Source organism: Hemiscyllium ocellatum, chromosome 33 (assembly GCF_020745735.1).
Source record: "Hemiscyllium ocellatum isolate sHemOce1 chromosome 33, sHemOce1.pat.X.cur, whole genome shotgun sequence".
NCBI lineage: Eukaryota > Metazoa > Chordata > Chondrichthyes > Orectolobiformes > Hemiscylliidae > Hemiscyllium > Hemiscyllium ocellatum.
The window spans coordinates 42,345,696-42,417,784 of record NC_083433.1 but is presented as its reverse complement, the minus strand read 5'-3'; positions in this window follow the sequence as shown (position 1 = coordinate 42,417,784).

Genomic DNA, 72,089 nt, shown 5'->3' with positions numbered 1-72,089 from the left:
TAAATACTTCACAAAAGATATAATTAAAAACAAGTAGGAGAGTATTAAACAATTGCTGATGTTAAGAGAAATCCATCCATTGATGTCCTTAGTGAAGTAATCTAAGATGGGACTGGGATATGACAGGTATTACAGAACAACAGCTGAGGGAGGGACAGGACAGGCAGCTCAATGCCCCAGGGGACAGGTGCTGCAGGAAGGACAGAAGGGGAGCTGAGAGAGGAGGAGAGCGGCTGGTTCTGATTGGGTGAAACTTCACAGCAGGACTGAGAGAGGATATTCCTGCGGGATCGCCCAGTGACGCTGTGTTCATGGAATTCATCAATAACAATGGGTCTTCCCTTTCCTCTGATTGTTCTACAGACCCCGAGAGCCCCGCCCTCCTGCACCTTGAACTTCTCAAAATGGCCGCGCTTAGGCCCGCGCTCCCTCTTCCCTCAAACAAATGGCGGCCGTGACCCTGGGCCCCTTCCCTGATCACAGTCCGCCACCTCCTTCCCTGGGCCTGGAGGGGTTTTTTCGAGTTCTGTTTTAACCATTATTGGGGACTTGTGAATTCTCTCCGCTCCTTTCTCCCAGCGAGGCTCCCACACACCGGCTCTGAGTGCCGCTCTCTGAAGCCGATTGCAGCCGCTGCCGGAGAAAGCAGCTCCATGTCTCTCTCTGTCCTGATCAATGTGACACTGCGCATGCGCTACGTAGAAACCAAACTGCACGTGCGTCTGAGGTTATCGGTGAGTTTCTAGAGAATATTCATAAATGCACAGAATCATGGGTGAAATATTTGTCTTTAACAATTTTTCTGTCGAGATAGAGACATAGAAATGTCTAGCATGCAAGCAGATTGTTCGGTCTAACTTAACCATACTGGCCAAGTTTGTAAATTATCAATTGTTCTGGGAGTTTGAAAATAAGTTTTTTACTCTAGTTGTGTAAATCGATTGGAAATATGTACGTTATCAGATTTACATTTCAACTACTTCGTAAAATCTCACATTGATTTATGAGAGAGGTTTAATGCCCCACCATAGAGTGAGAATGATCACAATCGTGCAAAATAGTTTGCTTTCTGACCAATCATTCCCCGAGAATGCATTGGCGTCGCTGCTCACTCACTCTGGTTGGCGGAGCGGCCTCTGTTCGGTCCTCCAGTTCCGCCCCTTCCTCCCAATTGCAGAGTTGATTCAGGCGTAACTCAGCAAGCTGAAGGACAAGGGAAGTGAGAACTGATGCCTTGTGATGTGAAAATATCCCGAATCTTGGACTGAGAGATCTGAGTTCAATTCACAGTTTGTGATGTGTGTGTAATAACAACTTTGAACAGGTTCATTTGGAAAAACAAGGGAATTCAGGAACAGATTAAAAACAATAGAAAATGCATCCAATGTCGTGGGGCTCTCAATGCTGAGATGGTTTTAGTCTTTACCAAGTGTTTCAGGGCCCCAGTGGGTCCCAGTACAGATTATTCCACTCCTCGTGCACAGCCAGACACGTGGGATATGGAGCTGCATTTCTGGAAGGCCCTCAGTTTTGGAGGTGAAAATACATGAGAAGGAGTAGGGTTTTGTATGTAGTTACCTCTTCCCCTCCTTTTGCAGCATCTTATTATTGACCTGAATCTTCCTTGTACATGTTTGGTAGAGATCAGTGACATTTCGTAAGCCCACAATACAAGAACCGTCACTCTGTTTAAAACAGCAGAAATCTCTTGTAGCACAATAGTATCGAACAATACAGCGCAGAACAGTCCCTTCGATCCTTGATGTTGTGCCAACCTGTGATCTGTCCTCAGCTCGTCCCTGTACACTATCCCAAAATCACCCATGTGCTTATCTAAGGATTGTTTAAATCTTCCTGATGTGGCTGAGTTTTCTACATTAGCAGGTAGTATATTCCACGCCCTTACCACTCGCTGAGTAAAGAACCTGCCTCTGACATCTGTCTTAACTGCAAATGAGGAGTGAACGATTTATGCCCGCTTGTGCACACTGACATCATCATCCTAGAAAAACCCTTCCACATTCTCCCCTATCTAAGCCTCTGATCATCTTGTATGTCTCTATCAAATCCCCTCTTGGCCTTCTTCTTGTCAAGGAGAACAGAGTTCAAGTCTCTCAGCCTTTCCTCATAAGACCTTCCCTCCAGACTAGGCAACATCCAGGTTAATGTCTGCACTTTTTCCAATTCCTCCACGACCTTCCCAAAATATGGGCACAGAACTGCACACAATATTCCAAGTATGGCCGCACCAGGGTTTTTTTCATATTTTCAGCATGATATTGCGGCTCTGGAACTCAATTAATATTTGAATGAAACCTAACACACTGTATGCCACCTTAACAGTACTCTCCACCTGGGTGGCAACTTTCAGGCATCTATGTACATGGACTCCAACATCCCCCTGCACATCCACACTACCAAGAATCTTTCCATTGACCCAGTACTCTGCCTTCCTGTTATTCTTCTCAAAATGCATCACCTCACATTTAGCTGCATTGAACTCCATTTGCCACCTCTCAGCCCAATTCTGCAATTTATCCAAGTCCCCCTGTAACACTCTTCCACACTATCCACTACTCCACCGAATTTAGTGTCATCAACAAATTTACTCATCCATCCACCTATGCCTGCGTCTAAGTCATTTCTAAAAATGACAAACGGCAGTGGTCCCAAAACAGTTAATTGTGGCACACCACTAGTAACTGGACTCCAGTTAAATATTTTCCATCAACCACCACTCGCTGCCTTCCTTTACAAAGCCAGTTTCTAATCCAAACTGCGAAATCGCCCTCAATTCCATGCCTCTGCATTTTCTCCAACAGCCTACCATGTATAACATTATCAAAGGCTTTACTGAAGTACATGTATACCACGTCAACTGCCCTGTCCTCATCTACTTGCGTGGTCACCTTCTCAAAAAACTCAATGAGGTTTGCGAGACACGACCTGCCCTTAATGAAACCATGCTGATTATCTGAAATCAAATTGTTCTTTGCAAGAAGATTATAAATCTTATCTCTAATAATCCTTTCCAAAACGTTTCCTACAACAAAAGTCTGGCTCACTGGTGTATAATTACCTGGGTCATCTCTATTGCCCTTCTTGAACAAATACACAACATTTGCAATTCTCCAGTCCTCTGGTACCAAACCTGTAGACAATGACGACTCAAATATCAAAGCCATATGCTCTGCTATCTCCTCCCTAGTTTCCCAGAGTATCCTTGGATAAATCCCATCCGGCCCAGGGGACTTGCCAACTTTTACTCCTTCTAGAATTGATAACACCGGTGTCTAACTAATCTCGATCCTTTCTAGTCTAACATCTCGTACCACATTCTTCTCTTCTACAATACTCTCCTTTTCCTGAGTGAAAACCAATGAGAAATGCTCATTCGCAACTCTCCGATCGTACAGGGTAGACACTCAAATTCCCACTTCTGTCTTTGATTTTACCTATTCGTACCCTAATCATCCTTTTATTCCTCCCATACCTATAGAAATCTTTAGGGTTCTCCTTTATTCTATTTGCTAAAGACTGCTCGTGTCCTCTCTTTGCTCTTCTTAACTCTATCTTTAAATCCTTCCTAGCTGATCTGTAACTCTCCATCTCCTCATTTGAATCATCTTGCCTCATCAACACATAAGCCTCCTTCTTCGTAACAAGTGATGCAGTTTCTGTAGTAAACCACGGGTTCCTTACCTTATCACTTCCTCCCTGCCTGACGGGGACATATCTTTCATGAACATGCAATATCTGTTTCTTAAACCAGCTCCACATTTCCATTGTCTGAATCCCCAGCATTTTGCTACCCCATTCTATGCATCCTAATTCCTGACTAATCACATTATAATTGTCCTTGCCCCATTGATAATTCTTGACCTGTGGCATGTACCTGTCCCTTTTCATCACTAAACTAAGAGTAAAAAATGAGGTCTGCAGATGCTGGAGATCAGAGCTGAAAATGTGTTGCTGGTTAAAACGCAGCAGGTCAGACAGCATCCAAGGAACAGGAAATTCAACGTTTCGGGCAGAAGCCCTTCATCAGGAAGGGATTTTGCCCGAAACGTTGAATATCCTGTTCCTTGGATGCTGCTTGACCTGCTGCGCTATAATCAGCAACACATTTCCATCACTAAACTAAACATATCTGAATTATGGTCACTCTCTCCAAAGTGCTCACCTAAAACTATATCAAACACCTGGTCTGGTTCATTACCAAGCACCAGATCCAATGTTGCCTCCCCTCTTGTCAGCCCTTCGACATACTGTGTCAGGAAACCCTCCTATGCACACTGGACAAAAACTGATCCATCCAACGTACTAGAGTTATAGCATTCCCAGTCAATGTTGGGGAAGCTAAAGTCCCCCATAATGACCACCCTGTTACTTTTGCTCTTACCCAGAATAATTTTGCTGATCCTCTCTTCCACTTCCCTGGAACACTGAGGAGACCTATAAAAAAACTCCAAGCAGTGTGACCTCTCCTCTCCTGCTTCTAACTTCAGCCCACACTACCTCAGTCGACGAGTCCTCATCAAAAGTTCTCTCAGCCACCATTAAACTACACTTGACTAGCATGACATGCATGGACCCATTGCAGTGCCTCAAACTCCATGAGGCAGCCATACTCTCTATGACAGACAGACTCAGTTTGGAACCTCCTGTGTCCTTAAGACCTGAGACACTGCCTGCGCTCCTCTATTTCCCATTTGCAGTTTCCCTTTCCAACACACCCCACCTGCATCACACCACAATTGGAGCTATCTAGGGTAGAGGTCTGTGGAATAGCCTCCCTAACCGTCTCTATCCTCCTTTATGATGTATTTTAAAATCATTCTCCTAAATCAACGTTTTGATCATCCATGAAGTACCTTAGGAGATTTGCCATTGTGAAAGGTTCCCAACAATGCAAGTAGCTGTTATTTTTGCCATACATAAGGAGAAACAGGAATGATGCTTTCAAAATTCTAACAAGAAAGTCACTGATAGGCGTAGTGTGTCGGACACCAAATAATAACATCACATTGTGATGGGCAATGAACGAAGAAATAACTAATGCCTGTAAAAATGGTATGGCTATTACCATGGGTGATTTTAATCTACATGTAGCTTGCTCAAACCAGCTCAGTCAGGGTATTTATGAGGAGTTCATTACTTGTATACATGATACATTTATTGACCAGTATGAAATGGAACTGACAAGGGAGCAAGCTATCCAAGATCTGGCCCCTGTGCAATGAGACAGGAATAATTAATGACCTCAGAGTTAGGGATCCTCTTGGAAGAAGTGATCACTGTATGGTTGAATTTAGAATACATATGGGGCGTGTGAAGATAAAATCTAATACCGGGATCCTGTGCTTGAACATAGGGAACTACAATAAATTGAGGGAGAACCTGGATAAAGTAGACTGGAAACAAAGATTTTATGGTGGGACAGTTGATGAGCATTGGAGGATTTTCAAAGACATTTTACAAAGTGTTCAACAAAGGCATATTCCAGTGAAAAGGAAGGAGTGTAAGAAAAGGCATACTCTGCGATGGGTATCTAAGGAAAGTAATGAAATTGAAAGAGAAGGCATACAAAGTGGACAAAAACAGCATGAAACTAGAACTGCGAAAACTTTAAAGTTCAACAGAAAGCCACAGAAGAGCTACAAAGAAAAGTTAGATAGAACATGAGAAAAATAAGCTAGCACAGACTATGAAAACAGATAGTTATATTGAATGAGAAAAGATTGGCTGAAGTAAACGTTGGTCCTTTGGAAAATGAGGAGGAGCATTTAGTTATGGGACATCACAGTGGAGGATACTAATATCTTGCCAGTAATTAACAAATGGACAAAGGTAGGTGAGGATTTGGAAACTACCATTATTAGAGAACAGCTCGTGTTGGGCTGTTGGAGGTAATTGAGCTGATGATAGCAAAGTCTCATGAAATGCACCCCAGAGTACAAACATAGATGCCAGGAGAAATAACAAATGCCCTGGCAGTAATTTACCCAAATTCACTGGATTCTTTGGCAGTCCCAGCAGATTGGAAAGCAGCAAAAGTGACGCCACTGTTTTGAAAAGGAGGTGGACAAAAGATGGGTAATTATACACCAGTTAGCTTCTTCTCTGTCGTGGGAAAGATGTTTGAGACTATAATCAAGGAAGAAATAGAAGGAACTCGATAAAATTTTTCCCATTGTACAGACACAGCATGGGCTCATGAAGGGAAGATCATGCTTCACAAATCTTTTGGAATTCTATGAAGACATTTCGAGCAAGGTGGACAATGGGGACCCAGTGGATGCGATGTACCTGGATTTCCAAAAGGCCTTCAACAAGGTGCTATGCAAGAGGCTGTTGCATAATATAAGAGTGCATGGCGTTAGGGGTAGAGTATTAGCATGGGTAGAAGATTGGTTGACTAACAGGAAGCAAAGTGTGGGGATAGATGCGTAATATTCTGGCTCGCAATTAGTGACTAATAGTGTGCCTCAGGGATCAGTGTTGGGACTGCGATTATTTAGAATTGATACAGATGATTTGGAGTTGGGGACCACATGTAGGGTGTCAAAGTTTGCATGTGACACTAAGATGAGTAGCAGGATAAAGTGTGCGGAGCACTGTGAAACTTTGCAGAGGAACATAGATACATTGAGTGAGTGGGCAATGGTCGGTCATATGGAATATGATGTTCATAAATGTAATGTCATACTGTTTGGATGGAGTAACATTAAAAAACAGCTTATTACTTGAATTTTTAGAAGTTCCATTATTTGCTAAGCAGAGGCACCTGAGTATCCTACTGCATGAAAGTTGGTCACTAGGTATAGCAATCAATTCAGAAGGCAAAAGCAATTTTGTCCTTCTATGCTGAAAGGATTGTGCTCAAAAGCAGATGTTATGTTCCAGCTGTATTGTGTGCTGGTGAGGCCACACCTGGAGTACTCCATGTAGTTTTTATCTCCTTAGTTGAGAAAGGATGTACTGGCACTCGAGGGGGTGCAGCGGAGGTTAACAAGGTTGATTCCAGAGTTGAGGGGGTTGGCTAAACAGAGACTGAGTAGATTGGGATTATATTCATTAGAATACCAAAGAATGGAAACAGATAAAATAATGAATAAAATGGATAAAATAGAAGTAGAGAGGATGTTTCCACTGGCAGGTGAAGCTGGGACAAGAGGGCATCACCTCAAGATTAGTGGAAGCAAATTTAGGTCTGAATTCAGAAGGAACTTCTTGACCTCAATGGAATTCATTGCCCAGGGAAGTAGTTGATGCTAGTTCAGTAAACGTTTTTTAAAGCTAAGGTAGCTTTTTATAAAAAAAGAAATAATTAATAAAGGAATACAGTGAGAACATGGGTAAATGGTTCTGCGTCCACGAAATGATCAGCCACGATCTTATTGAACAGCAGAGCAAGCTCAAAGGGCAGGATGGCCTTCTCCTGTTCCTAGTTCTTATGTTATATATTCCTCCCTCACTCCTGACTTGGATATGTTAGTGGTGGATTAGGATGGACAAAATTAAAATTCCCAGAACAGCAGGTTATAGTCCAACAGGTTTATTTGGAAGCACTAGCGTTGCTGATATGGTTAATGTAATTTCTGCAGTTCCATGCATTCATACACACACACACACACACACATTCTACTCATGCATTTACACACCCACACACCTCACATACACACCTCACACACACACACACGCACACACATTTCACACACACTTCGCACACACATTTCACACACACTTCACACACACTCTACACACCTCTCACACACATACATACACACCACACACACATACACAGACGCACACACACATACACACACACCTCACACACCCCCCCCCCACACACACACACTATACACACCTCTCTCTCTCTCTCACGCACACACACACACACACACTCTCTCTCTTGGTATGAGTGGGGTAATTTCTGTACTTAAACTAAGGTTTAATGAATAAAGGCTAAATTATGAGACTGATGTTCCGCGAGGCCATATGGAAGCATGAACGAGAAGTCACCTCTGTTATGCCAGGAACATAGGAACCTTGGGCAAGATATCAAGGAATGCTTCAGCTAGACACAGAGGGCAAAATACAATAGAAGCTCTTTTTATGACATGCAGATAACCGAGAAATGCTTTAACCGGCAGAACATGCAGATAACCAAGAAATGCTCTAACCAGCAGAATTGTTAAAATAATATAACATCTAATTAAAGAATTGGCAGAGAAAAACGTGAAATGTTTTAACCAATGGAATTGTCACTAATGTTTTTGAATGTAAGAAAAATGTATAGCGTGAGATGTTTTAACCAATGGAATTGTCACTAATGTTTTTGAATGTAAGAATAATGTATAAATATTAGTGCTGTAAAATCTTCCGTCGCGATTCTTCCTAAGTCCTTTTGGAAGAAGCCCAAACTTGCAAGTTTGAAAAAACATCTGTTGCTCCATTTGTGTGTGTCGCAGCATTTCGATTTGCCACGGGAAAAGCGGTAGCCGGAGGGGATAAGGGCTGGGGCTGACAGCTTGGAGTTCGCCTTCTAGGACGGGAACTTGTGGACAGTCTCGCTTGAAGTCAAGGGTTAAAGGACAGTCCGCCGTCGGCAGAGTGTGGAGGCAGAACCCGGTTGATCTGAAACATAGCCCTAGTGTAGAGTAGTTAGCCGAGTGTCAGGGACTATTCTTTCGAGATTTAGAATACCTAGGCAGAATTCACATATAACAAATTTGGTGGCTCGTGTCCGGGATCTTAAAAGAACTCCCACGGGAGGCTCTGAATGATTCCGGGACACTGTGACACACACAGATGTTTGAGCAAACGATGTGAATAGGTGGCGCTCACAATAAAGTAAAATGTTGAAGTTTTGATAAGGTAACAGGTTGAAGTTTTTATTTTGAGTCGGACAACTCCCTGCACGGATCAAGGTAAGAACCTTCTCTGGTATTTGGGGTTTTCGCAGGATTATTGAGAGAAGTGTACATTGACTTGTCGACTCCGTGGTTGTGACAGGTAAACGGAAAATTAAGGGGTAACTAGGTAACCGGGGTAGAAAGTGTTGACTAAGTAACCGGGATATAGAAGATAGGTTAACCTGAAGACCAACCATGGGTGGCCAATGTTCCTGGTCGAAAAAGGAACGGGAAGACGAAACCCCTAAAATTCCCCCTGATAGATTCTACAGAGATTGTGGAGAGCGGAAGAGATTAGTTACAAACTGATAGTGTTGAACCCCGTTTCTGGATGGTCCCTATTATCTTTACATAGAAGCAGTATAAGGGGGACAACTGAAATTTATTTTTACCAGCAGCGTGCAGTAAGACCGACAGAGAGAGAGAGTGCGAGAACAGCAAGCAAAACATTTAACCCTTTGTGATTTGGTTTAAATGCACATTTGTTTTTTGGTGATTGAATGAGGAAGTTTTATTCACTGGAGCTTGAGTTCCAGGATTGTTTTAAATGTGATTTTTGATGTAAACTTAACATGTTTCTTTTAATATGTGAAGGACAGTTGAAGTTTCAGTTCAACAGTAGGCTGTCGAAAAAAAGACGATAACTTCCATGGTTATTATCTGAGACCTTGGATTCGGCCATTAGAATTTTTTTTAACTTGAATTGCAAATTATTGTAAGACAGCTCTGATTATTTTACGACCTGAAGTATTGTAATTGAGAAATGATCGGTCAGGAGTACATAAGGAAACTAATTTTGGATCTAAATTAGGGTACTAAATCTGGGTGATTACAGTGGATTTCAAAATTGGGAACTGTATGCATTTTACATTTTAACTATTAAATACTGAATAAATGGACGTAAATATATAAATATGCTTACAAGTTAGGAACAGGTTTTAAAGTTAGTCAAGCATGAATTAATAAATTGGTGTTTGAGGATATGAGAAGCTAGGAACATTGCAATATTTCTTAAAAAAAGGAAGAACGTAACGACTAAAGTGCCGATAGGGGAGAAGAAGATTGGGTTTGTGTGTGACCCCCTCACCAGTGGAGAGGTCGGAACATTTAAAAGGAAATAACGGTCCTGGTTGAGAATCCGATAGGATTGTCAGAACAAATTGATTTATTTTTGAGGCCCGGTCTGTATATGTGGGCTGAGTTAATGTCTACTTTTGAATATACTATTTACTGGGGAGAAAGGAGACTTATATGGGGATACTGGATCGGGAAAGTGTTATTTGAGACTTTAAAAAAAACTAGTAGCAGCGCCGGTAATGAGCTTGCCGGACAATTTGGCATGAGAGGGGGATGGTTAGGGGTGAGGACAAATATCCGCTTCAGAACCCTAACTGGGACCACCACAATATAGAAGGGTGGAATAATATGTCAGACTTGCGAAATTTGATAAACCAAGGGATACAAACTTGCATCCCCAAACAGCAAAATTTAGCCAAGGTTTTCGACCTGAGGCAGGGAAAGGACGAGTCTCCCTGTGCGTTCTTACACAGATTAAGGGAGTCAGTTAGGAAATGTTCGGGTATAGACCCAGATGGGGAAATAGGATGAGGGATGGTAAAGGTTCACTTCGTGACAAAGGCATGGCCTGATATCTAGAGGAAGTTACAGAAGAAAGAGGACGGGAGCGGTAGAAATGAGTCAGAGTTGTTACAGGAGGTTCAGAAGGTATTTGTATAGAGACACATAATGGCGGAGGAACGGAAGGCTAAGATAATGGTAGCAGTAGTAATGGAGGACTGTATGAAAGACAAAAGGAAGTCACGGAAGGGATAGTGGAAGTTGGCGGAAGGCTGGTGAAGAGAAGTGGAATGTGAATAGGGAAAGGAGTCGGATAAATAAGGTGGTTATCTAAATCTGAATATTTATGTATGTGTGGGCCGGCCCCGATAGGATCTCTGTGTGTAAATTTGATTGTGAAAAATAAAGTAGTCTCTGTGGATGTGAGAATTTGTGTTTGTGTATGAATCTTTTTGTGTGAAATTCTCTACGAACATCTGTGTGGAGCTGTGGAAGTAAGAAACTATGTGTAACCACCGCTGCAAGCTGTGAGAGAGAATCTAGCAGAAAGCTTCTCAGCTAACAAGCAGTTTAACACTTTGTGCTCTGGCTTGAATTCATCTGTTTGTTAATGGTTTTATGTTTGAAACTTGTTGTTTGTCGTTTGATTCAGTGTGCTATTTTTGATTGTAATGTTATGAAAGCTTAACGTTATTTTCTTTCATGATATGATTTTATTAGAACTTAAGGAGGGAAAGGAGGACCATTCATGAGGTTGAGTGTGAGGTAGTAATAAGTTAGAACAATTCCAAATTCACATGAGGGGTGGTATCCACCTTCAGGAAAATGAGGCAGGGGAGCAGGGGCTCCGGGGGGGGAGGCAAATATGCCCAGTTACACAGAGAGATAGGCTGCCAGTGAGGCAGGGGAGCAGTGGCTCGGGGGGGGGCGGTGCAAATATGCCCAGTTACACAGAGAGATAGACTGCTGATGAGGCAGGGGAGCAGGGGCTCCGGGATAGATGTACAACGAAATAGGCTGCCGATAAGGCAGGAGGGGAATAGAATCTCTGAGGGTAGATGCGAATTAATATGGGTAACTTGAGAGTGAGTTTCAGGACGTTGAGACAGTAAGTAGACTCTATTGCGCTGAGATTGTTCGTGGGGGCTATACGGCGCGTAGGGCTGCATTGAACAACTGCACTGTGGGGGGAACAGCGGTAGGTAGGGAGCGGGAGCTCCGGGGGCGGATGCGCCCAGACACAGGGAAAACGTTACATTTGACAATTGCGATGTGCTTGAAAGAATTAAAATGTTACTGACAACCGACCCTGAACAGTTCCCTATGTAGAGCAGAGACCTACGGGGAAGTGGGTGGGTGGAGATCTGCCACATGGGGACTGCCCAGGCAGCAGTACTGGAGACTGGGAGTGGAGATAGTTGGGGAAAAGAGTTAGCACTTGAAGAGCTGCTGGTCGAGGGGAGGTCGCTATGAGCCATGACGCGCAGACACAGGAGACAGTGACAGGCAGACATAGACAGAGAGACCAACACCGTATGAGAGAGAGAGAGAGAGAGAGAGAGAGAGAGAGAGAGAGAGAGAGAGAGAGAGATCGGCTGTGTGTGACGACCTACAGAGAGAGAACGGAAGCTATTACATTTTGTTGTGTTTCTGGCTGAAAGTCATCTGTTCGTTAGTGCATGAATGTTTGAATGTTTATCACCTAGAGCTTGACTCACGAGATGTGTGTATATGTAAATATGTTGAGACCCTGGGCTTCGCTGTTTCTCGTTTACTCCACCAGGGACTCCTGACTCAGACACCACCTCTGGATTTCGCTGTGCACACTATTGAACCCGGTGAAGGGGTTTTGATCAAACATTGACAACAGCAAACTCTCGAACTTGTGTGGGACGGCCCGTTCCTAGTACTCCTCACCACTGAACGGCGGAGAAAGGCTGGCAAAGGGCCAGTACCCTCTCCAGTTAAGAAAGGAGTCTGGACAGCCGAATCAACACGTGACCCACTGAAGCTCAGACTGAACAGACTTTGAGTAACTGATTATACAGTGGCGACGCGAGCGCGGGGATTATTTAACCTTGTTTTGTGCTTTGATATATTGTTTAAGTTCTTAGCACTAGTCAGAATTATGCTGCTATTCCTGTTACTTCTGAGTTTTGCTCATATATCTTTTTCAGATGTTGTGTTAATGATTTCTGTTTCGGAATTTCCACAAGTTATAAAGGTCAATGCTTGCAGACTAGTAGAATGCCCAGATGTAGAGTTTCAAAGGGAATATCTTTCCTCCAAGATATTTCTTCACACCCTACCGAACACAAGGTTTGGGTCGCAAAAGCCACCGCCTGGCATCACTATCTATAGAGCCCCCTTTAGCCCAGCCCTAAACTGTTTTGACAGGAAGTGTCATCCGATATATCTCACCATTAAAAATGCTTCCTCTGAAGACTCATTTCCCCATAAAAATGGGTCCCAACTCCTTAGTAAAGATTTAAAGATAGAGATGACAGCGTATGGGAAGCGTTTTGTGGGCTGCTGTTTTCGAATTTGCGTAGGTCTAGGACATCCTTTGGGATTCTTTGATTCCAAACTGCAAACTTTCACCCCTTACACTGATCTAAAGTCACTGCAGATTATAGAGGTTAAAGACCTGAGACAGACTCTTGAAATAGAAACGGGATATGGTGATGCAAATGCCTGGGTTGAATGGGTTAAATATACTGTAAAAAACCTGAACAAAAGCAATTGCTATGCATGTGCCTCCGGTAGGGCAGTGTCTCAGGTGGTTTCCTTTCCGCTCGAGTGGGAGCGAAACAAACAGGGCATGGAATGTATGATAGCCCTATATCAAAATGAGACTGCATGGAAAAATCCGAATTGTGCCTCTTTGTCTTTGATGTTCCCTTCCTTAAAAAAACAAAAGAGGTAAGCTCCCCCTGTACTTTCCACCGCTGTTGGGAATCACACATCGTGTGTGTATAGACAAGGTGGATCTATTGATTTGGGGGAGCTGAGATTGTGTTCAGTAATTAAAAACGTTACTGAAGCGGAGGAAGGAAGAAACTACTCAGCTTTAAACGTTCCCCGAGCGGATCTGTGGTGGTACTGTGGAGGCAAACTACTGAGACCCACCCTGCCCCCTGATTGGAAGGAGATATGTGCGATTGTACAATTGGCAATTCCATTCCCCTTGGCATTTGAGGCAGAACAGATAGTCAGGAGAAAGGGAAGGGATAGGAGATCGCTGTTGCCCACTTCTTTTGATGATAAGATTTATCTTGATTCAATAGGTGTCCCTAGGGGGGTGCCTGATGAGTTCAAAGCTCGTAACCAAATTGCAGCAGTCGTCCCTGTTCTGGTGGGTCACTATTAACAAGAATGTCGATTGGATAAACTACATTTATTATAAGCAAGCACGATTTATTAACCATACTAGAGATACAGTAAAGGGCCTGGCGGAACAACTGGATGCCACCGGTCGTATGGCTTGGGAAAATAGACTGGCCTTGGATATGCTCTTAGCTGAAAAGGGGGGTGTTTGTGCCATGATCGGCTCTCAATGTTGGACTTTTATTGCCAACAATACGACCCCTGACGGCTCGGTCACCCGTGCCTTGGAGGGTCTGCAGGCACTGGCCGAGGAAATAGCTGAGAATTCAGGTGTAAATAGTGATTGGACTGGCTGGCTAGAGCGGTGGTTTGGTAAAAGGAAGGGGGTGATGGTCTCAGTAGTGATTACACTTCTGGTGGTAACAGGGGTTTTAGTCGCTTTGGGCGGTTGTATAATTCCCTGTCTGCGTGGCCTGATTACCCGCCTTATTGAGACGGCCCTTATGAAGGGCGACCCGCGTACAGTAGTGGGCATTCACCTCCAAACTGATGCGGACGATCCTGAGGCTAATTGGGAATAGACAGGCCATGATTATGCTGCAGAAATTACAGACTGTATAAAAAGACATGGGAGATTGATATCGTTCATGTAATTTCTGCAGTTTCATACATTCATACACACACACACACATTCTACTCATGCATTCACACACACACACCTCACATACACACACACACACACATACACACACACTTCACACATACTATCCACACCTCACTCACACACACACACACACACACACTCTTGGTATGAGTGGGGTAATTTCTGTACTGAAACTAAGGTTTAATGAATAAAGGCTAAATTATGAGACTGATGTTCAGCTAGGCCATATGGAAGCATGAACTAGAAGTCACCTCTGTTATGCCAGGAACATGGTAACCTTGGGCAAGATACCAAGCAATGCTTCAGCTAGATACAGAGGGCAAAATACAATAGAAGCTTTTTTTATGACTTGCAGATAACCAAGAAATGCTCTAACCAGCAGAATTGTTAAAATAATATAACATCTAATTAAAGAATTGGCAGAGAAAAGCGTGAAATGTTTTAACCAATGGAATTGTCACTAATGATTTTGAATGTAAGAAAAATGTATAGCGTGAGATGTTTTAACCATTGGAATTGTCAATAATGTTTTTGAATGTAAGAATAATGTATAAATATTAGTGCTGTAAAATCTTCCGTCGCGATTCTTCCTAAGTCCTTTTGGAAGAAGCCCAAACTTGCAAGTTTGAATAAATATCTGTTGCTCCATTTGTGTGTGTCGCAGCATTTCGATTTGCCATGGGAAAAGCGGTAGCCGGAGGGGATAAGGGCTGGGGCTGACAGCTTGGAGTTCGCCTCCTATGACGGGAACTTGTGGACAGTCTCGCTTGAAGTCAAGGGTTAAAGGACAGTCCGCGGTCGGCAGAGTGTGGAGGCTGAACCCGGTTGATCTGAACCATAGCCCTAGTGTAGAGTAGTTAGCCGAGTGTCAAGGACTATTCTCCGGAGATTTAGAATACCTAGACAGAATTCACATATAACATTCCTGCTGCTGCTTCATCAGGTGGTTGTGTGTTTTTAACTTTGTCCCTCACTCTTGCAACTTATGAACAGCAACAAAAGCCATGAAGCAGTGCGCATGCTCCAGCCAACAATGGTCCCAGGATGGTTGATGTCAGCGGCGGACCAATGGAAGGATAGGGGCAGGGCTGGAGGACCTGGCGAGGCAGTTGGCCCTCCGACCAATCAGAGTGAATGAGGGGCGGGACTGGACTATACCACGTGATCATCCTCGCGGACAGCGTGGCTGTGCGGGCGGGAGCTGTCGGTAAGGAAAGAAATAAACAGCAGCAAGCGGGAGGGAAATGGTGTCTGTATAGGCTGAGAGTTTTTGCAAACATTTGATGCACATAGGAAAATACAAATTTGTTACTTACAGTCTCGTTTTTGCAGTAAACGGGAAAATGCCTCATCTGGCGTTTGACTCGTGTAAGTGCCGCTATCTTTATTTGGGGCAACGATTCACTGGACACGTGCAGCCGCCATCTTTGTAGGGGGCAAAGTTCAGAGGGGAGTTTGTGCAGCTCTCCCGGATAGAGAGTCATAGGGCAGGATTTACACAGAGCACATTCACATCCAGAGAAATGGATTTTTTTTCTCTCAGGATTTGTTTCTTCATTCATGTAAATGATTTGGATGTGAATAGAGGCGGTACAGTTAGTAAGTTTGCAGGTAACACCAAAATTGTTGGTATTGTGGTCAGTGATAAAGGCTGTCTCAGAATACAATGGGATATTGATCAGATGGACCAATGGGCTGGGGAGTGGCAGACAGGGTTTAATTTAGATAAATGTGAGGTGCTGCATTTTAGAAAAGCAAATCAGCGCAGGACTCTCACACTGAAGTGTAAGGTCTTGGAGAGGCTTGCTGAACAAAGAGGCCTTGGAATGCAGGTTCACAGTTCCTTGAAAGTAGAGTCACAGATAGGATAGTAAAGAAGGCATTTGGTATGCTTCCCTTTATTGGTCAGAGCTGGACAGGACATTGGTTAGGCAACGATTGGAATATTGTGTGCAATTCTGGTCTCCCTCTTATCAGAAGGAGATTGAAAGGTTTGAATATTGATTTTCAAGGATGTTGCCAGGGTTGGAGGATTTGAGTTGCAAGGAGAAGCATAATAGGCTGGGGCCATTTTCCCTGGAGTGTCATAGGCTGAGCTGTGATGTTGAAGAGGTTTATATAATCGTGAGGGGCATGGATAGCGTAAATAGACAAGGTGTTTAGCCTGGGGTGGTGGAGCCCAGAACTAGAGGATATAGTTTACGGTGTGAAGGGGAAAATTCAACAGGAGCCTAAAGGGCAACAAAAATTGTAACAGTTCAAAGGCATTTGAATAGGAAGGGTTCAGAGGGATGTCAGCCAAGTGCTGGCAAATGGGAATAGATTAGGTTAGAATATCTAGTTGGCATAGACGGGTTGGACTGAAGATTCTGTTTCGGTGCTAGACATCTGACTGTGGGATCATAAAACTGAACACTGCTCTGATTCACCTCTGGTCTCCTTGATGTCCACTTGTTCATTATCTAGCTTCCTCAGTCTATCGTGAGGGTATTTTTGCTCTGTTTAGTATTTTACTATTACGTTCACAGACCTTTCTGTGAATGAATTGTCCACTGCTGCCCGGCTCCTGACCATATTCCAGAGGAGGTAGTACTGCATGTCTTAAATCGTAGCAAGGTGGATAAATCCCTGGGACCTGTTAAGGTGTATCCCAGACGTTTGTGGAAAGCTAAGAAAATGATGGCAGTGCCCGTCCCTGAGATATTTATATTGTCATTGGTGACAGGTGAGGTGCTGGACGACATGTGCCATTATTTAAAAAGGTGGTAAGGAAAGGCCAGGGAACAAGAGAACAGTGAGCCTGAAGTCAGTGGCAGGCAAGTTGTTGGAAGGGATTCTGAGGGAAGGATTTATATGTATTTGGAAACACGAGGAATGATTAGGGATAGTTAACTTGGCTTTGTGTGTGTGAAATTTTTTCTGTCCAACTTGATAGAGTTTTTTGAAGACATGACAAAGATGATTGATGAAAGCAGATTGTGGATGTTGTCTATATGCACACTGAAAGATGTTCCACAAAGCAGACTGGTTAGCAAAGTTAGATAACATGGAATGTTGGGGGAACTAGCCATTTGGATACAAAACTGGCTTGAAGGTAGGAGGCAGAGGGTGGTGAAAGAGGGTTGCTTTGTGGACTGGAGGCCTGTGAGCAGCAGTGTGCTGCAGGAATGGATATTGGGTTTACAGAAGACACCAAAATTGGAGGTGTAGTGGACAATGAAGAAAATTAGTTCAGAATGCAACAGGATCTTGACCAGATGGGCCATTGGTGCGAGGAATGGCAGACTTGGTTCAATTTAGACAAATGTAAGCAGTTGGATTTTGGGAAGACAAATCAGAGCAGGACTTATACACTTAATGGTAAAGTCCTTGGGAATGTTGCTGAACATGGAGACCACGGAGTGCAGGTTCATTGTTCCTTGAAAGTAGAGTTGCAGGTAGGCAGGCTAGTGACGGTGGTGTTTGGTATACTTCTAGTATTGGTCAATGCATTGAGTACAGAAGCTGGGACGTCAAATTGTGGCTGGACAGGACATTGATTCAGCCATTTCAGGGATTCTGTTTTAACTTCGAAAGTCCCTATTCTGGAAAGGATGTTGTGAATCTTGAAAGAGTTCAGACAAGATTTACAAAGACTTTGCTAGGGTTGGAGGATTTGGGCTACAGGGAGAGGCTGAATAGGCCAGGGTTAATTTCCCTGGAGAGTCAAAGACTGAGAGGTGACCTCATGGAGATTTATAAAATCATGAAGGACATGGATAAGATGAACAGCCATGGTCTTTTCCCGCAGGTTAGGTGGGTTCAAAACAAAATCGCATGGGCTTAAGTTGAGAGGGAAAAGATTTAAAACGGATCAAAGGGGCAAAATTTTCAAGCTGTGTATGGTGTGTGTGTGGACCGAGCTGCCAGATGATGTAGTGGAGGCTGATACAATTACAACATTTGAAAGGCATCCAATTTGGTACATGAATAGGACGGATTTCCAATGATACAGACCAATTGCTGGCAAATGGGGCTCCATTGGTTGAGGATTCCTAGCTGGCATGGACAAATTGGACCAAAGGTCTGTTTCTGTGCTGTACATCTCTATGACACTATGTTCCTCTTTTGTGGAGAGCTAGCAGAAGCACAGATAATTGTCCTTGGATCTGAGAAAGTTAAGCAGTGATCTTGACGAAGTGCAGATTTGTTTCTGGGATATTTTAATTTGCAGAGAGAGGGGAATTGTTAACAATGTCACAATTTTAGTGACTATTTTCAGGTAATTGGTAAATAATATGTGAATATGTGAACATTATTTTATTCAGTAAGTTTTGAACATCTGGAACAGTCTGAATAGCAGCTGGACACAGACTCAGCAGTTATTCATAAAGAGATTTGGAATTTTACTTTTTAAGGGAAGATTTGGGGGGCAATGGGCAATTGGAAAGGGAATTGGGACAGATGTGCAGCATCTCTAGAGGGAGAGAGTACAGCCCAAATGGGCTGAATAGTCCCCAGCCCCTGTGCTCTATGACACTGCCCCATTGACTGTGAATGTTGAAGCTCATCCCAGGCCAGAGAGAGGGAGGATCCCACCACTCCCCTCACAATGGGCCCCGAATGCTTGATGTCAGCACAGCCCAATAGAGGGCAGAGGGCAGTACTGGAGGACCAGGTCGTACTAGTTTGTCCTCCAACCAATCTGAGTAAATGAGGGCATCCTCAAGGCTGGAACTAAAGAAACGCACATATCGCAGAGATTTGAGAAAGTGGAGGACATGAGATAGGGAGCTTTCTGTGGCTGGTGATGAATTCTATAAATAAGGAAGGGTTGTGAAGCTGGATGAGGTGACAGTGATTGGAGAGTTGAGGAGGGAGGAATTTAGAGTTCGTGAGAATTGGAGTCATAATGTTATACAGCAAGGAAACAGGCCCTGTGGTCCAACCAGTCCATGCCGACCATAATTCCAAACTGAACTAATTGTACCTGCCTCCGCTTAGTCCACATCCATCCAAATATTTCCTATTTATGCACTTATCTGAATGTCTTTTAAATATTGTAATTGTATTCACAGTTACCCCTTCTTCTGGAAGTTCATTCCACACAGGCTCGTGTGTTAAAGTGACAGGCTGCTGGAAGCTCGGGGTCTGTTTTTTGCAGCAGAAAGTAGATCATCAGCAGCCATTTCTGCCACCTCCACTGAGATGCTGCCAGACACAGGTTCCTGTTCCCTCAATTAACAGCTGTGCACCCTCCCAGCCAGATCGTAATCCACTCCTTTATCTTTCCAAATGTTCCGCTCGCTCTTTGGGTTCTGTACCTGCCCATTATTTACTCTTTAACACCTATCTCCTGCAGTATAAAGATCTGCAGGTTAGTTGAATTGGCCAAGCTAAATTGCCCATAATGCTCAGGGATGTGTAGTTAGGTGCATTAGTCAGGAGAAATATACAGTAGTAGGGTAGGGGAATGGGTCTGGGTGGGATACCATTCGGAGGGACGCTGTGGACCTTTTGCGCCGAATGGCCTGTTTCCACACTCTCAGGATTCTAATTTTCCCAGCTCCCATCGGTTCTGAGGAAGGACCACTGGACATATTTCTGTTCCCAGATGCTGCCAGACCTGCTGAGCTTTCCCAGCACCTCCTGCTTGTTGTTCCTGATTGACACCATCCATCCACCTTCTGGGTTTGATTCAGGCAGGGGGAGGATCCCATCACTGACCTCACAATGAGGTCCAACTGATTGATGGCAGCTTCGGACCAATAGGAAAAGGTGGTGGGACTGGTGGACCAAGTGGACCCAGCTGGTCATCCAAACAATGGGAGTGAATGAGGGGCGTGCCCAGTGGGATGACACGTCACCAGTAACTCTGTCTGTGCAATGTCACGTGACTCGGCCGTTGGTGAGTGTGGGGGACGCAAACAGGGAAGGGGAGAGTGGCCTCGGAGACAGGGAGATAATGAGTCCCTTTAGACTGGGAAGTTTTAATTACACTGTGCGGGTTGTTAGTCTGAATTCGAAACTCTTTCCCGAGTTTGCAGCAGATGGGAAAATGGCTGCGGCCCTCAGGCTGTGATAAGCCCTGGGATATGGTCGCCATCTTTATTGGGGGCAAGGTACAGTGAGGCACATGTCCGCTTCCTAGGATGGGGCGGGTGTGTACGATTTAAAGAGAGGCATTTACACATCAAGCAAGAGGATCGCGGAGATGAGTTCGGTGGGGCAGGAGCAGGCTGCGACAATGGGTCGGCCGGGGTAGTCAGGTTTGTGGAGTTTGGGCAGGAGGTAGAAACGGGCGGTGCGGGGTTGTGGGACTATGAGGTTGGAGGCGGTGGATTTACACATCAAGCACATACCAAGAAAAAAGTATGTCTTTATATTCTTCCTGTACTGACTGAGTTTTTTGTGAATTCATTTCATAGGATATTAAATCAGAATAATTGAGGCTGGGATCTCCAAAAGCAAGTTTTTACAGTCAATGGAGTCATCAGGATCTGAATATCATTGGCATTTAACTGTGGAAGGAGAAAGGTTTGTTCTGTTTGTGGGAAAATATCTCCAATATTTTTGTAATGCAGAAAGATGTACAAAATCGTGGTTGGATCACCCTTTGGGTGTGTGCTCTGCTCTGGGCACTGCAGCTGAGGAAGGAGATATTGTCCTGAGAGGGAGCACAGATTTATCCAAATTACACCTCGTCTCTTTGTAAGAACTCTCAGATTTAGACCCAATCACCCACTTCATGATGTTAACCTGTAAACTTCATATTTTCCATTACCTGCAAACTTCCCATTAAAAGTCCTTTTGGACTCAAATTCCAGTACCTTTTCAGGTGGAACGTTCCAGATTCTGTCAACTGTCTGTTCATCATGAAACTGCTGAGGTCCATTTTGGCTCTGGAGTTACAAAGGGCAGAATTGGAAGATGAGATGCTTTTCCTGAGCTCCCATTGAGATGCATTGGAACAGTACAGGAGGCTGAGGGCAGTGTAGGTGTGAGTAGACTATGAAAATGACACGGCTGCACTGTGAGGGCTGCTCGGCTCAATGAGTGTGTTTTGGAGTTGGGTGTAAACAGAGCAAGGGGAGACAGGGAGAAGGTGAAGCTGAAACTCAGTTTTAGTTCAGGCCGTTCAGAAATTCACACGTCCCGATGGGAATAGCCAGTTTCTAAGTGATTCCTGCGGAGTATTTGTTAACAGTTTTTAAAGTAGTTTTCCTGAGGGCAGTTGAGAGTTAACCACATTGCTGTGGGTCTGGAGTCACATGTAGGCCAGACCAGGTGAGGATGACAGTTTCCATCCTTACAGGACATTAGTGAACCTGATGGGTTTTCTAACAATCGACAATAGTTTCATGGTCATCTTTCGCCTTTTCATTCCAGATTCCAGATTCCGATGCCGCTATCAGACATGTTGGGATTCTAACCCTCTTCCTAGGAACATTACACATATCACTCATCTGGCAGGAATACCATTAAGCCATTGCCTTCCTTTTTAGCAATGTTTAAAAGAAAGTTCCATCATTCTACGTGCACAATGTGAGATGAAATACTGCAACGTCCATGTGTTAGCCTCTCCAAAAGGTCAATCAATCGAAATTTGTTTGGGGCGAAATATTTCACTTTTTGTGGGGTGGGGGGTGGGGGTGGTGTGCGGGGGGTTTATTAAACAAACATGAACCCAAATAAAAATCATATGCCACGGACATGTAATTTCTGAAGCTGGAGGGGGATTACAGAGACAGGGAGGGTTGTGGGGCCGGAGGGGGATTACAGAGACCAGGAGGGTTGTGGGGCCGGAGGGGGATTACAGAGACAGGGAGGGTTGTGGGGCCAGAGGGGGACTGTTGTCCAAACATCACTGTGGTGTACATGGACTGCAGCATTTCAGGGAGGCGGTTAACTATCGCTTTCTCCAAGACAAGTAAAGGGGGGGGGCAATAAATACTGATCTGGGCAGCAAAGGCAACCCCCAGTGAATAAAGCCAAGCAGTGACCTCTCTGAGCTGACTGGCTGTGAAGTTAAAAACGTCTCTGGAAATGGAATGGGCAGAGAAGAGAAACAGTGACATTTCACAGCTGCCCACAGAGAGACCTCACCCTTGGAAGTACTCCGAGCCGAGGATCAGCTCAGTGAGTTTCAGTCTCTTCAAATATCAATCTTAGTTGGTTTTATTTTATTAAATCTACAGTAGTGAGTAAGGTGAGGCTTTCTTTTTAATGTCTTACGGTCTCTTGATTAAATGGTTAAGATATGAAACATAAGCATTAAGTTATTCTCGGGCAGTATTTTTCGAGCAGTAAGACTGTGCCTTTGTCTTGGTCTGTAGATTAAGGCGGAGAGATGGCCTGTTGTAGAGTGGCGTGCTGTTCCTGTCGGATCTGGGAGATTAGGGAGAGTTTCAATGATTCTGATGATTATGTCTGCAGGAAGTGTGATTGCAAATCCTATTGGAACGCATGGATTGGTGGAGGAGTGATTAAAGGCAGCGAGGAATTGACAGGAGCCGGGGGGTGTGATCGGTGGCAGTCTGAGAATTGCAGGATACTGCAGATACAGTCAGGTAGATGATTACCTCCAGGAAAGCTAGGAGGGGCAGGTAGGTACGGCATGAGTCTCCTTTGGCTATCCCCATCTCAGACAAGTATACTGTTTTGGAAAATGTAGGTGGTAATAGACTTTCAGGGGAATGTAGCACTGACAGTCAAGTTACTGGTACTGAAACTGGCTTCTAACATAATGTGAGGTATATCCAGTTCCACATGATCGATGGTGATAGGGGACTCTCTAGTCAGGGGCACAGTCTGCCATTTCTGCAGCTGACAGTGAGAGATCAGAATGGGGTGATGCCTCCCTGGTGCCAGTGTAAAGGATGTCTCTCAGAGGGAGCAGAATATTCTGCAAAGGGAATCTAACCAGTGGGAGGACGTTGTACATTGGTACCAATGGCATAGGAAGGGGAAAGCGTGGGGTCCTGACGAGCAGGGAGATTTGCTCGTGTCATTCGGGAGGCATTAAACTAGTGAGGGAGTCGGGGTAATCCTAAAGAGATAGTGAGAAAAGAGGTGAGTCTGAGGCTGGTGCTGTTCACCGGTCAGACTGTCAAGGCAGGCAAGAGCAAGTCACAGAATGAGGTGCGACGGACCAGTTGCACTGCATTTATTTCAGTGCAAGAGGCCTGACAGGTCAGGCAGGTGGGCTCTGGGTATGGTTTTGAACATAGCACTGGGATATTACAGCAATTACAGAGGCATCACTCAGGGATGGTAGGACTAGCAGCTTAATGTTCCAGGGTATAGATGCTATAGCAAGGATAGAAAGGGGGCAACAGAGCAGCGGGAGAGGTGTTTTTGATTAGAGATAACATTATGGCTGGGCTTCGGGAGGATATTTCTGGGAGTAAATCCAGGCAAGTTATTTGGTTGGTATTGAGAAATAAGAAAGGGATGACCATCTTACTGGGATTGTATTATAGACTCTCTCCAATAGTCAGCGTGGAATTGAGACACAATTTTACCAGGAGATCTATGTTATCTGTAAGAATAATATGGTTGCAATGATAAAGGGTTTTAACTTTACCAACATAGCCTCGGAGTGCTGTAGTGTTAAGGGCTTGGATGGAACTGCATTTGTTCAGTGTGTCCGAGAACATTTCTGATTCAGTTTGTAGGATGTACCTTCTAGAGAAGGAACAAAACCTGACCTGTTTCCTTTATACATTCACAGGATGAGGCTGTCACTGGCTTGGCCAGCATTTCTTGCTGCGTTTACCCAGAGGGCAGTTAAGAGTCAACCACGTTTCTCTAGGTCTGGAGTCTCATGCAGACCAGACCAGGTAAGGATGGCATTTTCCTTCCCTAAAGGGCATGAGTGAACCACATGGGTTTTTTCAACAATTGACAATGGATTCCTTGTCGTCACTAGATTATTTTTTTCTAGATATTTATTGAATTCACGTTCCCATATCTGCCGTAATGGGATTCAAACCCGGGTCCCCAGAACGTTATCTGGGTCTCTGGATTAACTGTCTAGTGATAATTTCACTCCGTCATCGCTGCCTCTTAGAAAATGAGGCAGGGTGAGTGACTGAGGAATCAGTGGGTCAGCACATCAGCACCAAAGATCCCACAGTATTGTGGCTCAGTGGTTAGTGCTGCTTCCTCAGCTCCAGGGACCTGGGTTTGATTCCAGCCTCGGGCGACTGTATGTGTTGGCACATTCTCCCCAGTGTCTGTAAGGATTTCCTTCGGGTGTTCTAGTTTGCTCCCGCAGTCCAAAGATGTGTAGGTTAGTTGGATGAACCATGTTAAATTTCCCATAGTATCCAGATGCAGTATATGAGGTTTTGGGATGTGCAGGCAAATCTCTGCCTGATGTGAAAAGATCCCTTTGGGGTCTTGGACAGAGGTCAGAGGGAGATGTGGCCGCATGTTTTACATCTCCCGTGGCGGTAAGCGAGGGTCAAGGGTGTGGAGCGTGAGTTGGTGAGAGGATGTGGACCCAAGAAGGGAGTCGCAGAGGGAATGGTCTCTGCGGAACACAGATAGGGGTGGGGAGGGAAATATGTCTCTGGTGGTGGGGTCTGACTTGAGGTAGCAGAAATAAGAGGTTAATGTGCTACATCTGGAGAGTAGTGGGGTGGAAGGTGAAGATAGCAGGGTTATATTCTTTATTGTGGCTGGAGGGGTGGGGTAAAGGCGGAGGTGCGGGAAGTGTAGGGTATATGTTGGAGGGCATTGTTCATCAAGTCGGAGGAAAACTATGGTCCGTGAAGTAGGCCTTTCTGGGATGTCCTGGAATAGAATCCGAAGAGATGAAACAAATATATCACAGACAAAAGATTAACTGGACCAGACAATATGACCCCTTAAAGGTCAACAAGGCTGCTTATGGAACTACAGGGGGTGTGAAAGATATGCAAATATTTCACGTCATTTTTACTGGAGAAGTATATGGAAGCTCGAGAGATTGGAGAAATAAACAGTGATAACTTGAAAAGTGTCCATGTTACAGAGGAGGTGGGACTGGATGTCTTAAATCGCATCAAGGTGGATAAAGCCCTGGAACTTGATCAGGTGTATCCTGTAACTTCCTGGAAATCTAGGGAAGTGATTATTGGGCCTCTCCTGAGGTATTTGTATCGTTGATAGCAACAGGTGAGGTGCCATTATTATAAAAAGGTGGTAAGGAGAGGCCATGGAACAAGAGAACAGTGAGCCTGAAGTCTGTGGCAGGCAAGTTGTTGGAAGGGATTCTGTAAAGCAGACTGGTTAGCAGGGTTAGATAACATGGAATGCAGGGCGACTAACCATTACAAAAGTACCTTGAAGGTAGGAGACAGAGAATGACGGAGGGTTGCTTTGTGTACTGGAGGCCTGGGAGCAGTAATGTGCTTCAAGGATGTATATTGGGCCCTTAATTAAATGACTTGGATGTGAATATATGAGGTATGGTCAGTAGGTTGACAGAAGACACCAAAATTGGAGGTGTAGTGGACAGTGAAGAAGGTTAGTTCAGAATGTAACAGGATCTTGATCAGATGGGCCATTGGAGCAAGGAATGCCAGACTGAGTTCAATTTAGATAAATGTGAGCTGTTGTATTTTGGAAAGGCAAATCAGGGCAGGACTTATACACATAATAGTAACCTCCTGGGGAACGTTGCTGAACAAAGGGACCTTGGAATGCAGGTTCATAGTTCCCTGAAAGTAGATTCACAGGGAGGTGGTGGAGTGAATGCAGCGTTTGGTACACTCCCCGTTATTGGTCATTGCATTGAATGCAGCTGTTGTGACGTCATATTGTGGCCGGACAGGACACTGATTAAGGCTCTTCTGGAATTCTGTTGTCAATTCCAATCTCCCTGTTCTTGGAATAATGTTGAGAAACTTGAAAGGGTTAAGAAAACGTTTGCAAGGACTTTGCCAGGGTTGGACGGTTTGAGCTATTGGGAAAGGCTGAATAGGCTGGGACTATTTTCCCTGGAGGCTGAGAGGTGGTCTAATAAAATCATGAATGGCATGGATAAGTGAGCGGTCAGAGACTTTTTCCCAAGTTCGGTAGGTCCAGAACTAGAGGGTACAGGCTTAAAGTGAGAGGGAAAAGAATTACAAGGGATCTAAGGGGCATCTTATTCATGTTGAGGGCATTGCAAGTCTGGAATGTACTGCCAGAGGAAGGGGTGGAGGCTAGTACAATTGCATCATTTAAAAGTCGTCTGATTGGGTACATGAAGAGGGAGGTTTTAGTGGGATAAGAGTGAACCGCTGGCAAATGGGACTCCATTAACGCTCTCCGTTATTGGTCAATGCATTAAATATAGATGCTGGGATGTCATATTGTGGCTGGACAGGACAATGATTAAGCCACTTCTGGAATTCTGTTTTCAGTTTGACTTTCCCTGTTCTGGGAAGGATCTTGTGAAACTTGAAAAGGTTTGGACAAGATTTAGAAAAACGTTACCAGGATTGGAGGATTTGAGCTACAGGGAGAGGTTGAATAGGCTGGGGCTATTTTCTCCGGAGATTCAAAGACTGAAGGTGACTTCATAGAGATTTATAAAATCACGAGGGGTGTGGAAAAGGTGAGCAGCTGGGGTCCTATTTCCTCAGGTTAGGTGGGTCCAAAACTAGTGCACCTGGGTTTAAGTTGAGAGGGCAAAGCCTTAAAAGGGATCTAACTGGCAACGTTTTCAAGCTGAGTGTGGTGTGTGTGTGGGACCGGCTACCAGATGAAATAGTGGAGGGTGATAAAATCACAACATTTAAAAGGCTTCCAATTGGCTACATGAATAGGAAGGGTTTTGATGGATGCAGGCCAATAGATGGTAAATGGGAATCCATTAGTTTAGGATTCCTTGTTGGCACGGATGAATTGGACCGAAGGTCTGTTTCTTTGATGTTAATAAATTAAGATGCATTCCTCTCTTTTGTGGAGAGCTAGCTGAAGCATAGATAATTATCCTTGGAGCTGAGAAGGTGAAGCAGTGATTTCGATCTGGTGCAGATTTGATTCCAAAGTTTTGAATTTGCAGAGAGAGAGGAATTGTTAACACTGTCACAATTTTTAGTAACTACTTTCAAGTAATTGGCAAATAATACAAGGTGAAAATGTGAACGCTATTTTTCTCAGTAAGTTCTAAGCATCTGGAACAGTCTGAACGACACAGATTCAGCAGGCATTCTCGAAACGACTTGGAATTTTACTTTTTAAGGAAAGATTTGGGGGAATATGGGCACATGGGAGTGGACTTGGGACAGATTTGCAGCATCTCCAGGGGGGAGAGTACAGCCCCAATGGGCTGAATAGCCCCCAGGCCCTGTGCTCTGTGATACTGCCCCATTCACTGTGAATGATGAAGCTAATCCCAGTGCAGAGAGAGGATTAGCCGTCCACTCTCATGACAATTGTGCCCGGCTGATAGACGGCAGCTCCAGACCAATGGGAGGAGAGTCTGTGTGGTCCTGCAGCCAATGGGAGTGAATGAGGGGTGTGGCCAGCAAGACGACACCTGTCCATGAGCTGGGTGCAGTGTCACTGGGTGGGGTTGGGAGAGACAGCAGTGACTGGGACAGAGGCTGTAGGACCTGAATTACAAACTCCCGGTAAATTGAAAACAAAAGAACTGTGAAAGATGTAAATTAGAAACAACAACCAGGAGGGTCTGGAAAAGGTCTGGCAGCATCTGTGATGAGAAATCAGAGTTAAAGATTAAGATCCGGTGTCCCTTCCACAGAACAGATGTTACTGAGAAAAAAAGTCAGTTTATTTGCAGAAGATAGTGTGGGGAGATGATAAAAGGAGTAAAGGATAGGTGGGGATAGAGTGAGAAGGACAGTTGGATAAAGGATAATGATCTGGCTGGGGGAGGGTGACTAGTTGTTCGTGGAGACTGTTAGTGGCTAACCATAGGTAGTGTGTAATGGCAGGCTGTGAGAACAAGACCTGGTGTGTGGGGTAGGGGGCTACGACATGAGGTTGTTAACCACTAACTGTCTCCGTTGTAAGCTGTTGTCCACCTATATCACTCCACGATTAGAGCTGCTGAGGACACAAACCTTTGGAATATGCTCTCGAACCCCCTCTCTCTGCCTTAAAGATGTATATAAAAATCGTTCTCTTTAATCAATGTTTCCATCATACGTGAAGCATTTTAGGAGATTTCTCAATGTGAAAGGCTCCATACAATGCAGGTAGTTGTTGTTATTGTCTGACATCAGGAGAAACAGGGATGAGCCCTCTCTCTCTCTTATACCTGATGAACAGCAGCAAAAGCAGGAAGCACTGTGCATCCTCCAGCCCACAATGGGCCTTTGATTCTTGATGTCAGTGGAGGGAACGGGGGCTAGAGGTGCTAGTTGTTGCTTCAACCAATCGGAGTGAATGAGGGGCGAGACAATACTTTACCACGTGATAAACTTCACTGACAGCACAGTGATGTTGTGACCAAGGCATTGGAAATGTATGAAGGTGCAGGGCAGGGGAAAGGAAAGACATATTGACCAGGAAGGGAAGGAACTTTTCACGGTATGGAATGAGAGATTTTACAGATTTTAGTGTATATTGTACAACACAAATTTGAAAATCCAAATTCTGTACCATTTTCCCTCCCTATTATGCATTTTACACTCTCTGAAATATCAACTGTGTGGTTCTCTCTCCACAGATACCAGTGATCAGTGCCAAAGTCCCATTGCCTGTGGAGAAGGTGATGTTTGACTTCCTGTACCGCTGCAGTTCGTGTGGTGAATGTGCTCCCACAATGTGGTTGGGTAAGTGCTGTTATAGATTATTCACTCAGCGACAGTGAAGAGTTGACAATGTATGTGCAAATCAAAAACAGTTTGTTTTTTTTATCATGTTTACAATTCCACAGAAATACTATTGAGAGCTTCTTACATAAGGCCACAGATGGGGATATTAGGTCAGATGATCAAAAGAATTGCCAAATAAACAGGTTTTCAGGAATAACTTAAAGGAGGAAAGCAGGTCTGAGAGGGTTATGGTGGGAATTCCAGACCGTGTTGCCTTGGCAACAGTAGAAACAGCCAGACAGGTGAAGCAATGAATAAACACATCTTTGGGAGTCTGAAACAAAATGAGTTGTCGGGATCTCACAGGTTGTGTGGTGCAGGGAGACAGGGATGTTCACAGCCAGGAATTACATCAAGGGTCAGAATTTTAAATTGTTGCTTGTTGATGGATCAACAAGTTTTGGTGCAAGTGAACACTTGGACAGTAGGGTTTTAGATACTCTTGAGAGTGCATGTACGTTGAATGTGGGAGGCTGCCCAAGAGTGTGTTTTATAACGAAGTCTGGAGATAACACAGGGATGGACGAGTATTTCAGTAAATGAGCTGAGACGAGAGTGGAGTTGGGTGACGTCAATAATGTAGAAATAGTGTTTTTGGAGTTGGGCTGCGCCTCCTCCTCATCACTCCCCCTCACCAAATCACAGATATTGTTCCTTGTTCTATCTGTCTGTCTTTTCTGGTTATGTCCTTCTCTCCCATTCTGCTACAAACTAATATTTGATCCCACCGTTGTTGCAAACACCTCCTCCATCCCGACTCTCTCTTTCCTTTCTGAATTCCTTTTACTTGGTGTCCCTCCTTAGTCTCTCCTGTATCTCACCTATATATTGCCAGGAGGTGACATCGTCCAATAAGCACCGTGGTAGGTTTCACATGTACACTGACAATGCCCAGCTCTCCCTCCCCATCATCCCACTCCATGACTCAATTATCAAACTGCTCATCACACTCCCACTACGCGATTGGCTGCAGTTTCCTCCAATGAAACATTGTAGTGGTTAAACTCATTGCCTTCTGTTGCTATTACAAATTACTTTCCCTTACTGCCGAGCCCCCTTCCTCTCCCTGGGAACTATCTGAGATAGAACCATACTCTTCACAATATTGCTGTCATATCTGTAACCCCAAGGTGACCTTCTGATCAGACATCTACACAATCACAAACACCAGGAATTCCAATCCCTAAAATGTTGCTTGTCTCACCCTCACCCCAGCTCCATTGCTACTGCAAACCCTGACCCGTGTCGGTGTTGCCTTAAACTTGACGAATCTAAAACAGAATCCGTGATTCCGTGACTGACCCAGAATCTGGTTCCAGATTGCCTCATGATGGGAAACATCCTCTCAGTATTTACCTGTCAATCTCCTCAAGAATCCTCCATGTTACAATGAGATCCCCTCTCATTCTTCGCAAATGCAGTGAGTGGAGTCCCAACTACTTCAGCCTTTTCTTAAAAGATAACCCCTGCAAACCAGAGTTCATCCCAGTCAACTTTCTGTGAAATGCCTTTGATGTGGTTCTTAGTCCGCAGACAAGAGCAAGAAAACTGAAATCAAAGAGAGGAGAGAGTGTGAGAACTGGTTTGGAGGGCAGGAGTGAGGAGATTGGTTTGGATTTCAGTTCACAGAAGAAAGAAATTGTTAGACTGAGAGTTAAAACTTTGAGAAACATGATACTATAATTTAATACTATAACTGTCTTATAAAGATCCATCCTGTATTAATATGGTGAGTTGTTTTCTCAGTTGTCGGGTACTGAAAGGGCGGATTTGTGGATGAGAAATTCAAATTGAACTTCCTGTTCAGATCTGATAGTTACTTGATCCGTGCCGATCTGAATATTCATTGGCCTTTGCCTGTGGAAGGAAAGATGTGTATTCTGTCCGTGGGCGAATATTCCAAATCTCAGTGTGACTGGAAAAAATACTGAGGTACAGCCAAGTCCATGTTAGTGTGGTGACTGTGGAGAAAGAGTTCCTTTGTTTTTGAAAGTCTGTAAAATCATGGCACATCTCCCAGGAACAATTAAGCCACAGCTTTGCTTTGTAGAAGGACAAGTCTTTAATTAACCATGCAACCAGAAAGACACAAGGATACCTGCACCATGGGAAATACTATGAAAACGGGATTGTTATAAAGGAGTTCATTCTCGATCATGTATTGTAATCCATTGGCGTTGTCCCGTCGGTTCCAGCGCCGTGGGGAAACACTGGAAATATGATGAATGCAGTGTAGGTTTCAGTTATTAATCTGTAAAAATTGCAGAACAATTTAAAAGGATGTTGTCAGGGCTCAGGGGTCTGAGTTATAGGGAGAGGTTGGACGAGCGAGGATTGTTTTGTTTAGAGCAGAGGAAACTGAGTGGGTACTGTTCAAGACGTGTATACGACAATGAGGGGCATGGATAAGGTGAATGCATTCAGTCTTTTTCCCAGGGAATCAAGGACTGGAGGGCATCAGTTTAAGGTTAGAGGGGAAAGAATAAAAGGGAAGCTGAGGGACAACTGTTTTACACAGAGGGTGGTATGTATATGGAATGAGCTGCCAGTGGAAGTGGTTGAGGTGGGTACACTCACAACAGGTAAAAGACATTTGGACAAATACATGGATAGGAAAGGGTCAGAAGCAGATGGGCCAAGTGCAGGGAAATGGGGTTAGTGTGGATGGCCATTCTGGTCGGCATGGGCCAGTTTGGGCCATAGGACCTGTCTCTGCTGATGGACTCTGACTCCCAGTATATTTACTATTTCTCCCACTATCTCCGGTAGCACCCTGGGATGTATTCCATCAGGGCAAAGAGACTTGTCTACCTTTAGATCCATTAGCTTGCCCAGCTCTAACTCTTTCATGATAATGGTTGTTTCTTGGCCCTCACCTTCCTCAGTCTCCTTATCAATTACTGGCATGTTCTTTGTATCCACTACTGTGGAGACTGACTGCTGTGTACTCATATTCCTGAACCCTGCTGGATAGGAATAACTAGGTACAGAACTCTGAGAGGTCTTCTCAGAGTCTTTATTGATGAGACATGGCCGTTACCTGGATACCGTACATGCAAAACACCTCCAGGCGGCATCAGGTACCTCCCCACCTATCCAATGTAAAGCTCCCATTCTTATACCTTTTGTGGTTTGGGACTTTGAATAGAGATTCTCTCTCAGTATTATCTCCATGGCAACGGTCAGTTAGAAAGTCTAGTTCAGTTTCGCACTTTGTGGTTAAAACATACACCCCTGTGGCTCCCTCAAGTATCTGACAGGCACTTCAGTTTCAGTGGGGCTGTCTATAAGGATTCTGATGTGGAGGAGCTGGTGTTGGGGTGGGGTGGACAAACTTATAAATCACACAACACCAGGTTATAGTCCAACAGGTTTATTTGGAAGTACAAGCTTTTGGAGTGTGCTGTGATTTTTAACTTGATCAGGATTATCTCTATGTTAACAGTTAAGTGCTTCAACAATGAGAGGCCGCATTTTCCCACACAATAGGTTCCCCTCTCACAGTGTAAACTGCTATTCTGGCTCTGGGGATACTCATCACTTTTCTCCCCCAATCCCATCTAGCTTTCTGTTGATCTTTAAAGTTTTTTTCTAATCTCCTAGTTTCTCCTTGGTGTTTGCCAATTTGTATGCCTTCTATTTCAATTTGACAGACTCCCTTATTTCCTGAGCCACTCATGGCAGATTACTCCTTTTCCTATAGTCCTCCCTTTTCACGGAGATATACTTTTGCTGAGCACTTCGAAAAATTCCCCAGTTGTCCGTCGACTTTCCCATGGTAAAGTCTTTGCTTCCAGTTTACATTAGCCAACTCCTGCCTCATCCTATTGTAGTCTCCTTTGTTTAAGCACTGGATCGTGGATTGGATCTAATCTTCCAGCTTTCCAGCTGTGTTCTAAGTTCAACCAGATTTATCAGAAGTCTTTTATCAGATTACGAGGTGAGGCGAAGTTTCCTGGATGCTTTGTATTAAAGTATAGGATACATATTGACAACAGAGTATTCTGGACAGTGTGAATGTACTACACAGTCTAAAACCATAACTCACTGTCTCCCCTCAGTTTAAAATTGCAACATCATTATCTCCTACATGCTTCCTCACTATCTAAGCTTGGAACACTAATCCACCTGACTATCCTACTTTTTCCAGAATCTCCTTTGGTGAAGGTGGTGAGTTTTGGATTCAGCTTTCCAGTTATTACCGTAAGAAGATAAGCACTGGGCACAGGAGAGGGAATGCAGCCCCTCGAACCAGCCCCACCATTTAATACGGTGATGATTGAGCTCACCTCGGTCCCAGCTGGATTTCTCTCTCACCCTTCATCTCATTGCAAACTCAACATCTGTATCTCTTCATTAAATCTGCTCATTGTCCTGGCATCCACCGCATTTTGAATAGGGAATTCCACAGATTTGCAACACATTGAGATAGGTACGTTCTTCTTCATGAGAATAGAGTCCCTACAGTGCAGAAACCGAGTCCACACCAGCCCTATGATGAGCATCCCATTCAGACCCACCCTGTCCCTGTAACCCTGCAATTCCCATTGGCTAATGGCCTAACTGGCAATGCATGGACACTGTGGGCAATTTAGCATAGGCAATTCACCTCACCTGCACATCTTTGGACTGTGGGAGGAAGCTCAATCACCCTAGGAAACCCACGCAGACATGGTGAGAACATGTAAACTCTACACAGTCGCATCTGGCTGAAGTAAAACCCAGGTCCCTGACGCTGTGAGGCAGTGGTGCTAACCACTGTGCTACATCTGCTTAAAATCTGCTACCCCTTATTAACCTCCCCACCCAGCAATTAGCTGAATCTATGTTCCTTACATCAGAAATCAGGTTGTGGAAGCAGATGTCTCAATAAAACCCAGTAACAGCCCATGTGTCCTGTGTGTATGAATGGGGATCCTATACACAACACCCTCCAGCCCACACTTTTCATTCACTATCTAGAAACATGTCTCCAGTGGCTTCATGGGGACTACAACTCCCACAATCCCTGAGGCAGTGACCACGCTTGTGCGGGGGAAGCCCAGAACTGCACATATGCAGAATATGGGCGGATTTTGGAGCATGTGCTTTGGGGTAATTAGCGGAAAGCATTTGACACTGTGATTGGCTGGAGGAGGAACCAATCAGCTTGTAGTATTGACGGGTTGGGGGTTCAAAGTGTCACCACACCCACATGGGCCCAAGTTCCATCCCCATCTTGTCATAATGCTGGGAATCGACCAATGGGAAACAAAGAAGGATCTGATCCATTCTCCCAGACTGAAGGTTCCTCTCCTGTCCAGGATCTGCTACCACTATTTCTGTTTCCTTTTGATTTATTCTGCTGTAACATTATTGACTTGCAGTAACTGAAGGGAAATGGAGTAAACCCAGAAAGGGTGCAGAGTCTAACCAGGACAGGAAGTGGTGGCATGGATCTGTTTATCAGCAACTCCATGAGAATGGGGAGGGTGTACATTATGGACAGCAGAGGCAGAATGGTGGGAGAGAGTAAGTGGGCTGGAGGGTTACAGCTTTGGTGGAAGAAGGGAAAAAAGATATTATATCGAAACTAGAATTGTCTGCTCTGAATTTCTAACCTGTACATATTCCTCTATACAGGGTGCTAGACGGTGAAGATTTGCAGACGGAAATCTCAAACTCATATGCAGATCGTAATTATGTTAACCAGCATTTGAAGAACCAAAGATGGAGAATAACTCCGCCAAAATTCTGCAACACTCTCCCTGACAGCATTGTCAGTCTTTCTGCGCCAAATGGGCTGTGAATGGTACAAGACAGCAGCTCACTACCACCTTCTCAAGGGTAAATGGAGGTGGGGAATAAATGCTGGCTGAGCCAGTGATGCCCATATCCTGGAAATGGTTCCTATCTCTAGTTGCTGAAACTCGGTTGATGTTACTGCAGGATGATGAGGGACGCTGAGTGTATCCTCCAGGAGGCAGCACCATCACATTACCCCTGCCTACACCCACACAGTAACACTGCAACGTCACTGGAACAAAAGGCAGTGAAACCAAAGGAGGACGTAGATATAGTTCTTCGAGGTAAAGTCATAAAAGGGGATTAGAACACAGCAGGAACAGAAGACTGAGCTGGATGGTCAGCTGTTTCCCATTGAATGGTGGAGCAGGATTGAAAGGCCGAATGGCCTCCTACTGCTATTTACCAGGTATGTATATAGCCCTGGAGCCCGACTAGGAAGAAGTAGGCAGAGCAGGGATTCTGTAGGCGAATGCACTCCCACATCAGTTTTCAGTGAGGGCTGGTTTGATGGATTTTAATTAACATTTATCTTTAACACAAGGTTTGTGAATTTGGTTTTACAGTGCTGTAACTATTTATTCCACAATAAATAAAACTGAAAGAAATGAAATGGAACTATCTGAATATAACAGTTTTAAAAAATTTCGAACGCCCAGTAAATAAATCCTGTCTATTCCCGGACACCATCACTTTCCAGTTACTCACGCTCCAGGGAAATATTGGTTTGATTTAACTGATGTTTAGTTCTCATTCTGTGAGCAGTGAAGCGTTCTTTTTTTCTCCATTTCTCCGACCCAGAAATGTGATCACAGCCACCTTCTCATCATCAACATCATCAATACGCCATTTGGGTTTTGGTTAACATATAATTACCAGCAGTAAACTACCCGTGTAACCAATTGAATATTTATAATCAACGCTCCTTACGGGCAAAGCAAACCATTACAAATGACAAAGTGAGAAGGGACCAAATCAAAGTAGAGTTGGAGGTGAGGACGCAGCGATGGAGATAAAGCACTGTATCCCCTACGGTGCCCACCTCTATCTGAAGGCATCGAGAGCATTGATACACACCACATGATCCTTCTCCAAGGACACCCGGCTGTGTAGCCTTTATCCTCAATCATAGAATAGAATCCCAACAGTGCAGAAGGAAAGCATTGGCCCATCAAACCCCACCAACTATCCAAAGAGCATCCCATCTGTAGCACTCCACCCCTGTAACACTGCATTTCTCATGGCTGATCCACCGAGTCTGAACAATCCTGGACACTGTAGACAATTTAGCACGATTGATCCACCTAACTCACAAATCTTTGGAGGAAACCAGAGCACCTGGATTAGACTCACACTATCCTGGGGAGAATGTGCAAACTCCACACAGGCTGTTGACCAAGGCTGGACTCCAACCTTGTACCTGGTGCTGTGAAGCAGCAGTGCTACAGAGCAATTTAAGTCAAAACAGATGACCCCTGTTCATTGATGTTTGTGGAGACTCATTGCCCAGAGAGACATCCTGAGATTCAGAAAGAGACAATATGAATTCAATCAGCTCCTGCCGAGTGAATCTGATTAACAATAACATCAATACTCCAACAGTGCCATCAGACCCCGTACCTACTCTATCATTTACGATTTTTAACCCATGGGAAGTTTGTTACCAACTTCGATAACAGCCATAATGCTCTGACCACTTTGACAGAGCCAGTGCTAGTCAGTTCTAAAAGTTAGCAATAGATTGTATCTAAACAGGATGCCCCACAACAGGAAGTGCTCTGACACTCAAAGCCCCTAAGTCAAGGTCATTTTCCTAAAACCACTCACATCTGCAATACCATTGAGGTATTTTATGCAGGAGCCTTTCGGACTCAATTGCCAGTTCCAGTCCATGAAGCAGCCAGTTACATGCCCCAGTGAATTGAATTCTAACAGCAGCATTGCCCTGGCAGGAGAGATTGAGGAGCTTGAAGCTGGCTTCTCTGGAGTATCTAAACATGAAACACTTCAAGTGAATAAAAATCTTCAAGAGCTCGAGAGGACAGATCCAGTAAGGATGGATGTGCTCCTAGGCTGGTGTGCCTGGAATAAAATAAGCACTAACTGGGTATCTTTACCCAGCATCCCCTTTAGCTGCATCAATGTTGAAGATTTATTAGCTGCTCTAATTCCACTCTCTTGATCACTCCCATTTTTTACTGCTGTAATGTTGATGACTGTGCAAATTTATAAAATTTAATTTAATCCATCCCAAAACCTCTCTGTAACTGTGTCTCACTTGTGCTCACCGAGACACTCATTCAATCTGACCTCTTTACAAATCCTGTTTTGATATTTCCTTAGAGGGCTCAGAATTAATTATTCACAGAATTGTTACTGTACAAAAGGAGGCTGACTGGCTCATCAGCTCTCCAAAGGAGCACCTCACTGAATGCCATTCTTCTCCCTTTACCCCATAAACCTTCCCGTTCATCCTCTTCCAATAACACCTGCGAGTTCACCACTAACCACAGCGATTGGATTTATTTCGTTTGTTCATGGGATCACGGCATCACTTGCTGAGGCAGTATTTGTCATCCATTCTGACTGCCCAGGTGTTGGTTCAGAGTCAACCCTATTATTCGGGGTCTGGATTCACATGTCGGCTGGACCAGGTCAGAATTAACACAGTTTCCCAGACCCAATGACATGAAGAGTTGATTTCTGGCCTACTAGCTTATTTCTGAAATGATAATGAATAATGTTTGCCTTTGATTAAAAGTGCAAGACCAAAATGGGTCTAATTCCGATTGCGCGTGTCCTCCTATTTTCTCAGTTGTTATTGACAGTCTCATTCCCGCCGCACCAGAACCTGTTCCAGAAAGTGTTACAGAAAAAGCAGAATGGTCACCTGACCGGTCACTGGACCCAAAGGTGCACTCTCCACAGATGCTGCCAGATCTGCTGACTTTTTCCAGCAAATTCTGTTTTTGTTCCTGATTTCCCAATATTTGCAGATGTTTTGATTTTGAATATTGATCTTGTCTGTTGCAGAGGACTTTATTGATGAGTTTGAAGAGTTTTGAACATTGCGATTTAGGCTAAAAAAAAAAGGGCCATGATCTATTGAATGGCAGAGCAGGGTTGAGGGGCTGAATGGTCTCCTCCTGTTCCAATGAAAGTTATTCATCTGCAGCTTGTGGAAAACACTCAGACAATGACATGTCCATCTGATTGTTGACTCAGACAGATAGGCAGAAAGTAAGATGCACATTTAAATAGCACCATTGTTGATATGGGGCAATGAAGCATGCTTCCAATCCAATGGTTTCAACCTCAAATCTCTGAAAATACAGACACTACGCTTCCTACTTGTACCTGGTTGTCTCTGAGCCTCCTCTTTTCTTAAGAAAAGAGGTTTAAGCTGTTAAGCCTTTCCTGGTGATTATAACCTCTGTTTCTGTCAGATTTGTGACTGAACCTTTATTTTTCTGTTCCTTGTGAGTGATGCTCGGAGCAGAAACAGTTCCTAACTTGTGAGGGGTTTCGGTTGGAGTATTTATATTTACACGTTCATTCCCACCCTCACATACAGTGTGAAATTGATGGAAAACAGAAGTAAAGGATTGAGGGAGCACCCACAGAAACACAAAAGGCAGCATGTGTACTTGAGCTGAATGAACCTGGCCTTAGGAAAATGTGACAACAATCACAACTAGTTAGAATTACAGAATCCCTTAGGCGCACAAAGAGACTATTCGGTCCATCGAGTCTACAATGACCTGCTGTCCCACCCTACCTCCATAACCCCACATTTAGCATGGCTAAACCAACCCACCTAACCTACACACTACAGGCCATGTTAGCACGGCCAATCCAGCAAACCTGCACATCTGTGGGAGGGTCATAGATGATGTCTAAGTGCTCAGGATTGTGGATGAAGGCTCACAAATACTTGACTCTGACACAAATCCTCTTTATGTTCAAAATAAAATCTGGGAGAAACTGCAACCGGAAAGATTTCCGATTATCTCATGAGGAAGAAAATTCAATACTCATGCCACTGACCCAGAGGCGCAGTGAAGTCACAGAGGTCTGGGTACCATCAGAAATGTAACAGGTTGTGAGCAAGGTGGGGGTGAGACAAGGACAAAAAGACCGTGTCACACAGGGGAAGGCAGGAGAGATTAAACAGCAGAAATGGTAGTCCCTCAAGGCCACGGGGAATGGAGTTAGGACTGGGAAAGAAACCAAAAAACAAGGTGAGCAGCTGTCAAAGAAATACATTAAAAAAACAGATTATAACAACATAGAGGGCAGAGTACACAGTCTGAAATTGTTGCTCTGATTGGTGAGTAAAGAACGCTGTAAAACCTGGGTCATTCTATTACAGCCAAGACATGCAAAATAGGCCAAGTGGTCTCGATCTGTGCTGTAACTTTCTGATAAATTTATTCTGACATTTGGAATTCAGGTCGGATGATGTTCATAAATTCTAAAATTGGAATTGAGTTTAATATTCTGGAGAAATGTTAAATAAATCCCATTCTGCAGACTTTAGTCCATAGCCCTGCATTTTCCAGCATCTCAGTTACATCCATGTCCTTTTATTCTAATGTGATGCTGGTTACTGCCTCTGCCACCCCATCAGTGAGTTCCTGTTCCCCACCATCTCCGAGTGAAATGAATTCTCCCCACCCCTTCTTTCTGAGAATTAGTTTCAATCTAAAACCTCCAGTTTCTGACCTCTCTGTTAATGAATAGCTCCTTCATATCCACTCAGTCTGGATTCCTCAGCATTTTATCACTTCAATTAAATCTCAGCTCATCCTTCTCAGAAATTATCCCAAGCCTATCCAACCTTTCCTCAGAGCAGAAATGTTCCGATTGTAGAAACATTCTGATCAATCTCCTCTGTACCCTGTCTGGTGTGATCACATCAACCCTGGAATGTGGGGATCAGAAGTGTGTGCAGTACTTTAACCGCGGTCAAACGTGTGTTCCTGACATTTCCAGTGTCACCTCTGTGTTCTGGTGGTTGTCGCTCACACAAGAAGTGTCCTGGTTTTCCCAAATGGAACTGGATGTGCACTCCATGGGGCTGGGATTCCCTACCATGTGTTTGTTAACTAATCCTAAATTAATTTCAGATTAAAACAAGATTATCAGCTACCCACCAATCAATTTCTTCCATTATACTCAAATCACCTTACTTTTTAAAATCTCTTTAAAATTATTACTATGTAAACACAACAGGCTTAAATTTGCTGATCGAGTATTCAGATGTCTCCACTGTTACAATCACTTGAAGATTGTCTTTACCTTCAGCTACATTTGGTGAATTGAACATTGATTGTAAATATATGGATATCAAACGGACTTGACTTTTATGATAATTAATCCAGTCTGATGTTCTTGTTGGTTAATATCTTGAAGAGAACTGTCCTCAGAACTCCAGCTGTGCTCTGATTTCATTCACAACTGGGTGTGGCTGGACTGCAGATCTTAGATCTGTTCTGTTGTTTACCGGATTGCTTCGCTCTATCTATCACTTGCCACTTATGCTGTTTGGCACACAAGTAGTCCTCTTTGGTAACTTCATCAGGTTAACACCTGATGTTTGGGTATTCTTGCTGCTGCTACTGGCATGCCCTCCTGAATTCTCTCAGTTGAATGAGGATTGATCCTCTGATTCGATGGTAAGAGGTAAATTGGGTGATATGCCGGGCCATGATTCTGTAAGTTTTGTTGGAGTACAATTCTACTGCTGTTGTTGGAAGGAAAAAGCTAAATTCTTACACTGGTGGCCCCATATAATCCATGCAGTATCATGAACACTGATAGGCCAAGACATGAAATACGAGCAACACTGTATACTGTTCAATTGCAGCAAGGGGAGTTAGAGATCCAACTTGACATAATAGTAGGGAAAGAAGCAGCTGATCAGATTTTCTCATTCATTGTCATAAAGAGACTCTGTAATGATTGTCCGGTTGGGGGTAAGGATGGAGGAGGTTGGGGAGATTGAGAGTACATCAAAAGAAACTAATCTGCCTGAGAGTGGTGAAATAGAATGGATTGCCATGCATTTAACAGAAAGCTAATTGAAACTCTTTTTATCCCCAAAAGATAACAAGACTGATCATGCTTCCAATCATCACCAGAAAGAAACCCCAAAATACATGGTCCGGAGATGGATGTCAGTTGCCAATCAACATCCAATTCCTGCAATCATTGAGCAAACGTACATGTGATTAACCAGTTCTGATGAAGCAGAAAACCACTGTTCACTCTGTGCAGATAGATAGCGATGTGGGGAAGGATTGGTCGAGTGGTATTGTCGCGAGACAGTTAACCTAAAACCCCAGATAGTGTTCTGGAGAACTGGGTTCAAAGCCTGCTGTAGCAGATGGGGGAATTTGAATTCAATAAAAACAAAACTTTTGAATTTAGAGTCTAATGATGACCATTAATCGATTGTCTGAAAACCCATCTGGTTGACTAATGCCCTTTCAGGAAGGAAGCTGCCATCCTTACCTGGTCTGGCCTACATTGTGACTTCAGACCCACAGTAATGTGGTGGACTCTTACCTGCCCGCTGGGCAATTAGGGATGGCCAGGAAATCCTGCCGGGCCAGCGACACCCTCCTCCTGTGAATGAATAAAGGAAAATAAATGTCTGTACCCAGTGTGAATCTGTACATGTTCAACAATGTTGTGAACAATTCCAAAACTAAGTACTCCATGTGCAAAACTTCATGAGCTGCCAAAACCATTGTTCATTACTTGGTGTGAGAAAGAGAAAAAAAAAATCCTTCAGCTGTGGCCATCAGTAAATTGACTGGTGTCTCAGCAGGATGGATGCCTGAGTAAATCCCTAACCCCTCCCCCCTCCCACCCCCATACACACACACACAGAGTAGGTGAACAGCTCCCCAGTCTGACTGGTTTGGCCAGTTTCCAGGTGGGATAGGTAAAGAATTCCCTTCTGGCATTCCACACCTATCCAAAGTCAGTCCCTAGTGTGGCTATACTGGTGTTGTGCCATTTTAGATAAATGCTAACAGACTGTTACACACACCGTTAGCCCCCGCCCTTAAAGACCCAGTATAAGGCAGTAAACATTATCTCCTGCTGTGGAGGGACAGCCTGTATTGGGCTGAGTAGGAACACTGAGCAGATTTCCCTAAATGACAACTTAATCGGTGACCAGAGCAAGTTAAGCAAGTCCAAATAAAATGCGTTACAGCACAGAGAGAGGCCCATCAAACCCAAGCTGGCTCTCTGTAGCAGAATCCCATAGTCTCATTCCCCATATGTACCCCAAACTCTGCAAGTTTATTTCCCTCAGATCTGATATAATTGTTTTTATCAATCATTGATCTTCTCTACTTGCACCACCATAATAGACAACATGTTCGGCATATTTCCAGCCAATACAGTCAGTAGAAACACTTGCTTATCTCCTCCTGTCTCAAAACCTTACATCTGACCTTAATTCTTGTGCCATCACCTATCGGATACAGATATTGTTGTCTGCTATATCTAGGTCTGTTATAATCTTATACAGCTTCATCAAAACTATATCCAACTTCTTCACTTCAAAGAAAATCGCAATTTATTCAAATCACTCCAGTGACTGCATTTTCTTCATCAGTGAACCACTCCAGTAAGTCTGGACTCCACACCCTGAAGATCTCTCATATCATTCATTGTTGATGATTATTTTGTTCCACAAATCCAGACGATGCAAGTTTTCTGCACAACAGCAATAGCTTTATTATCGGACAGCCGGCGAGTGTTTCAAAGTGTCTCTAAAGTAGCCGAGTGTCTACTTGTAGAGACTCTTCTTCACGAATCTCTGCCTTACCCACAGAGACAGTATATTTAATAGGAATTAGACAAAGGTTTATCAGTCACATGGGCGACTGTCATTACACAGGTTAAAGCAGGTAATTATGAATTTGCAAAGCTAAATGAATGTCAATGTCCTGTGATAACGTGTAAATGGATTACAGAAATTGATTATCATGTTGTTCATGATTATTTGTTGGTGGGAAGAGATTAAGGCAGAAGGGTTATTCCTTCAGTAAATGGGGGATTCACTTACCTATGCAAATATGGAGGGGAGGTAAGACAATGGGAGCGGGAGGCAGTTCAACGGGGTTGTATCCAGGGTTCTAGTCTTGTCTGGAAAGGGCAAATTCCACTGTCTAGAACTTCCCATGTGTGGCTGCAACAAGTTCTATTTTGTGATACTGTCAGCCTTCCCCCTTCTGAGCTGTTCTGTCTGTATTGTAAGAGTACAGGCCTTCAATTGATGAAATAAGAATGTTTAATCCTTGAGACCCCACGGTGTCCTGAAAGAGAAGCAAAAGGTATGGAACTGGCCCCTCTATGGTATTTTAACTTTCCTATTCTGAACAGGAATCTGTTGACCAGAATTGAGTGCAATGATTGACTGTGACCTAACTAGAGCTTTGTCAAGGGTCAGCATCTTTTCCGTGAGTTTGATATCATTCCCCCATTAATGAAGATCAGCATCCCATTTGTTTTACTCAAAACGCTTTATGTTTTCTCTCCTTAAATGATTGGTACATGTTGTCCCCCATTCCTGCTGTCCTGCTCTGTATCTGCGCCATTCAAATATATATTCCCTTTTGACATTCCTTCTCTCAAAATGCATCAACTTATTGTGTGTTCTAAAGAAGAGTTATATTCCACTCAAAATATTATCTCTCACTCAACACATTCTACCCCCTGGAAAACAGAACAGTAGAGCACTGGAATAATCGGCTCACCATGTCTGTGCGGATCATGATGCCATTCCAAACTAATTCCACCTACCTGTACATGGTCCATATACCTGCCAACCCATGCCTGATTAAGTGTCTGCCCAAATGCCTCTTAAAAGTTGCGATTTTTTCTGCTTTTACTATCTCTCAGGAAATTACATTCTTGTCACTTACCACCTTCTGCATAAGAAACTTGTCTGACACAACTGCCTTTAACCTTGCACAGATGTTGTTGGAAATGCTTAGCAGATCATGCGGTATCTGTGAAGAAAACTCAGCTAATGTTTCGGGTCTAGTCACCCTTCCTCAGAAATGTTAACTTTAATTTATCTTCACAGAAGCTGCTAGACCTGCTGAACTTTTCCCGAAAATGTTTTTGTTTCTGGTTTACAGCATCTGCAGTTGTTTCAATTTTCATTTCCTTTAAACTTACCTCCACTTCCCTTAAATCTATGGTTTGTAGAATTTGCCATTTTCATCTTGGAAAAAGATTCAGATTTTTCACTCTGTTTGAGTCTTTCGGATCATCTGCAGACACTGACTTCCCCAAGCCAAAAATCCAAGTCTTTCCAACCTCTACCAATCCAGGCAACATCCTGGTAAACCTGTTATCACGCTGTCCAAAGCCTCCACATCCTCCTTTTTATGTGGAATGACATTCTGTGCGAAGAGATTTATTTTGTCATCCAGCTTCATGTCACATCAGTGGCTTTACACTGACAAGAGAGCTTTCCCCTGACTGTGGGGAAAAAAATCTTTAAGATCTGTAAAGGTCTTAAATTCAATGGCCTTTATTTAACATCACCCTATTCACATGGGGGAGAAGTCGTTCAGCTGTTCCATGTGTGGGAAGGTACGCATTTGGGGATCTAGCAGTGCCTTGCTCTTTCTTCCTTGATAAGAGACTCAAGCATTTTCCCCACGGCAGATGTTACGCTTACTGATCTATACTTCCCCATCTTTTGTTTACCTTCCTTTTTAAACAGCGGCGCCACTGTATTCCAATCTGCTGGAACTGTCCCAGAGTCCAGCAAATTAGGAAAATTACTGACAGTGCAACTGTTCTATGCCCTGCTGTCTCTTCTAGCACGCTGGGATGCATTACACCCCAGCGTGCTAGACTTGTCTATCCTTAGCTCCATGGGCTTGCCCAACACTAGCGTTCCGTAATAATGTTTGTTTCCAGGTCCTCACTGACTCCATCTCTTTGTCAATCACTGGCATGTTATTAGCGCCCTCCACTGTGAAGACCGATGCAAAATACCCGTTCAGTGCCTCAGCCATTTCATCATATCCCATAACTAAATGGTCCTTCTCATCCCCTGAAGGTCCGACATTTACCTTAGCCACTCTTTTTTATTTAAAGTTTTCATAGAAGCTTCTGCTGTCTGTCTTTACATTCTGTGGTACATCTTTTCTCTCCTGTTCTTTCTTACGGTTCTTTCTCACTCTTTTTGTGGCTTTCTTCTGATCTTTAACGCTTTCCCAATCTTCCAGTTTCATGCTGTTTTTGACCACTTTGTATGCCTCGTCTTTCAATGTGAGAGATGGGGAGGGAGAGTGGGGAGGGGACGGGAGTGAGAGGGGAGGAGAGAGGGGGAGAGGAGAGGGTGGAGAGGGGAAGGTGCGGGATAAGGGGATTGGGCAAACAGGCTGGGCAGAGGAAAAAAGCTGTGGAGAGAGGGCTGTAGGAGAGAGGGAAAGGAGAGAGCTGAGAATGGTGGGCGAGACTAGGAGGAGAGATGGGAGGAGAGGGTAGGAGGAGTTGGTTCGGAGAGGGAACAGGAGGACGGGGGTGAGGAGCGAGGATTGGATGGCGTGAGGGGGAGTAGAGGGGTGGAGGGTGTATGGGAAGGTGGTTGTAGGAGAGAAGGAGAGGAATGAAGGAGAGGAGTCGAGGTGGGGAGCAAGTGGATGGTGGAGGACGGGGAGGAGACAGCAAATGAAGTGGGGGACGAGTGATGGGGAAGAGGGGGATGAGAGGGGTCAGGAGCGAGGAGAAGGAGAGAGGAGGAAGCAAGGATGTAGGGGGAGTGTGGGGTGTGAGGCAAGGGGAAGTTTGGGTGGAGTAGGAGAGAGGGGGTGGAAGGTGGAGGAGAGAGGGACATGAGGGGTGGAGGACGTGTGGAGGATTGGGGAGGAAAGAGGTGAAAATGAGGAGGAGGGGAGGACGGTGGGAGGTTGAAGGGGAGGAGAGAGTGGGGAGGAGAGGCGGAAGTGGGGGAAGGAGGGGAAGGTGAGCAGGGAAGTGGAGCAGAGACAGGGAGGAGAGACAGGGAGGAAGGGGCAGGAGAGATGGGAGAGTAGAAGGGAGGACAGGTGGGAGGAGAGGATACGAGAGGGTAGGGAAGGAGTTCAGGAGAAGGGGCGAAGAAGAGGGGGGCGGAAGAGGAGGAGAGGGGATAGGCTCATTCATTTACCAGAAAGTTTCAGGTGTGATTTATGATGCAATGGAGCAACTGGAGTTGAAGCGAGATGCGATAGAGCTTATTGGCTTATAATTGGTATAGATAAGGAAGATGAAAACAAGATGTTCACATTAGCTGGGAGAAATGGACGATGAAATAGAAACATTAAGATTGTGGATAGATTGACAGGGAGGATTTGATGAAGTGGTTATATGGAAGGGATTCAATACCCACTGTATCTTAATGGATTGCATTTGGACTGAACAGCCTGAAGTTCTGTATTTAATTTCCAGATTCTGTCAAGCCGTGGGCTTGAATTATCCCAGTACCAGAGTCATAGTGATGTAGTTCAGGCAGTCACAATGAAAGGCCTGGGTAACTTCCAGTTTGTGATGGTTCCTTTCCCTCTGGGTGATTGCAGACCCATCAAGTTCTCTGACGCTCTCGGTGATGAAAGCAGGAAAATTGGTGACAGACTCTGAAAACAGTGAAAGCTCCAGCTGTTCCACCACCCTTCAGATCCCCGCTAACCTTCCTGCGTTAGGGAAATCAGCACACCTGGTTGATGACAGGCTGTGTGGCTCAAATGGGCAGCAGGAGGCTGCAAGATAAAGTTTGGTAGTTTCAGATCTTGGTTGTTCTAGATCAGACGATGGGAATACCACCCTAGCTCCATTTAAACCGGAAAATCCATGGCAAGGTTGAATTGCAGCCCAAACCATTGATGATTCTGTGTTCCGTGGCTCCACACCGAGTAAGACAGGGACAAACACTGCTCTCTCCAGACCCCTGGTGTCAACAGACAGTGGCCACTGCAGCTCCCTGCACAGCCCTGGGACGCAGCTTACAGCAACTCCTCCCCCTTCCTCATGAATGGCACTTCCCGTGTGAAAATCTTTACATTTAATACGGTAACGGCTGCAATCCAACCCCTGTCCCCAAGATTAGAAGCTGCAGGATTTTGTGATGAGAACAGTGTTATGAAGTTGAAGACCTGCCCTCCACCTTTAAATGAGAGTGAATGCTGTTAGGAACTGAGCGCTGACAAATACCTGTGATGACCAGCTCGCAGTCTCAGCGTGTACTAGAAAATTGGCAAGATGTAACGGTTGGCTGTGAAACAAGCCTGATTTGGTTGCTAATTAAGAAACAATTCCAATTTCACCAATCAATTTAAATTATGCCTCAGAATACTAAAATCCAATCGCGCTTCGATTTAGTGTTTAGAAACACTGCAGAACCGAGGACTTCCATAATGTTACTCCCACTGACTATTCCCCATGAAACATGCCCTGGTCCTCAGCTGAGGATTTTTGTTGGGAACCTTTGCTCCTTGGCTTTGAAACGGGCCGCCTGCCCAAGGAAAGCAAATGTGGTACTGTTTTTAGTGGAAGGATCAGAGCACGGTAACCCCACCCTGAAACAGAATGGCCATCAGTGCTGTCCACATCTGTGCATATTCAGAACCCGGTTGGAGAAAACCGTAACAATGTTTCACACAGTAATGAAATGGGGTTGCATTCCTTTTCACCACTCCAGCATGTATGAGCGAGCAAATTCAAAGCCAGGTTTGTTGATGTGAACAGCAAGTTATAAAACTCTGCTCTGCTCATGTCAGTCTGAAAGGCTGCCATCGGGAATAAGGGCTGTTCTTGCCGGATTTTGAAGCGGGGGGAGTTTTTGTGTATGAGGTGACTCCAATCCACACTACAGTACAGGAAACATCCCCGCGAGCAGCTGGTGTTCAGAGTCGACCAGCACTAAAATTTACACAGTTCAACACTTCACCTTTCCATTTCCAGGAGCTGGTTGTTCTCCAGCGTAATTGACATCTTTGAAAAATTAAGAAAATCGTGTGAAATTGCTCACAAAATATAGATAAGGATGTTGTCAGGGGTGCATAGTTTGGAATGTAGCGCAAGTCTCAACGTGGGCATGACCTTAAGGAAAGTTTGTAAACTGAATACTTAAGTTTTTGTTTTCGGCAATGTGGGGTGAGTTGAAAAGGTTGAGAGCATAGGTGTAAGGTGAGATGAGTAAAATATAAAAGGGATTGAGGCACCTATCCCACGCAGAAGGTTGTGTGCTGTGGAATCAGCGACCAGAGGAAGTGGGGGAGGCTCGTACACTCAGAAGGTTTCAAAGGCAACCGGATGAGTTTCTGGATAGGAACGGTTTAGTGGGATAGGGGCCAGATGCTGGGAAATGGGAGTTTGTTTATAATGCATTTCCAGAGATTTCGAAGCATAAATACTGTTCTGGGGGCAGTCCGGGGCAATCAGCCATAAACGGTTCCCAGATCCTTCAGCAGAACAATTCCAAACTCCGCTCCCAACATATATTGGAAACTTAGTGCCCCGCCACCTCCCGAAAAACTCTGAAATGAGGGAAAACAAAGAACCGAACATGAACGAGCCATGAAAAGTGAAGATTCCCAAACACAGTCTCGATTAGATTAGTTTGCTCATCCGATCAACAATGCGGCAGTGTTTGCAGCTCACGTTTCCAGGACAGAAATGAAGGAAATTAGAGAAATTTAAGACCATATGACATTGCAATTAACTGGAATTATTTTTCCATTCACGAGAACACCAAGCGATGATAAGTAAAGTCACTGCAGGATTTTGTATCACACCAGCGATGAAATCCCAATCTCAGTTCGGTTTCAGTGGAAAGAGTAAACAACACAACTTGGCCGGAACATGATGCAGCAGTGGAACCGCTTGAGGTCCGGGCTTTTCGTGTGGGAGGCGAATGTGATCATTACAACATGGACACTGGCACATTGGAGAGGGTGCATTCTCTCAAATCAGAGATACATTTAAAATAGGCAAAGTAAATTGGTCGTGTTGGAATTTAAACACTGAACATTAACACGCTGCAGTAAAACAGGCAAAGCACACCCATGGTGGGATGCGAACACAACCCTCATTTCCGATTTAAACACAACACAGCGCCTTTGACCACTCGGCCACAAGAACAACCACCGGAATGAGCCATTTCCTTACACTATCAATATTGCGCCTGCAAAACAACAGCAGCAAAGTCCCAGGGAAAGACTTCCCCCATCCCTGTCCTGTTTGCACTGCTGCTGGGATCTGCCCAGCTACAATATCAATTTTGCAGCAGATAATGATAACCCTTCAAGCCACACAAAAACCAATGGGAAGCTGATCTAGCTTCTGAGACTCGTTTGAGCCACAAATCTAAGGTCTGTCTGAGAGAATGCAAATTCGATTCTGATTCAACAAAGATACCAAGAGCTGTGTGACATGACTGGGATTTCGATTGTTGCCTTGGGAAATGATTTCACCCATTGCTCGAAACAGAACAGCTTTCACGTTTACATGGAACAACAAACTGAGCAGGCCGTGTTCCACATTAGACCGTGCAGTTACAACTTACGGTTACAACATCTGTTTTGCAGATTTAACGTCCCAAAGAATGATCTCGATCTGAAAAGTGGAGGTAACAGGACAATCCGAGAAGGACAGATCACATTGTGAGGATGCTCAAACCTGGGTGCCAGTCCGAGTTGGCACTTTCCTTGTCTTTTAGCTTAACCATGAAACTTGCTGCAGAGATGTCTACACCTGGACATGAGCCACACGGCGGCCAGCTGAGGTGGCAACCAATGTGGGAATCCATGAAAAGTGACTCAGAAAGTTTAGTAAATTTCGTAAAAAAGTGAATTTCATAAATCACAGTCTCGATTAGATTACCTTTCCCTTCTGATGTCTCCAGGAGGGAAATGAAGGAAATGGGAGAACCTCAGGAACATATTCATTGGAACGATTTTCCCATTCGCCAGAAAACCAAATAACGATGAATCGACTCACCGCAGGACTTTGTTTCGCAACAGCGATGAAATAACAGTCTCCATTCGGTTCCAGTAAAAACTCAACTTGCCTGGAACGTAAACCAAGCGCTGAGCTGATTGCGATTTTCTGCAGGGGAGGCGAACACCATCATGACAGCAGGGAGACTTTACAATATCCAGCACGTTTCCACACCACAATTAATTCCGCTGAAACATCAACGCAGCGGGGATCGAAGCAGCATTTTAACAACGCTGCGGCAGTGGAGTTGACTAGCTGAAATGACAGTGGGGGGATTCGAACCCACGCCCCTTGCAGAAATTCGAACGTGGATTCAGTGCCTTAAACCACTCGGCCACACTACCAGCCAGCGTGGCTGCCCATTTTCTTGCATTTCGAATTGTACTCCTGCATAACCACACATGCTAAGTCACATGAAAAGGGTTCCATGGTCCCTCTCCGACTCGCACAGCTGCTGGGATATGCCCAGCTGCAATGACAATTTCGCAGCAGATAATGAAAGCCCATCAATCCGGCCAAAAATCAATGGTAAGCTGAGTCTATCTTCTCAGACATTGTACTATGTTGACCCATATTTCAACATGCAATAGCATTACAGTTGATCCACTGAAATGGCAGCGCAGCCATTCGAATTCACATCACCGAGATTCAAAAACCTCCCTTCCCCTTTTCATCCCACTGCGCCATGCATCCTTTTTGCCGGCTTTCATACGTGTTCACATATGCGCCTGTAAAGTAACAGAAACACGTTCACAGGGAAAGGGTTCTGTAATCCCTCTCCTGCTTTCACAGCTCCTAGGAAATGCTGGCTACAATATCAATTTTGCTGCAGATAAGGATAGTCCATTAATCCAGACAAGACGTAAATCAATGGTCATCTGAATCTATCTTCTGAGAAGCTTTTCAGCTGCATATATTTACGTGTGTGTAAGAATGTATGTTCGCTTCTGATTTCATAAAATAACCATGAGCTGCATGAGTTCGAGGCGCACGAGGTAAAGTTGGAGCTCCCAGCCTGATGTCCCAGTTCCCTGCAACATGTCAATAGAAGCTTCTCCATGTGCTGTTTGAGCTTACCGTCTGGTGTCCCAATGCTCCCTTCTGCTCCATGTCAATCGAAGCTGCTCAAGGTGCTATTTGAGCTGAAGCCCCGGCATCTCATGCGCCTCTATACGATCATAGAAGTACCGTGCGCTCACTGATTGCATCCCTTGGGGGGAGGTGGGGCACTGAGTAGCTGCACTATTAAAGTTGTATCCAAATGCTGGTGTATTTTCTGCGCCATGAGAACCTAACATTATTTTTAATCACCACTCAAGTATACTTTGTGAAAGAAGTTTGGGAGAAGATTTGTAGCACGGGTGCTCGTTGTTGTGGTTCTGTTCGCCGAGCTGGGAGTTTTTGTTGAAAACGTTTCGTCCCCTTTCTAGGTGACATCCTCAGTGCTTGGGAGCCTCCACTGAAGTGCTTCTGTCATGTGTCCTTCGGCATTTTTAGTGACTTGTTTCTGCCGCTTCCAGTTGTCAGTTGCTGCCTGCTGCAGTGGCCAGTATATTAGTTCCAGGTCGATGTGTTTGTTGGTAGAGTCAGTGGATGAGTGCCATGCCTCTAGGAATTCCCTGGTTGATCTCTGTTTGGCTTGCGCTATAATAGTAGTGTTGTCCCAGTCGAATTCATGTTGTTTGTCGTCTGTGTGGGTGGCTACTAGGGATAGGTGGTCGTGTCGTTTCGTGGCTCGTTGGTGTTCGTGGATGCGGGTTGTTAGCTGCCTTCCTGTTTGTCCTATGTAGTGATTTGTGCAGTCATTGCATGGGATTTTGTACTCTACGTTGGTTTTGCTCATGCTGGGTATCGGGTCCTTTGTCCTGGTGAGTAGTTGTCTGGGAGTGGCTGTTGGTTTGTGTGCTGTTATGAGTCCTAGTGGTCGCAGCAGTCTGGCTGTCAGCTTCGAAATGCTCCTGATGTATGGCAGTGTGGCTAGTCCTTTGTGTTGCGGCATGTCCTTGTTCCGTTGTCTTTCCCTTAGGTATCTGTTGATGAAATTGCGTGGGTATCCGTTTTCGGTGAATACCTTGTATAGGTGTTCTTCTTCCTCTTTTTGCAGTTCTGGTGTACTGCAGTGTGTTCTGGCTCTTTTGAATAGTGTCCTGATGCAACTTCGTTTGTGTGTGTTGTGGTGGTTGCTTTCATAGTTCAGGACTTGGTCTGTGTGTGTGGCTTTTCTGTATATCTTTGTGCTGAATTCTCCATTCGGTGTTCTCTGTACCATCACGTTTAGGAATGGGAGCTGGTTGTCCTTTTCTTCCTCTCTCGTGAATCGGATTCCTATGAGTGTGGCATTGATGATTCGGTGTGTGTTCTCTAGTTCTGTGTTTTTAATGATTACAAAGGTGTCGTCCACATATCTGACCCAGAGATTGGGTTGTATTTGCGGCAAGACTTTTGTTCTAACCTGTGCATTACTGCTTCTGCTATGAGTGCAGAGATGGGTGAGCCCATGGGTGTTCCGTTGATTTGTTCGTAATTCTGGTTGTTGAATGTGAAGTGTGTTGTGAGGCACAGGTCCAGTAGTTTAAGTATGCCGTCTTTGTTATTAGGTTCAATGTACAGTACCTACATTAGCAAGTTGTCTGCTATGCATTTACAGCCAGCACTAGTTGTCCCTGAACCCTTCCTCTGTCCCTTTCGAAATATCTCCATTATTTTCTGCTGTCCGTCTATGCTTTTGTCACAAAGATGAATCACTTCTCCCCACTCTGCTACAGGATTCATCTGACAAAATACTCATTTACAATCCACTGTATAAACATGCGCCTTGTCAGCTCTCGTTATTTGCTTTTCCTGGATCTCATTCATTCGATAAATGCTCACAGTAACTTGTCTTCAAAAGGAAAACCGTGTTCCTTTTCATTATGCCAAGTCAGTCTGCATTTCATCAGCGTTTAAGCGACAGATTAGACCAATTAATGGAGACTTTACTGCAACGTCGATGGCGATAAACTGACCAGTGGACCACCAATTTAGTCGAGACCCAAACAAAAACTGCGTCTTGAACGACTGCACTCCATAAGCGAGGAGAATGCCATTCGACCCCACGCCTGCAGTGAAGAATGAGTCAGTAGTTAATCACTTTAACCTGTCGCATGTGTTCTGCACATCTGACCATATGTTTAACTGAGTTGAGTAAATTGTGCATAAAAGTCGATACTTCTCCTTGGTGTTGGTGAAATGATAAATAGTGCAGTCCAGTTCCCCGAGTATGGCCGCACCTCTTCTCGATGGGACATTCCCAATGTGGCATTCTGCTCACACGATCTGAACAGAAATAAAGAAATGACAAAGTAACAAGGTCTGGTGCATTGAATTCTGTCAAGAATTGAAGCTGATGGAATGAAAAGTCTCGTGGTGGGGGCATGCAACTCTGTTCCTGATGAATTATTTTCCCGACTCGAGGACAGTACTCGTGCTCAGTGGCAGAACTATCACTCCCTCTCTTCTGGACAGAAATTTTTGACCTATCGCACTTATGTCCAGAGCAAATAATTTCAAAATCTTAAATAAGACTAACTGAAAATTGAATTTAACAACGCAAAAAACGACAGGAGCAACCTTTTACCAATCAAGTTCGTTTTGCTCACCCTTGGCCTGTGATCTTTTCCTGGGCCGTGTGACACAAAACCACTGTACGATCACAGCAACACAGCGAGCAAATGGCAGAAGGAAAATGTGCGTAGTACCACAGGGCATGCTGGGAGCAGCAGCAGACACGCAGGGAAGTGAATTTCCCACAACAGGAACACTTCCCAAACAGCGAAATGAAATGGGAGAACTCAAAGTGTTATGAAATTTTATAATTGATTCCGCCGTCATTGTGTTTGTTCAAAATTAAAATTAAAAGATTTCTACGGATCAAAATCAAAATAAAAAAGGTTCAGGGGCTAGTGGACGGAAATATTGCAATTATATTATTAAATAATTAACTCATCTTAGTAATGAGCAGCTCATCAATTTCCTCATAGAATGTTGGAACCACTGCTAAAGACGATCATAAATTCCAGGTAACAGCCACGGAAGCAGAGATACTTGTTTTCCCATCCGTTTTGATACAGCCAGGAATGGGGCGGTAAGCATGAATGTGTGGATCCAGTGCAGCAGGTAATCAGTGGATGGTATCTCTGTGCCAATGTAGTAGGCTGTGTTGAGTGGAGGTTTAAATTTGACCATCACATGGAGCAGCTTCAATTTATTATTGTGTTGATGTTTCAGGATGGAAGGCGATGTTGATCAAAGCCAAGTTGATTGGAAAGTACCAGTTTTTTAAATTGAGACCCAACGTTTTCTGGAAAATGACTCATTACCAACAAACATGCTGCAAATTTTAAAACGTGACAACATGTGTGGACAGAGAACCGAAAATAATTTTTCAACAAATGAATGGCGTTTCCCATGTGCACTGCGTTAAATTCAGAGAAAACAAAACATGTTGAGTCCGTTTCGTTTTACTCAATTTGCTGTAAACTCGCAAAAGTCATTGTAATAATCAAAAATGAATTATATTGATCACATGGGAAAGTTCTAACATTGCATTCAGTTTTGGTCAGAGCTTCTTTCAGCTTAAAATTGCGTGCTACAGGAAAGAACAGAGGGCTAAAAGAGACAGAGACAACTTTGATAATTTAATGGATGGAGATCAGAAAGCAGGAAATATACGTAACATGATGGAAATGTGGTCAAATATTTAAAGGAGGCATTATGTCTCCTAACGACAATTCAATTCCTTCTCATTTGGAAGTAACTTTTGTTTACAATCTTCCAGAATATCAATTCCATTTCCAATGTTTCGCTTTGAATAATATGCCATACCCTTCAAATTCATGAACATTTTATACCCCATCTTATCCAGCCTGACGTGTTCATGAAAAGTCTTTTTTGATAAGTCAACAAAATTAGAAATTTTTACACACATTTTGATTTTCTCCCTACTTGTGTGCTTGCTCATGTGTCTTATAAAACACTCTGGACTCATCTTTTATCATTCTTTCTGGAAATTCGTTCTGCATTTAAATAGCTCTTGAGCAGAAGAAATTCCGATCCAATTTTTTCTGGATCATTGACCAATGATTTTGAATCTGAGACTTTATTTATTAATTTACTGGAAAGAGGGAATACCGCTGATTTAGTCACTTCAAACCTTTTGTTATGTGAAAAATGTCTTTCGTTTAATACCCAAATTTGTATGTTTCCGGCACAGCATTTTCAAAATCATGTGAACAACATCCCTCATTCTGTCGATCATTCTCATAAAACCAGTTTGCATTATTTGTAATGTTTTGTGCCCCAGTATAACTCAACCCTGAGCTTCCTCATGCCTTTCTATAAAGGAAATTGCGGTTGTGCCCTCTCTAATGTCTTTAGTTTTTTTTGTTGGAGAGCGAGGACAAGGATTACAAACAATGTTTGCACTGAGTTTGACCTTCAGAGTTTACAATTACACTATGAACTCTTTGCTTTATAATACAATTTCCCTATTCATAAATCCAAACAACGTTCATTATTATCTAACCAGATCATGAACAACCTCCCCATGAAAAACTCCTTTGTATTTCCAAGGAATTTGGGGAAAGGTTTGTAAGGCCAGCATCCCTAAATCCTCCTGACTTGAGTGAAACTCAGCTTTTTCAAAAGCTAACTGAGATTCAATCACATCACAGTGGGGCTGCAGTCGTTTTCTGTGCAGACTGGTTGTGGACATGAAATACCCATCACCAAAGACCACCGTGGATCTAAAATCAAAACTTTCCAAAAAATAATTATCATATCTATTGTTTATCATCTTTCATGTCTGATTTGTTCGTGTGTCCCTGTATTAAATCCTACCCGACGTTTAATTTGCGAATGGAGACATTCCCTTCACCACTCATGTTTGGAAACTCCATTCGACACTGAATGATTTTACTCATGTCCTCCCATTACTGGGATGAATCCAGTGAACATTCCCTACGCATCTTCAAAGCCCACGATTCGCTTCTCCGAGTTGAGGATCGGTTCTGCATTGAACTCAATGCGTGTGCTCATAAAGCAAAACAAGTGCAGCAAGATTTATCAGACTAAGAATTTGAAATGTGCTTGCATTAACCTTTGTCCCAACAGTTACATTGCTTGTTGTCGTTTGTTTGTGGATGATAAAATTTACTGAATTGTTCTGCTTTTACTTTATATTGGCGGATGTTGCAGCAGTTTATAATAATAGTGATTTCTAGAAGCAACCAGAGAGCACGGTAGCTGATAATGTGAAATGAGACAGCAGTAATGATTGACCTCAGACTGAAGGTGTCGCTGGTTTGCAGTGATAACAGTGTGGCTGAGTTTCGTATTTATTTAGACGGAGGACAGGTCGGGTCAAAGGTGAGCGCTTAAAACCGAAGCAAGAGGAACAGTATCAGATAGCGCAGTTAGGGTGAGCTGAATTCAAGTGGAAAATTGAATCAGAGGATTTTGCAGTACAGCTTCATCATGTCACTCAGACTGCAAAAGGCACGCAGAAAAATCAAAACACCTTCAGTGCAGGCACAATGACAGGTCACGTGGGAAAGAAACAAAGACACTAAGATGGCATGCAACAATTTATGTGAAAGGTTTCACAATATATCCGTTGTTAAATGCTGACTGCCCTCTCGTTGGAAAATGGAATTTCCTGCAGTGTAACGGCAATATTTGCCTTGCTACAGCACAAGGCTAAGAGACAAGGACGCATTACCTTTTGTAAAAATGTGGCCTTGTGAAAGCATGCTAGGCCCATCTACCAGAATTCAAGACTTCAAAGATCTCCTCTGCGCTATCAAACGTACTTGCTGCTCCTGTAGTCTGATCTCAATAGCTTTACCTTGTGTCTTCCTCAGCTCCCTGTTTCCCGTCTCCACTTCATATGTGAACAAATCACCAGTATTTCCACTTTCCCTCATTGTTCATAACTCCAGTGCTGACAAAACGTGCAATTAACCAATTTGCCTTCTCTGGCTCTCACTCTGATATAATCTGAATAGTGAAGTGCAATGTGTCTGATGGCAGACACCTTGCAGGATGTGTCCTGGCTTTGCCAATTTCACTGTTATCTAACTCCCTGCATTCTGTTGGTCAAATTGTGATTTCACTCAGAATCACAAAAGTATCACAAACCACCTTAGCTGTGCTGGTTCTCCACAGAGATAAATGTGCTTCTCTTTTGATATCATTTTCTTGCGTTCTCCGGGTAACTGTCAACACTTTTACTTTCAACATAACCATCGAATTAGTTTTTAAATAACTCGATTAACACTGTGTCTTTGTCAATATCAGCAAGTGGTTTACAGACCCTAATCACTCCCTATGCGAAAACATTATTCCTCATGTACATTCTTCTTCTTTTACTAATGACGTTAAAATTCTACCAAATAAATCTCGATCGTTTCAGGCGTAGGGAACATTCTCCCTTCCTTCTTTCCTATGTCTAAAATGACTCATGACTTGGAAAGGTTCAATAAAGCCAGCTTTCGGCCTTCTTCACTCCAAGGAGAACTGTCCCACCTTTTCAAATGGCCTTTCTTGTTGCCATTCCTAGCAACCTGTTCAGCGCTGTTTCCAATCATTTCACGTTCCCACTTCCTAAAGGTCAACATTCGGAACTGTGCGAACATCCAGATGGTAGATTTATTCAAAGTTGGATTTTGTGTGTGAACATCCTGAAACATTTGTTTCGCTTTCACCACGTATGGTACTGTGTCATGCCCACTACAATTACACTTCTGACCCCAAAACGCAAAGTTATTTCAAGGTGTGCAACTTCATAATTTGCAACTTTTTATCTAACAATTGATAGGGCCGAAGTGAAATCAAACAACCAAGGTTCGAAGGCGACTTGAAGTAAGAATTCTCACATGCCAGTATTAACACGAGCTACGAAGCGAAGATCATGCCCCTAGAGACTCTTGCATTTCAACTATTAAACCAGCTGAGAGTCACTCAGATCCAAATACATCCCACTTTGCTCTCAGATTTCTAAGCAGCAAAGAGTTTCAATCACTTCCGCTTGGACTTAGCTGTGTCCATCGGCAGGCAATTCATCTATTTCCATCCACCTGCAGGCAGTGTGAGGGGAGGCAAGCGCGAATACGCTCTAAAGCTCTCTCTCATCAGCACAACCAGGATCCTCAAGTGCTGAAAAACAGCAAGTTTAATTGGGAACTTCCTCCCAATATCTGAGAGAGCAACAATGATGTTGAGATAGTGGGAAATATAGAAATGTACTCTGGATACTCTTCCCTCAGGTAACTTCATTTGAGGCCACTTTTGTACAGCCTGTTTGATGTTCAGAATCCATCTTCACATAGCAATCCTGCAGGAAAGCTTTTCTAATAGGGACATCTGTTTCTTTGCTGCATTCGGACAGCAGTTAGCATCTGAGCCCCAGCTGGCCAAGATGAAGAAAATCCGAGTAAAACCCTCACTTACTCTGAGCCATTCCCACAGCCCTGAGCTGCGGGGCTTCCGATAATCTGAAGAAGATTCCTGAAGAAGGGCTCATGCAAGAAACGTCGATTCTCCTGCTCCTTGGATGCTGCCTGACCTGCTGCGCTTTTCCAGCAATACATTTTCAGTGCAAATAATCTAACGCGGAAGGAGGGTTACAGATCAGACATTGTTTCACCCTCAGCCACTCTGTCCCAGAGACAGGAGGAGGGATAGCATCAATGTGTGGCATCACACACGTGCCGGCAGAAGCCGTTCAGCCCATCGGGTCCACTGCCACTCTGGGTCACTTGTATATCTCTGTGGTGATTCATAATTGGTTATGTATGTCCAAATAATGCGAAACTGAGTCTGTGTCATAATGCTGTCTCCAACAAGACAAACCAATTGTCATTCATGGCTTTGCATTTCACAGGGAGGAAACTGCTGTGTGAAACAGCGTGGGGACAAAACGTAGGGCATCATGTGCATAGAACACTCTGCAAATGATATATCTTACCTACACCAGTTTATTCCCAGCTCTGGCAAGTGATTTTGCGAATCAAATCAGAGAAGACAGATAGAGAACAGCAAAAGAGCTTCCAGACATTCACAAGTGTGTTTCCTCACCTGTGTAAATTTGGCGGGTGTATCAGTTCGAGATATTCATTTCAGATATATTGAGAGAAAGGAAGTGGAAATTGAAATAACACGCAGTAAGTTCATTGAAGCTGTGTTATCGAGGAACACTGGCGGGGCAGTACACACACTGAAACATGGAATTGTCAACGAGCAGAGGATGTTTTCAAACCATTAGTTTCTGGGTTATGATCCCAGTATGCTCCCGCTGGATCGCTCTGTTAGCGCTGACTACAGCAGTTTCCAATGGTCTTCAGCTTTTAATCTAGCGTGTGGCATGTGCCTCAGAGGATGATTTCAAGGTCTTCACTATTGTTGTGTGATACACTGTGGCGCATATGTGTCCTGGCTGTGTCAATATCACCTGTGAGTAACTTCCCACATTCTGTTGGTTTAACTGTGATTTCACTCAGAATCACACAATAGTGCAAACTGAGGCCATACAGCCCACCTTCGCTGTACTGGCACCAAACAATAAGGAAATATCTGTGTCATTCGATTGATTGATTACATTTGATTGATTGATTGTCACGTTTACCTGAGTGCAGTGAAAACCTTTGCAATTGGTAAAGGCAGTTCATAGTTATCAAGGACATGCAGAACACAGCGTGAGAAAAAACAAGGTATTCAGGTTACTCAGTACAGGACGTGCGCTCGGCAATATCCACATTAGCAGGATCAGCATCATTTGAAGTATGAGAATACATTTCTCAGTCTAGTAACGACATACAAGAAGCTGCTGGTGTCTGTCTTGAAGATTTAGTATCTTGATGGGACCTCGATCTCATAGAAATCATACTTTCTGAGTAAATAAAATGGGACTGGATGCAAAACTCCAGGGCTCAAGTGTCACTTCTCGCACGTACATCACCCAGCCGAGGCAATATCACACCCAAGACCAATGAGACAGAACCGCACCTTAAGCGTGATCTAAAATCAGGTGAGTCTCTTTGTTTAAAAAAAAAGGCTTTTTCTTTTGTTTCGGATTGAACGCAGCACTGAGTTTTAATAATAGCTCCCTGGCATTCTGTCTCCCGTTTCCCAGGAGACTGCGCTAGCCCTTCCTCCGCTGGCAGTTAGACGAACTCATCTTCTATTTGCATCATTGTTGTGGGAGAGCAAGGTGAATGCGCTCTTCAGCTTCCTATCAAACACGGGCTTCTGCAACTGGGGAGGGGGCTCGTGGGAGTGGGAGTTATGGAAATCCTGGAAAGCTGTACAAAAGGGAGATCTTGCATGCACAGAAACTCATACTCGTTTGGGAACCTTGTCCAAATAATTCCATCGGAGACAGATAGAAAAGTGCAGAAATGCTGGAAAAGAGAATCTCTCCCAGTAATCGGAAACAGTGTCTGCGTACTTCTCGAATTCACAGCGAGGGCTCTGCTATCTGAATCAGCATGCGATGTTACTGAAGAGAGCCCTTTTGCTCAGGCACACTGCACCTGATGTGTATAACCTTTATCATGTTACCCCCCGCTCAGAGAAGAGTTTTCAGAGCTCACATCATCCCAGAGTGACAGGAAACAGAAGAAAGCGATTCAGACCAGCATCGTACCACCTGCTGGGGAGAAAAAGGATTTGGGAGAGCAGACAGTCTCGATTAGTGCATGTTTCCATCATTCACAATCTTGGTCTGTGTGACAACAAAAGTAGGAACAAGGAACTGTTTATCTTGCTTCTTAAAACAGGCGTGAAAATGTTGCAGAGCATAGATGCATCTACCTGCTGTTAGTGAAATGATGAACAGCAGAGTACAATGCACAGAGTATGGTCTGACCACTGTTTTATGGGACCAGCACTCTCCAACTGTGACCCTTTGCTCACATGATTTAAACACAAACAAATAAATGACTTAGTGACAAAACTTGTTGAATCGGATTCTGTGAGGAATTGAAGGCGATGGAATGAAATCCCCTTGAATGTGGGGATGTTACATTATCTTTGAGGGAATTCTTTTCCAAACTCGAGGAGAATGCGCAGTGCTGCTTCCATTGATCAATACCAGGATAGATAGATTGAATCAGCGTCGGATGTTATTGTAAGGCGCCCTGTTGCTAAGACACACTATACCTTTTGTACAATGGTGCAAAAGCACGGAACTTTTGCGTTGAGGGGATAACTTCAAAATCGTTAATGAGGCAAAATGCACAAATGACCGAAACAACACAGCAACCACAGTAACTGGTATTACATAACGGAGTAAACTCCTCTGCTAATGTAAACAAACAAAACAGAAAAGATTCATCGCGTGCTGTATTCTGTTAAAATTCAAGAGGCAAAGAGCTATAGCAAAAAAATTAGTATTTAAAGTTAAAAATAACAACTTTATAACTTTTTTATATTATACAGAGAATAATTAACTTACAACTACTTACACGTCCTTTCTCTAAACCTGTCTTTAACCTTCTGCTCTACACTACTGGTCTGAAAAGCCTTCCCTATCCCCGAACCCATTAATATTTACAAAAAATATTCAAATTTAAAAACCAGCCAGTTGTCAAATCTTCTCGTTGTATCTTCCTCTGTAGATTTTCTCTCCAGGTCGGTGTCGGTGTTTTTTTTTCTCTGCAGTCTCTTTCTCCAGATAGGCACCTCTCGGAGATCTTACTAGCATCCGACATCTGTTGGACTTTTAGCTGCTCTCTTTGCTATTCTTTGCCACTCTGGGTAACTGTTCAACCTGACTGATGTTTGTTACATAAATCATCGGCTCGTTTCACTGATTTTAACATGGTTAAAATTCAAACTTGATTGGGGCATAATTTAAACTGATTAGCCGAATGCGAATTTGATTTTTTATCGATGTAACAAAGCTGTTACTTGTTTCGGCCAAATGTTATGTTGTTGCTTTGTTCTGGACTCCTTGTGCTCGCTAGCCATTTCAGCACCCTTTAAGGTACATTACACCCACAACTTCATAACACTGGTATTTGCCAAGACAGTCTATTTCGCTCAACATCGCCCTCTGTCAATCTCATGAGCCTGAGATTTGAACAATCTCTGGTCTATGTTAATCAAAACTACCCTGATTTCATAACCTCACATTTAAGACGTCCCCTTATGTTTGTCTTTATAATATTAATTGATTCCTCACTGTGCTACTTCAGCACACGTTGAGAAGAAACTAAAATGAGTACAACTTTCACATATGTAACTGCGAATTGACCCAATGTTGCTGCAGCCAACCGATTCAGCTTTTTATCTAACAATTGATAGGGCCGAAGTGAAATCAAACAACCAAGGTTCGAAGGCGACTTGAAGTAAGAATTCTCACATGCCAGTATTAACACGAGCTACGAAGCGAAGATCATGCCCCTAGAGACTCTTGCATTTCAACTATTAAACCAGCTGAGAGTCACTCAGATCCAAATACATCCCACTTTGCTCTCAGATTTCTAAGCAGCAAAGAGTTTCAATCACTTCCGCTTGGACTTAGCTGTGTCCATCGGCAGGCAATTCATCTATTTCCATCCACCTGCAGGCAGTGTGAGGGGAGGCAAGCGCGAATACGCTCTAAAGCTCTCTCTCATCAGCACAACCAGGATCCTCAAGTGCTGAAAAACAGCAAGTTTAATTGGGAACTTCCTCCCAATATCTGAGAGAGCAACAATGATGTTGAGATAGTGGGAAATATAGAAATGTACTCTGGATACTCTTCCCTCAGGTAACTTCATTTGAGGCCACTTTTGTACAGCCTGTTTGATGTTCAGAATCCATCTTCACATAGCAATCCTGCAGGAAAGCTTTTCTAATAGGGACATCTGTTTCTTTGCTGCATTCGGACAGCAGTTAGCATCTGAGCCCCAGCTGGCCAAGATGAAGAAAATCCGAGTAAAACCCTCACTTACTCTGAGCCATTCCCACAGCCCTGAGCTGCGGGGCTTCCGATAATCTGAAGAAGATTCCTGAAGAAGGGCTCATGCAAGAAACGTCGATTCTCCTGCTCCTTGGATGCTGCCTGACCTGCTGCGCTTTTCCAGCAATACATTTTCAGTGCAAATAATCTAACGCGGAAGGAGGGTTACAGATCAGACATTGTTTCACCCTCAGCCACTCTGTCCCAGAGACAGGAGGAGGGATAGCATCAATGTGTGGCATCACACACGTGCCGGCAGAAGCCGTTCAGCCCATCGGGTCCACTGCCACTCTGGGTCACTTGTATATCTCTGTGGTGATTCATAATTGGTTATGTATGTCCAAATAATGCGAAACTGAGTCTGTGTCATAATGCTGTCTCCAACAAGACAAACCAATTGTCATTCATGGCTTTGCATTTCACAGGGAGGAAACTGCTGTGTGAAACAGCGTGGGGACAAAACGTAGGGCATCATGTGCATAGAACACTCTGCAAATGATATATCTTACCTACACCAGTTTATTCCCAGCTCTGGCAAGTGATTTTGCGAATCAAATCAGAGAAGACAGATAGAGAACAGCAAAAGAGCTTCCAGACATTCACAAGTGTGTTTCCTCACCTGTGTAAATTTGGCGGGTGTATCAGTTCGAGATATTCATTTCAGATATATTGAGAGAAAGGAAGTGGAAATTGAAATAACACGCAGTAAGTTCATTGAAGCTGTGTTATCGAGGAACACTGGCGGGGCAGTACACACACTGAAACATGGAATTGTCAACGAGCAGAGGATGTTTTCAAACCATTAGTTTCTGGGTTATGATCCCAGTATGCTCCCGCTGGATCGCTCTGTTAGCGCTGACTACAGCAGTTTCCAATGGTCTTCAGCTTTTAATCTAGCGTGTGGCATGTGCCTCAGAGGATGATTTCAAGGTCTTCACTATTGTTGTGTGATACACTGTGGCGCATATGTGTCCTGGCTGTGTCAATATCACCTGTGAGTAACTTCCCACATTCTGTTGGTTTAACTGTGATTTCACTCAGAATCACACAATAGTGCAAACTGAGGCCATACAGCCCACCTTCGCTGTACTGGCACCAAACAATAAGGAAATATCTGTGTCATTCGATTGATTGATTACATTTGATTGATTGATTGTCACGTTTACCTGAGTGCAGTGAAAACCTTTGCAATTGGTAAAGGCAGTTCATAGTTATCAAGGACATGCAGAACACAGCGTGAGAAAAAACAAGGTATTCAGGTTACTCAGTACAGGACGTGCGCTCGGCAATATCCACATTAGCAGGATCAGCATCATTTGAAGTATGAGAATACATTTCTCAGTCTAGTAACGACATACAAGAAGCTGCTGGTGTCTGTCTTGAAGATTTAGTATCTTGATGGGACCTCGATCTCATAGAAATCATACTTTCTGAGTAAATAAAATGGGACTGGATGCAAAACTCCAGGGCTCAAGTGTCACTTCTCGCACGTACATCACCCAGCCGAGGCAATATCACACCCAAGACCAATGAGACAGAACCGCACCTTAAGCGTGATCTAAAATCAGGTGAGTCTCTTTGTTTAAAAAAAAAGGCTTTTTCTTTTGTTTCGGATTGAACGCAGCACTGAGTTTTAATAATAGCTCCCTGGCATTCTGTCTCCCGTTTCCCAGGAGACTGCGCTAGCCCTTCCTCCGCTGGCAGTTAGACGAACTCATCTTCTATTTGCATCATTGTTGTGGGAGAGCAAGGTGAATGCGCTCTTCAGCTTCCTATCAAACACGGGCTTCTGCAACTGGGGAGGGGGCTCGTGGGAGTGGGAGTTATGGAAATCCTGGAAAGCTGTACAAAAGGGAGATCTTGCATGCACAGAAACTCATACTCGTTTGGGAACCTTGTCCAAATAATTCCATCGGAGACAGATAGAAAAGTGCAGAAATGCTGGAAAAGAGAATCTCTCCCAGTAATCGGAAACAGTGTCTGCGTACTTCTCGAATTCACAGCGAGGGCTCTGCTATCTGAATCAGCATGCGATGTTACTGAAGAGAGCCCTTTTGCTCAGGCACACTGCACCTGATGTGTATAACCTTTATCATGTTACCCCCCGCTCAGAGAAGAGTTTTCAGAGCTCACATCATCCCAGAGTGACAGGAAACAGAAGAAAGCGATTCAGACCAGCATCGTACCACCTGCTGGGGAGAAAAAGGATTTGGGAGAGCAGACAGTCTCGATTAGTGCATGTTTCCATCATTCACAATCTTGGTCTGTGTGACAACAAAAGTAGGAACAAGGAACTGTTTATCTTGCTTCTTAAAACAGGCGTGAAAATGTTGCAGAGCATAGATGCATCTACCTGCTGTTAGTGAAATGATGAACAGCAGAGTACAATGCACAGAGTATGGTCTGACCACTGTTTTATGGGACCAGCACTCTCCAACTGTGACCCTTTGCTCACATGATTTAAACACAAACAAATAAATGACTTAGTGACAAAACTTGTTGAATCGGATTCTGTGAGGAATTGAAGGCGATGGAATGAAATCCCCTTGAATGTGGGGATGTTACATTATCTTTGAGGGAATTCTTTTCCAAACTCGAGGAGAATGCGCAGTGCTGCTTCCATTGATCAATACCAGGATAGATAGATTGAATCAGCGTCGGATGTTATTGTAAGGCGCCCTGTTGCTAAGACACACTATACCTTTTGTACAATGGTGCAAAAGCACGGAACTTTTGCGTTGAGGGGATAACTTCAAAATCGTTAATGAGGCAAAATGCACAAATGACCGAAACAACACAGCAACCACAGTAACTGGTATTACATAACGGAGTAAACTCCTCTGCTAATGTAAACAAACAAAACAGAAAAGATTCATCGCGTGCTGTATTCTGTTAAAATTCAAGAGGCAAAGAGCTATAGCAAAAAAATTAGTATTTAAAGTTAAAAATAACAACTTTATAACTTTTTTATATTATACAGAGAATAATTAACTTACAACTACTTACACGTCCTTTCTCTAAACCTGTCTTTAACCTTCTGCTCTACACTACTGGTCTGAAAAGCCTTCCCTATCCCCGAACCCATTAATATTTACAAAAAATATTCAAATTTAAAAACCAGCCAGTTGTCAAATCTTCTCGTTGTATCTTCCTCTGTAGATTTTCTCTCCAGGTCGGTGTCGGTGTTTTTTTTTCTCTGCAGTCTCTTTCTCCAGATAGGCACCTCTCGGAGATCTTACTAGCATCCGACATCTGTTGGACTTTTAGCTGCTCTCTTTGCTATTCTTTGCCACTCTGGGTAACTGTTCAACCTGACTGATGTTTGTTACATAAATCATCGGCTCGTTTCACTGATTTTAACATTGTTAAAATTCAAACTTGATTGGGGCATAATTTAAACTGATTAGCCGAATGCGAATTTGATTTTTTATCGATGTAACAAAGCTGTTACTTGTTTCGGCCAAATGTTATGTTGTTGCTTTGTTCTGGACTCCTTGTGCTCGCTAGCCATTTCAGCACCCTTTAAGGTACATTACACCCACAACTTCATAACACTGGTATTTGCCAAGACAGTCTATTTCGCTCAACATCGCCCTCTGTCAATCTCATGAGCCTGAGATTTGAACAATCTCTGGTCTATGTTAATCAAAACTACCCTGATTTCATAACCTCACATTTAAGACGTCCCCTTATGTTTGTCTTTATAATATTAATTGATTCCTCACTGTGCTACTTCAGCACACGTTGAGAAGAAACTAAAATGAGTACAACTTTCACATATGTAACTGCGAATTGACCCAATGTTGCTGCAGCCAACCGATTCAGCTGTAAGTGAATGTAAAATGACTCATGACTTGGAAAGGTTCAATAAAGCCAGCTTTCGGCCTTCTTCACTCCAAGGAGAACTGTCCCACCTTTTCAAATGGCCTTTCTTGTTGCCATTCCTAGCAACCTGTTCAGCGCTGTTTCCAATCATTTCACGTTCCCACTTCCTAAAGGTCAACATTCGGAACTGTGCGAACATCCAGATGGTAGATTTATTCAAAGTTGGATTTTGTGTGTGAACATCCTGAAACATTTGTTTCGCTTTCACCACGTATGGTACTGTGTCATGCCCACTACAATTACACTTCTGACCCCAAAACGCAAAGTTATTTCAAGGTGTGCAACTTCATAATTTGCAACTTTTTATCTAACAATTGATAGGGCCGAAGTGAAATCAAACAACCAAGGTTCGAAGGCGACTTGAAGTAAGAATTCTCACATGCCAGTATTAACACGAGCTACGAAGCGAAGATCATGCCCCTAGAGACTCTTGCATTTCAACTATTAAACCAGCTGAGAGTCACTCAGATCCAAATACATCCCACTTTGCTCTCAGATTTCTAAGCAGCAAAGAGTTTCAATCACTTCCGCTTGGACTTAGCTGTGTCCATCGGCAGGCAATTCATCTATTTCCATCCACCTGCAGGCAGTGTGAGGGGAGGCAAGCGCGAATACGCTCTAAAGCTCTCTCTCATCAGCACAACCAGGATCCTCAAGTGCTGAAAAACAGCAAGTTTAATTGGGAACTTCCTCCCAATATCTGAGAGAGCAACAATGATGTTGAGATAGTGGGAAATATAGAAATGTACTCTGGATACTCTTCCCTCAGGTAACTTCATTTGAGGCCACTTTTGTACAGCCTGTTTGATGTTCAGAATCCATCTTCACATAGCAATCCTGCAGGAAAGCTTTTCTAATAGGGACATCTGTTTCTTTGCTGCATTCGGACAGCAGTTAGCATCTGAGCCCCAGCTGGCCAAGATGAAGAAAATCCGAGTAAAACCCTCACTTACTCTGAGCCATTCCCACAGCCCTGAGCTGCGGGGCTTCCGATAATCTGAAGAAGATTCCTGAAGAAGGGCTCATGCAAGAAACGTCGATTCTCCTGCTCCTTGGATGCTGCCTGACCTGCTGCGCTTTTCCAGCAATACATTTTCAGTGCAAATAATCTAACGCGGAAGGAGGGTTACAGATCAGACATTGTTTCACCCTCAGCCACTCTGTCCCAGAGACAGGAGGAGGGATAGCATCAATGTGTGGCATCACACACGTGCCGGCAGAAGCCGTTCAGCCCATCGGGTCCACTGCCACTCTGGGTCACTTGTATATCTCTGTGGTGATTCATAATTGGTTATGTATGTCCAAATAATGCGAAACTGAGTCTGTGTCATAATGCTGTCTCCAACAAGACAAACCAATTGTCATTCATGGCTTTGCATTTCACAGGGAGGAAACTGCTGTGTGAAACAGCGTGGGGACAAAACGTAGGGCATCATGTGCATAGAACACTCTGCAAATGATATATCTTACCTACACCAGTTTATTCCCAGCTCTGGCAAGTGATTTTGCGAATCAAATCAGAGAAGACAGATAGAGAACAGCAAAAGAGCTTCCAGACATTCACAAGTGTGTTTCCTCACCTGTGTAAATTTGGCGGGTGTATCAGTTCGAGATATTCATTTCAGATATATTGAGAGAAAGGAAGTGGAAATTGAAATAACACGCAGTAAGTTCATTGAAGCTGTGTTATCGAGGAACACTGGCGGGGCAGTACACACACTGAAACATGGAATTGTCAACGAGCAGAGGATGTTTTCAAACCATTAGTTTCTGGGTTATGATCCCAGTATGCTCCCGCTGGATCGCTCTGTTAGCGCTGACTACAGCAGTTTCCAATGGTCTTCAGCTTTTAATCTAGCGTGTGGCATGTGCCTCAGAGGATGATTTCAAGGTCTTCACTATTGTTGTGTGATACACTGTGGCGCATATGTGTCCTGGCTGTGTCAATATCACCTGTGAGTAACTTCCCACATTCTGTTGGTTTAACTGTGATTTCACTCAGAATCACACAATAGTGCAAACTGAGGCCATACAGCCCACCTTCGCTGTACTGGCACCAAACAATAAGGAAATATCTGTGTCATTCGATTGATTGATTACATTTGATTGATTGATTGTCACGTTTACCTGAGTGCAGTGAAAACCTTTGCAATTGGTAAAGGCAGTTCATAGTTATCAAGGACATGCAGAACACAGCGTGAGAAAAAACAAGGTATTCAGGTTACTCAGTACAGGACGTGCGCTCGGCAATATCCACATTAGCAGGATCAGCATCATTTGAAGTATGAGAATACATTTCTCAGTCTAGTAACGACATACAAGAAGCTGCTGGTGTCTGTCTTGAAGATTTAGTATCTTGATGGGACCTCGATCTCATAGAAATCATACTTTCTGAGTAAATAAAATGGGACTGGATGCAAAACTCCAGGGCTCAAGTGTCACTTCTCGCACGTACATCACCCAGCCGAGGCAATATCACACCCAAGACCAATGAGACAGAACCGCACCTTAAGCGTGATCTAAAATCAGGTGAGTCTCTTTGTTTAAAAAAAAAGGCTTTTTCTTTTGTTTCGGATTGAACGCAGCACTGAGTTTTAATAATAGCTCCCTGGCATTCTGTCTCCCGTTTCCCAGGAGACTGCGCTAGCCCTTCCTCCGCTGGCAGTTAGACGAACTCATCTTCTATTTGCATCATTGTTGTGGGAGAGCAAGGTGAATGCGCTCTTCAGCTTCCTATCAAACACGGGCTTCTGCAACTGGGGAGGGGGCTCGTGGGAGTGGGAGTTATGGAAATCCTGGAAAGCTGTACAAAAGGGAGATCTTGCATGCACAGAAACTCATACTCGTTTGGGAACCTTGTCCAAATAATTCCATCGGAGACAGATAGAAAAGTGCAGAAATGCTGGAAAAGAGAATCTCTCCCAGTAATCGGAAACAGTGTCTGCGTACTTCTCGAATTCACAGCGAGGGCTCTGCTATCTGAATCAGCATGCGATGTTACTGAAGAGAGCCCTTTTGCTCAGGCACACTGCACCTGATGTGTATAACTTTTATCATGTTACCCCCCGCTCAGAGAAGAGTTTTCAGAGCTCACATCATCCCAGAGTGACAGGAAACAGAAGAAATCGATTCAGACCAGCATCGTACCACCTGCTGGGGAGAAAAAGGATTTGGGAGAGCAGACAGTCTCGATTAGTGCATGTTTCCATCATTCACAATCTTGGTCTGTGTGACAACAAAAGTAGGAACAAGGAACTGTTTATCTTGCTTCTTAAAACAGGCGTGAAAATGTTGCAGAGCATAGATGCATCTACCTGCTGTTAGTGAAATGATGAACAGCAGAGTACAATGCACAGAGTATGGTCTGACCACTGTTTTATGGGACCAGCACTCTCCAACTGTGACCCTTTGCTCACATGATTTAAACACAAACAAATAAATGACTTAGTGACAAAACTTGTTGAATCGGATTCTGTGAGGAATTGAAGGCGATGGAATGAAATCCCCTTGAATGTGGGGATGTTACATTATCTTTGAGGGAATTCTTTTCCAAACTCGAGGAGAATGCGCAGTGCTGCTTCCATTGATCAATACCAGGATAGATAGATTGAATCAGCGTCGGATGTTATTGTAAGGCGCCCTGTTGCTAAGACACACTATACCTTTTGTACAATGGTGCAAAAGCACGGAACTTTTGCGTTGAGGGGATAACTTCAAAATCGTTAATGAGGCAAAATGCACAAATGACCGAAACAACACAGCAACCACAGTAACTGGTATTACATAACGGAGTAAACTCCTCTGCTAATGTAAACAAACAAAACAGAAAAGATTCATCGCGTGCTGTATTCTGTTAAAATTCAAGAGGCAAAGAGCTATAGCAAAAAAATTAGTATTTAAAGTTAAAAATAACAACTTTATAACTTTTTTATATTATACAGAGAATAATTAACTTACAACTACTTACACGTCCTTTCTCTAAACCTGTCTTTAACCTTCTGCTCTACACTACTGGTCTGAAAAGCCTTCCCTATCCCCGAACCCATTAATATTTACAAAAAATATTCAAATTTAAAAACCAGCCAGTTGTCAAATCTTCTCGTTGTATCTTCCTCTGTAGATTTTCTCTCCAGGTCGGTGTCGGTGTTTTTTTTTCTCTGCAGTCTCTTTCTCCAGATAGGCACCTCTCGGAGATCTTACTAGCATCCGACATCTGTTGGACTTTTAGCTGCTCTCTTTGCTATTCTTTGCCACTCTGGGTAACTGTTCAACCTGACTGATGTTTGTTACATAAATCATCGGCTCGTTTCACTGATTTTAACATGGTTAAAATTCAAACTTGATTGGGGCATAATTTAAACTGATTAGCCGAATGCGAATTTGATTTTTTATCGATGTAACAAAGCTGTTACTTGTTTCGGCCAAATGTTATGTTGTTGCTTTGTTCTGGACTCCTTGTGCTCGCTAGCCATTTCAGCACCCTTTAAGGTACATTACACCCACAACTTCATAACACTGGTATTTGCCAAGACAGTCTATTTCGCTCAACATCGCCCTCTGTCAATCTCATGAGCCTGAGATTTGAACAATCTCTGGTCTATGTTAATCAAAACTACCCTGATTTCATAACCTCACATTTAAGACGTCCCCTTATGTTTGTCTTTATAATATTAATTGATTCCTCACTGTGCTACTTCAGCACACGTTGAGAAGAAACTAAAATGAGTACAACTTTCACATATGTAACTGCGAATTGACCCAATGTTGCTGCAGCCAACCGATTCAGCTGTAAGTGAAATAGCCAACACCTTTCCTGTACCGGCAATGAGCTTGCAAAGTATAGTGGTAAGTTTTCATGAGTTGAATTAGACCTGACATCATTTCTCAGTCGAAACTTATTGGGATATAAAGACATGATGATATACACGGGGGTTGAGGATGGAATATGGTGAGGAAGAATATGGTGAGAGTTCCCTTATTGCAAAATCGTTCGAGACGACAGAAATGAGATTTACTGGGAGGTATAGCCAAGAGAAAAGAAGCTGAGGAGCTTAATGGGATGGTGGAATAGATGTAGAATAAGCGGAACAAATCAGGAATGACTGAGTTTTCTCCGAATGGAGGTTTTTCAG